The following is a 72,089-nucleotide window of genomic DNA, read 5'->3' as shown; positions in this document are numbered from 1 at the left end:
GGGAAAGACAGCTATGAGCACATTATATTTGACACAACTTCAGAGGTGAAGCAAACGGTCATTTTATTTTGAGAGCTCAACTACCTAGCCTTTGCATCTGAGTCTAAACTTCAAAGAATATAAATGTGGACAAAAAGGGGCCTAACTAATTTATGGAAGGCTTACATGGCAGCCTTGCAAACCACAAAGGATGGTCTGAAATTAAAACAATTTTAATTAAAAAGCAGTCTATAGTGGGTAGTCATGTCCTAGGCCAGTATCTTCTCGGACAAAGATCAACTTTGATCTTAACTGAGTCTATTGTCTTTTTGCATCTATGATAACATACCTTTGGAATGTCAGGGTAACTAGTAACTTCCCTTTTTCCGGATCCCTCAAGACACAACCAATGGTCAGGGCACCAGGGGAGAGACCACAAATTCCCTCATTGTTATTGTTGTGTTAATTGTTGACTGTCAACTATCCTGTACCCACTTATGTAAAAGAAGCATGTGTCTATCATTTTACTTTTTACCCAATGCCAGAGGTTTCCCTGCTTTGCTTTCTCCCACCTCCCTAATCTATCACCAATGGATTTCATTTAACCCACTTACATCTCCTCCTTTGGTGGTAATTTATAAAATTAGGTGAAAAACTGCCATTCTCTGGAGCATTGTCTCAATACATTGAGAGTCTGCTTTTTGGTAATTGTCGATAGTTTGGGTCAAATAAACTCACAAAAATTCTTTACAGGTTTAAATGTTTCTTATGTTACATGAATCTTTTCAATCAAATGAATCAAGGCACTGAAAATAAGGCTCCCATAGTTAGTCCTGACTTTAAATCTCCAGTCTTCTACCAACTTAGAGCTGTATAATATAAAACTGCCGAGGACTTCAGGGACAGCCTAGTTCAAAGAAAGTTAGACCCAGAAAGTATGTGCTTTACAAACTTACAAAGAAGAATCAGAATTTGACTCTTAATCCTATGTTCTTTTGCATGCACTGTGGTTATTTCCTGTATGACTGTGCCTTCTGTGTTTAATTTTCTTCAGTGCAGGGCACCAGATATTTCGTTATAGCATTTAATAAACTTCATCATAAGAGTCAAAGTAAATATCTTCTTTATTAAATGAGAAGGGGAGGTGAGTGACATAAATGTTATTTTAGGAGCCTACTACTTACTAATCATAAAGAATGCCTAGCAAAAATAGATTTGAAGGACATAACAAACAAACAAAATTTAGAGAAATATCTATGACTTCTAACCAGCTGATAGGAAAAGGTGGTCAGGTTTAAAATGCCCTAGCAAAAGTTGATGTTTACCCACTATTCTTAGCTAAACTGTACTCTATGAGAGAGTCTGACACTAGTACTCTTAGTAGCAACTTATAGAAAATGACTGTGTAGGAGAAAGAAACCACTTCTGAACAAGACCGCATTTCAAGACTCAATAGGGAAAAAGAAATCAAAGTTATAGCAGATGCTGTAGAGAGTGCCTCAGATGATCCCAAACTGAGCGAGCTCATGCAACTCCAGGTGGCTGAATGCCTCCCAAGGGCAAATCACTGTGATATCTGCAAAAAAGGGAAGAAGAATTTGTAAGTCAGCCTCACCCCCAGGAGAGCCTTTTCTGCTCAAAAATACATCCTTCAGGCAGAAGATGCCTCCTCCTCTCTCCTATTCATTGTCCAGGTGACTGGGAAGTTATCTAAAATGGCCCTGAGACTCAGAGGATCAGACCAAATGCTTAATTAATTCTTTAAGGGCTCCAATGGCCCCAAGCACACTCCAGATATATATATATTTTTGGCTCTATTCTGCATCCTCTTTTGGGCAGGTGACTCAAGGCTTTTGACTGGGGCTACCCTGTAGGGGTACATCTCAATGATCACCCAGGACCTCCCTAAAGCACAACCACTAAGGAGGGACCAGAAGCAGATTTCTAGTCAGGTCAAGGGTTAAAATGAGAAATAGGAGCGCTTTAAACCCCCACGGTCTGGAAACCCACAGCCTCCTTACTGCCTACCAATCCAGGTGGGTTCCTTGGGCTTCTCTGACTTGTTCCTCAGCTCCTTTACATTTTGAAATGCCTACATCCAACTCATATTGAGAGGTGATTTCAAGGGATCCTCTAATCCAGTCCCTTGAATCCAGAAATAAGTTATTATTGTCCCCAGGTCATAGAGAAGCTGGTGGATACCCAGAAAGAGTAATCATTTAGCAAAAAATTGCACAGTTGCTGAAATGGGACTAGAACCAGATCAAAGGCCTCAAACCTTCTAGTGTAAACCTCTTTCTATTATTCCAAATATGTTAGCAGAGTTAAACATATCTTTCAGAGTGGATTTACTAGTCTTAAATATATCTGGTCAAAATATAGAAGCAGTTGATTTAAAAAAATCATGAGCTCTATAAAGTGGCTATAAAACTTGAGATTCCAGAAGTGACATTTGATTGCAAAAAGAAAATACACTGAAAATTGCCTGGTAAAGACATTCATTGCTATGAATGCCAGCATTTATCAAAAGTGTAATGGAGATCTAGCTGGTTTGATTCAATGGATAGAGCATTGGCCTACAGACTGAAGGGTCCCAGGTTTGCTTCTGGTCAAGGGCACATGCCCTTGTAGGCTCCATCCCCAGTAGGGGGCATGCAGGAAGCAGCCAATTGATGTTTCATCATTGATGTTTCTATCTCTCTCTCCGTCCCCCTTCCTCTCTGAAATCAATAATCCTACATAATAAAAGGGTAATATGTAAATTACCATCACTCCGCTACGCCCACGATTGGGCCAGCGGGAGGCGCAGGGGGCGGGACTCGGGGTGGCCGGGGTGGCCAATTGGGATGGCAGAACGCTGAGCTCGCATCGCCAGCGGCGGCGCGAGCTCAGCGTCTGTACCTTGGCTGTGCTGCAGCACAGAAGGGGCCTCTGGGGCAGCGAGCCCACATCCTGCTGCGGACCATCGAAAGCGGGGAGCGAAAGCGAGGGAGCTGGCTGTCTGTCCACTCCGGCACCAGGCCTTTGAAAGCCTCCGCCGCGCCGGAGGCTTTCGAAAGGCCTGGTGCACCAGTGGACAGACAGCCAGCTCCCCCGCGATCGAAAGCGGGGAGCTGTGTGTCCACTCCAGCACCAGCGGACCCCCTGCCATCATAAGCGGGGAGCAGGCTGCTAGCAGTGTCCCCGGAGTGTGCTAAGCTTTGCGGGGCAGTGGATATAGCCTGGATGGCAGGTTAGGCCTAGGGGACCCTACACATGCATGATTTAATCATGCACCCTCTCCAATCTGGGACCCCTCCGGGATCAGGCCTAAACGGGCAGTCGGAACTCTCTCTCACAATCCAGGACTGCTGGCTCCCAACTGCTCGCCTGCCTGCCTGCCTGATTGCTCCTAAGTGCTTCTGCCTACCAGCCTGATCACCCCCTAACCCAGGCGTCCTCAAATTACGGCCCGCGGGCCACATGCGGGTGTTTTTGCCATTTTGTTTTTTTACTTCAAAATAAGGTATGTGCAGTGTGCATAGGAATTTGTTCATAGTTTTTTTTAAACTATAGTCCGGCCCTCCAACCGTCTGAGGGACAGTGATCTGGCCCCAAACTATCCTCCCCTGCAGGCCTGATTGTCCCCAACTGCCCTCCCCTGCTGGCCCAGTCACCCCTAACTGCCCTCCCTTGCCAGCCTGGTCACCCCTAACTGCCCTCCCCTGCCAGCCTGGTTGCCCCCAACTGTCCTCCCCTGCTGGCCATCTTGTGGCTGCCATCTTGTGTCCACATGGGGGTGGCCATCTTTGACCACATGGGGGCAGCCATCTTGTGTGCTGGAGTGATGGTCAATTTGCATATTACCTCTTTATTATATATAGGATACCTATATAATGGTCAATTTGCATATTACCTCTTTATTATGTAGGATATCTTATATAATAAAGAGGTAATATGCAAATTGACCATCACTGCAACATACAAGATGGCCATCCCGATGTGGACACAAGATGGCCGGCAGGGGAGGGCAGTTGGGAGGGGAGACCAGGCCTACAGGGGAGGGCAGTTAGGGGTGACCAGGCCAGCAGAGAAGGTCAGTTGGGGGGAACCAGGCCTGCAGGGGAGGGCATTTAGGGGCAACCAGGCCGGCAGGGGAGCAGTTAGGTGTTGATCAGGCTGGCAGGGATGTGGTTAGGGGGTGATCAGGCAGGCAGGCAGTCGGTTGGAACCCAGTAGTGCTGGATTGTGAGAGGGATGTCCCAGATTGGAGAGGGTGCAAGCTGGGCTGTGGGACACACACACATCCCGCCCCCCCCCCTCCCGTGCATGAATTTCGTGCACCTGGCCCCTAATATATATATATTTTATAGTGTATTGGATGAACCCAGGTCAGTGTAGCTCAGTGGGTTGGAGCATCATCCTGTGTGCCAAAAGGTTGCAGGTTCTATTCCCAGTCAGAGCACATGTACAGGTTATGGGTTCGATTCCTGATCCAGGCTTGTATAGGAGGCAACCAGCAACCAATTGATGTTTCTATCTCACATTGATTCTCTCTCTCTCTCTCTCTCTCTCTCTCTCTCTCTCTCTCTCTCTCTCTTTCTCATTGTCTCTCAAATCAACAAAAAACATGTCTTCCATGTACACATATAATACCTTAATAAAAAAATTGAAAAAAAAAACAAAAAAAAACATGTCTTCCAGTGAGGATTAAACAAAATGTGTATTGGATGAGTTGAAAACTCATGTCTACACAAATACCTGCACAAGTATATTTATAGCTGCTTTATTTATAATTGTCAAATCTTAGAAGCAACCAGGATATCTTTCAATAGGATAAATAAACTGTGATACAATCATGCAGTGAAATATTATTCAGTGATAAAAAGAAATGTGCTATCAGCTATGTAAAGATATGGAGGAACCTTAAATGAAAAAATACTTCTAACTACAAGAATTCTGGAAAAGCTACATACTGTATGTCTCTAACTATATGACAATATGGAAAAGGCAAAACTATGAAGACAGTAAAAAGATTATTGGTTGTTAGGAGTATATAGGGGTGGGGATAAACAGAGCACAAGGGATTTGGGAGACAGTGAAACTCTTCTGTATGAACCTGTAATGTTGGATATATGACACTGTGCATTTTTCAAAGCCTAAAGAACTGGACAGCAACACAGAGAATGAACCCTAATGTAAGCTATGGACTTTAGTTAATAATAATGTGTCGCTATTGATTCATCAATTGTAACAAATGCAAGTTAATAATAATAAGGGAAACTCTGTACGGGGGGGGAGGGGGGGCGGGGAGCAGAGGGGGTGTATAGGAACTCTGTACTTTATACTTAAATTTTCTGTAAACCTCAAACTGCTCTAAAAAATAAAGCCTGTTAATTTTTTTTAAAGAATAGGCAGTAATTTGCATTCATTATCCAATGAATAAAAATGCTAGGCAATGAAAAAAAAAATACTGCATTGAATACTTTCAGTGTGTGGGGCCCTGTTCTGGGTGCCAGAGAATGTGTGAAAAGAGGAAACAGTTGAGGGAGTGGTTGGCCTGCTAGAGTAGAAATGCTCTCCGGGCCCCACCCTTGTTTCCAATAACTCACTTGTGGCCTCTGATTGTCACTTCATTCTGCTGTGTCTCAGATTTCTCTTCCAAAAAAACAAAGAAGTTGGTCTAGACTAACTGCGAATCTTTGTACCAAGTCTGCAGTTCACCATTATAGTCTCTCAACGGTTGTTGAACAAGACAAGAGAATTCGCTAAACAAACATGGGGCCTAACCTGATTTCTTTCAGAGTGTTTGCCTCTTGGCACACACATTCTTACTAGTACTTAGGAGATCAAAATAAAACCGCACATTTTTCAGTCTTCAAAGGATCTGCTGCGTTAGGTTTTCCTGATAACTTTCAACTGCCCCTTTAAGGCCTGAAGCAGATAAAAGGATGAAACTTCAAGTGTAATGTCCTCACTTTAGTCTCTGGGTGGCTCACCTGATCCCAGCCCTTCCATGCCTGGAATGTCATCTCCAAACCTACGGAAAAAAATAAAAATTAGCTGAGATCAGAGCAAAAGGGTCCTGGAATGGCTCATGTGGAAAGTTTCCTGACTCAGGGGGGGGGGGGGGGGGGAAGAAGAGGCTTAAGCTTTTATATTTGAAAACCTTCTTATGTTTGCATTGAATTAAGATAAAGAAAATAACACTCGGGCAGGTTTTAAAAAGTGTGTCCCATAGAGAGATAATTTCCCCAGGGTAAAAAATTAACCTAAAACAATCAAGGGCCAGAAAGAGTGATCAGTGGGGCAATTTTAGACAAGCCTCACTTTTAAAAATAGAAATTGGAATGGAAAAGCAATATGAAAGGAATTAAACGGATGAATTCATTCATTTGTTTAGTTACCCAAAGGTATCGTATTAGGCATCTTCTATGTGCCAGACACTGTGTTAGGCTCAGGGAGGAAAGGAAAAAAAAGAAATAATTTTCTCTGAGTGAGCTCTGTCTCAAGAAACAAATGAAAACAAAATAGTAAACGTTATGATAGCTGAATGTACAAAAGGCAAACAAGGAATTAATGATAACATTTGTCTAAGAGAGTCAGTAACAGCTTCAAAAAGAAATTAACTTACGAGTGTGTGTTGAAAAATAAGACATTGCCAAGGAGAGAAAGAGAAAAACAAAGAACTTAAGACATAAGCTTGAAGCCATAAAAATAAAGTGTGATTTCTGGAAATGGCCAGTGGTTCTGTAACCCTGATGAAAGCACGGGGTATAATGGTGAAAGGGAGTGGTCAAGACGAAAAGCCTGGGAGGTCAAGTCAAAGGTCATTGTGAAAGGCTCCATTTGCCGTGTTATATTTGGCCTTAGACCTGAGAGCTGAGAGAGAAAGTATTCCGGGGCTAAAAGCATGACTCAGCAAAGATTGTGGCAGAGAGGAAAATAGAAGATGGGGTGGAAATTTTTGTAAGCTTGTTTAATATGGTGAGCATTAAATCTCAAAAGTAGATGTGGCACATATACTAATACACCATGGACTACTACTCAGCCATAAGGAAAGATGAAATCCTGCCATTTGAGACAACATGGATAGACCTTGAGGATATTATGCAAAGTGAAACGAGTCTGGCAGAAAAAGCTAAGAACCACATGATTTCACTCATAAAACTGAAACTCATGGACACAGACAGCAGTGTGGTGGTTGCCGAGGGAAGGGGTGGGAGGATGGGAGGAAAAGAGGGCCTAATATAAGGTGACGGAAGATTTGACTTGGGTGGTGAGCACACAGTGCAATATACAGATCTTATATCCTAGAAATCTACACTTGAAAACTAAATGATCCTATTATCCAGTCACCCCAGTAAATTTAATTTAAAAAACACAAGAACAAAGCAGTCTTATGGGAGAAAAGAAACAATAGAAAGTCTTCTTTTTCATCCTGGTCTTACCCTTTCACACCTTTCTTAGGAGGCTTGCTCTTGAATTGACGAGTCTGCCTTTGCTTGAACTTGGGGGGCCCTTTGCGTGGGGTGGTGGGACCCTGGTTTGAAGCTGGAGGAACCAAAGTAGTATTGTCACTCATTCTGATGGTCCTTGGGTGGCTGATGGTTCTCCTTCACGCACCTTAAACAGTGAGAGAAGAAAAGACCCTTCAAGGTATGAGGACAGTTGCTTAGCAGACCTTTGCTATAAACTGGGAAAGAAAAAGCACCGTGATAAAGAAGCTTAAGTATTTTGTGTTGACCCAATAGGGGAAAAGTTATCATCTTTTAAAGAGATTTTAAATAAGTCACAGTATAAATTGACGGAGACACTCGATATAGTGGAATACTATAGAAATTGACAACCAATAGATTTCAAGAATCTAGATAGATATGTTGTTCTAGTAAATCTGCCACTAGCTTTCTATGTGATTTATTAGAATGGCCTACTTCCCCTCTGTGATCACCAGTCTCATTATATGTAAAGGGAGGAGAATGGACTAAATGATATCTACAGTCTTTACAGCCCTGACATATTATTTAAGCTTTACACACTTTTCCACCCAGCTGCAAAATAATCAGACACTAAATGTTTGCTGACCCATTGTTATGACCTTTGCTCTTTATAGTCTTCATTTTATTTAATCCTCACATGATCCAGAGACTTCTCTCCTAGTTTGGAGAGGGGAGGTGGTGATGATGGTGGAAATGTAAATTATCTGGACAGGGGTAGCTCTGAATCAGGTATATTAACACCCATGAAAGTATGCAATACATTCCAACACACACACACACACACACACACACACACACACACACATACACACACACACGAAAATCGATGCAGGGTGATTAAGTAGTAAGATTGTGATTTAACTTCATATCCAGACATGAGGTTCTTTAACTACACATTTCTCAGAATTTTTTGACATTTTTCCTATCCAAATCATGGGCCTATCTAATATGGTTTTCCCAGACTTTCATTTTAGCTGTAGAAACTCTTCAAGTACAAATCAAAGAACATGATTAGCAAAGGTATATTTAAAAAACAAATATGCTAAGCCAGAGAATTTTTTCTTTCTTCTTTTCCATCAAAAAAGTTGATAATATTTACCTTAGGAAGGAAGATTCTGAAAAGCTCCAAAGAGCTCCCAAATAGCCTTAATCCCTCACCTTGAGCCAACCCCTTTCATAATTCACTACCTGGAAACTTTGTTTTCATTGAATTCTTTGTTTCACCCATTACAGATTTATGCTAATATCCTTAGCTTCAAATCTCCTGGACAATCTTGGGCTTGTGCTAGCCTTTTATATCTCTTTCTACCATACTGCACATCCCTCAAATATTATGTTGTATAACTTCATCAACTTTTTCTTATTACTTTCAAAATCATGTTAAATTATTATCTTTACCTCCAAGATATTTTTCCTTATTTTTTTTCCAACTCACTATTTTCATCCTGTCCTGCCAATTTTCAACTTGTTCAAAGAAACACATTGACTAATTTGTGAGCTGGAACTAGGGATGGTGAACCTGGCCAGACCTCTGGATGACCTACTCATGCCAAGGATTTTGTCTTAATCCTCCATTGGAATATGGGCTGCTTTTCCAGTTTTTGATGATTTCTGTGGTCCCAGGACCTACAAAAGTACCTGGCCTTTACTAGGTATGCCATGTATACTTGTCAAATGGGTAAATAAACAAATGAAGAAATTGGACTAATACCCTGAACATGAGAGTCTGACCCTCTGACCTTCTCCATCAAACCATAGAGAAGGCATCAGCAGGTCTTCACATTACAAAGCCCCCAGTGGCTTAGGAAGTACCCTGCCAGCTCCTCTGCTCACTGAATCCAATTCTTGTGCTCTGGGCGCTCTCCTGTCCCAGTAAACAGGCAATGTTCATGCCTCTCTGAAGTGTGGTTCGGGCCATGGCAATCACTGGTGGGCATCAGAATGTGCCACCAGTAATTGGCACATCCCAGTTCTGCCAAAACCACAGAGATAGAGAATTTTTCACAGATCAGGCTTTTATGACTTCCCAATTCTTACACAGTAGTCAGAAACCACAAACTTTCCTTTCTCTCATCTGGAGAACCTACTAAAATTAGGATTGTCAGATTTAGCAAGTGAAAATATAGGGCACTCAGTTAAATTTAAATTTCAGATAAACAACAAATAATTTTGGGGTATAACTATGTACCATTAAATATTTGGAATATACTTATACTTAAAATTTTGTTGTTTATCTGAAATTCAAATTTAACTGGGAATCTTCTATTTCATCTGACAATGCTAACTAGAATCCTACTATGTTAGATCTAGAGCCTGTAATGTGAGAGCCTAAGATAAACCGAATTATTCAAATTACCCTTTGGGGGCAATACAGTGCAAACAGTAGGTGCTTTAGAATCAAATAAACATAGTTTCAAATTCCTGCTCTACAAAACTGGCTAAGTGACTTTGAATAAGTTGCATAACTTCTCTGAGCTTTAGTGTATCTGTAACATGAATTAAATAATACCTTCTTTTTTGGGTCATGGGGAAAATTAAATGAGAGAATGTAAATAGAGTATTTGGTGAAAAGTACCCAAAAAAAGAGTAACTAGATACCAGACCTTCTGGGAGTCAAGGAAGCCGTGCAAACAAATCTATAGTTGTGACACAGGTTTCGTTTATTAGCTTGGGCCACCTGCTGAAGAGCCCTGGTGATGCACCTGAGAGGCGATTGTCATTTGCTCTTACTGAGCGATCCTCTGTGTCCCTCAAATGCCCCAACTATTAACTTACTCCTGGTTTCTGTCTTAGAAGGAATTCTGCCCTCCTTGGATACTTTTGACCCCCCTAATGTTAATGCCAAAGAATTTTAAAACCACACTTGACTTCTATCTTCCCCTGATTACACTTATTTTTTCTTCTAAGTTTCTTTTGCATATTTATATAATTTTGAAGTTGCAACTCTAAGCTTGGACATGTCTAACTCAAAGTATGATGCATTAGATAAAGAACTAGAGGCCCTGTGCATGAATTTGTGCATGGGTGAGGTCCCTAGGCCAGGCCAGTGATCAGGGCCGATCGGGCTGTCTCGCCCAATCCCAATCAGGGCTGGGCCGATTGGGACCCGGCTAATCAGGGCCTGCTGGCCGGGGGTGGGGTGGGTGGGAGAGAACAGGGGGAGGGACCATGGGAGGTTGGCTGGCCCAGATCAGGGCAGATCAGGGCTGGCCGGCCAGGAGAAGGGACTGGGTTGGGGAAAGGACCACAGGAGGTTGGCTATGAGAGCGAGGGCACTGACCAGCAGGGGGAAGTTCCTGCGTTGAGCGTCTGACCCCTGGTGCTGAGTGCACATCATAGCAACTGGTTGACCGGTTGTTCTGGCCATTCCAGTTGTCTGGTCATAATGGTCACTTAGGCTTTTATATATATAGATTCTCACAAAAAGTTTTATCACAGTAGCCTGGTTAATCCCTGGATCTTCATGGCCCTAAGGCTTTGCACTATGGATCATAATTATCATTATGTTTATTGTGTGTGCCTCATGCACAATATTTCTTTTAAGTACCTAGGACAATCACAACCCCTAGAGTGTTTCTGTCAGATATCTGCCCTCCAGCTCTCCCTGTAGAACCTTTGGGAGGAACAGAACAAATATGACCATTTCCTACATGGAAAGTCACTCCTGTCTGTCACAGGTATCACAGAAGGCTAAACTTATCCCGACCATGCTTTGCTATGAATTCCAAGGGCATCCCTGGAGCTAAATAATTCTGAATCTAGTATCAGACTTGATTTTGACAATAAAAGGACGTTTCATATTTTTGCCTCTAAAAGTATCAAACAATCCATTCCTTTGTGAAGCAGAATATATTCCTGTTTTTTAAGCAATGTTAGCCCTCCCCCTTTTGAAGCTTAAAAACTACTCTTCTGCAAAAAGAAGTGAATGCAGTGATGTAATATTTCAAGGCAAAATTTTGTAGGGAAGCAGCAGGGATTAGACCAAGGCAGCAGGAAGCTGCAGGAAACTACAGAGGATGTTCCTCTGTAAATTCCAGCTGAGGAAAAACAATTTTAGAAGCTTCTTGGGCCAACCTTTCTGATGCTGCTATTATCACCCCAGACTTCCAGTTTCCTCAGCAATGGGATGGACAGATAGGCAATTTTATTGTTGCTGGAGTAAGAACCGGGGGGGTGGTGGGGGGGGAAGAGCAGTAGGTACAGGAGTAGTTTTCTCCAGGGGAGTTGGGCCCATAAATGTCACCCAGGGTCCCGCTGAAGCAGAAAGAATCAAATAATTTGGAGAACCAAGGAAAACCCAACCGAAGCCATGAAAAAACAAAAAACAAAAATCCAGCAAGTACCTTGCTTAGCATTGGAACACACAAACACTTTGGCCTCCGAGGGAGCAGGGTAAGCCACCCGCACTGCACTGTGGTCAGTCATTCCCACGATGGCTCTGGCTCGCTCTCTCCAGCCACTGGGTGCCTGAGCCAAGTTTTCAAGCACATCCTGGGAGTCAAGACCTGTTTGCACTGTGGTCATTTAGTGCTCAGATCACTCCTTTCCCAGAAAACTGTTTTTTATGGAGCCACACAAAAAAAAGGGGGAGTGGTTCCTTCTAAATAAATTTTGTAATCAAGGTTTGCAGGGACCTTGTAATACTCAAGTTTCGTTTATTAGCTTATCACATGGCATTATAAGGAAGTTTGGGTGCATTTCCGTAATGTTTTCATTCCCAGCACCAATCCAGGCCCACAGGTTCAGGGTGTTCTCTTCTTCCATTCTTTGTTTTAGAGCCATATCAATCCCCACCCCACCCTCGAAGCCCTTTGATTGTATACCATGCTTACACTTACCAGAAGTTGAGCTGAATGTTGCTCCAAGAAGCCGTCCAGTTGCCTTCTCCACAGTAGATGAAAAGTTCTTTGCATCCTGATTTATCTCTCTGTAATACCCTCATGTCATCTAATCCCACCTTCATCAGATTAGAGCCCAGCCCAGATGCAAAGAAATGGGGTGAGACTGGGAGAGGCTTAGGAGTTCTCTTGTCATTGGATACTCTTACAAAATTGGCTTGGGCTCTCTCTCTCATCAATAAATAGGTATCAAGTTCACAAACACACACACAGTGTTATATTCAAGAGTGGGTTTGCAGTTTGTGATTCAATATATTTTGGCCTTCTCCAATCCCACCTTTAGTCCTTGCTCCTCCATGTCTTCCCTTTCCTGACACGTGCTCACCCATGTACAAGGTGGGGCAAAAGTAGGTTTATGGTGGTTTGTGTGGAAAATAAGACAATAATTAATAAATAATAATACAAGAGTAAATTCTATGTTCCGCATAATCACAACTATAAACTACTTTTGCCCTACCCTATATATAATCTCTCTCTCTCTCTCTCTCTCTCTCTCTCTCTCTCACACACACACACACACACACACATACACACACACACCATGACATAATTTTCATAAGACTTTACTGAAAAGAGAGTGAACCACAGTGCCCCCTACTGCAGTAGAGATGTTGAACATGTGAGCTGTGACAGAAATACACAATATCTTTTCCTAATTGGTATTGTATGCATTTCCTCAGAGAGGCAGGACCACCATGCAGAAATGACATAAAACTCAGTAATACTTGACAGAGAAAGAGCCCAAGTGATAGCTGGGAACTCGTCACTGTTGACACATGTTGGAGAATTGATTGCTGCATCTTCATACCCAAAGGCTTCAGAGTGTGAGGCTCAGGCTATAATCCAGTTCAGCGGACACCTGGCTCAGTCCTCCACTTGCATTAAGCCACTAGAATTAACTTGTACATCAATTTATAGCTTTTAAATGGACCTAGCCCATATGCCAGTATCATTAAGGTCTAAAAATGTTGTCATACAGAAATTAAGTGACTTATTCAAGACTGCATATCAAGTTAATAGTATAGCTAGAAGCAAGGCCCAAGTCTGGGATCACCTTTCTACTATACAACAGCAAAGCAGACGTGGGCCAAGAAGCATGTGCTACTGGTCACGCTGGTGCCTTGCCAGTGACCTGCAGTGTGCCTTCTCTAAATTGTTACCACTTGTCAGAGAATTGCACTCCAGAAGACTACAGAGAGAGAAGGTCAATTTATCCTTCCTGGGCAGGGAAATATTCTTAACATGCAGCCCCAGGCAGATTACATGGACATTTAAACAGCTTACGAGGTTTTTATAAGCTTTCCCCGTGTTTGGCTCTGGATGGGTCCTTCCATGTCCTCCTCTGTGTCTCCATTCCCATTCCCATCTTCCTCTGCTCCTTCCTACACACCAGGCATATGGATATTTACATGCTTACCTGTCAAATCCTCACACATTCTTCATCCCTTTGAGAATGAAGGACTGCAATTCATAAAGGCAGTGGAAACAGCAATAATGTTACACTCAAAGTGTAATAGCATCAGCACCACCTGGGCACTGGTAAGAAATGCAGGCTATCAGACCCTCCTCCAGACTTACTGTATCAGAATCTGCATTTTCATAAGGTACCAAGATGATTTGTTTTCACATTGATGTTTGAGAAGTGCCATTCTAGACCTTTGTGTAGGCTTGGTTTTACCACATCTCTGCTCTGTAAAAACATTGCCACCTCTTTGAGTCTCAGCCTCCTCCTATGTAAGATGAATGATTTAGAATGCCAGCATTCTCAATTTTTTTTGCTGTCCTGACACTCCTGAGAGAGATAAACCACATTTATTTGTAAAAGGACTTGTAGCCCAGTGATTCTTAATAGGGGGTGGAAGTGGCAGTACTTTGCCACCACTCTTGTTCCTCCAAGGGAGATCCAGGAGTGTGGAGAGTGAGGGGTATCCATGAAAAGGCCAAGAATTTTATTTGAAAAACTCTCCTAAAGTGAATGATACAGAAAGTTCTTGAAACAGAAAGGAAATGATAACAGAAGGAATTTTTGAACATCTAGAAACAAAGAACAGTGGAAAGAGCAAAAGTATGTGATACAAGGGGAAGTATGAAAGCAGGAACTCAACCACCCTTGCAGGGCTTTGTGGAGAATGAAACATTGCTCAAACCACTGTGAAGTTCTAAAGATCTGGTCATCTTGTACCTTCAGGGAATGCAACCACTGTTCCCAGTTCCAAGTGGCTGCTCATTCTGACACTACTTAGAGGATTTGAGTAGGCTGGCCAATCAGCAGTCACTTTACACTGACTCTGTTAGACAGAGCTCTTCTACCAGGCCATTTCATTTGTTGCTGGCTAGTAGGTGGCTGGCTTTTGGTCAGTTGTCTATCTTCGATCTCATCAACCAAGTAATGTGGTCATATTGCTGGAAACAAGGTGATGAATCACCAAGGAACTTCTCTGGTAATGCTTTGGGTGTGCTGGACACAAAGATTTCACAGACATGAGAAGTAAACTTGCTCAGAAAACTTGCTGAGACTAAATAAATAAATAAATAAATAGGAAGAAGAAAAATAAATTGATAGATATAATGACATAGATGAATATTAAACAGATTATTAAGTGAAAGAATCCAGTCAAAAGTCTCTATACTGTCTGTTTTCATTTATGACCTTTGGAAGAAGCAGAACTATAGGGTTAAAGAACAGATCAGTGGTGGCCGGGGTTGACTATAAAGGGAAAATACAAGGGATTTTTGAAGGGTGATGGAACTATTTGGTATCTTGATTGCAGTGGTTGAAATACAACTCTATGCATTTGTCAAAACTCATAGAATGGTACACCACAGAGAGTGCGTTTTACTGTTTGTAAAATTTTAAACTAAATATAAATGCTTTTTTAAAAAAAGAAATCTATATTCCATAGCTCTATAATCTTTGGTTTTTAATCCCTTCTAGCAGATGGGAAAGTATATTCAGGAAAAGAGTTAAAAGGCAGGTACTAAGTAACTAGAAAGTGATTAAAATTTTAGCTGTCCTATAAGCTGATTACGCAAGTGCTAATCTCTAATCTCTCTTTAGTGTTGCTTAAAATACCAGTGAGGGGAAAGATACACATCAAAGTCTCATTTCCTCCACATCTGAAACCTCCTAAACTGAGCTTCCAACTCTAACTAAAGCACAGTGGATTCCAGAGGGGAAGGCACTAATGTGAAGAGAGACTGCACAAGGCTGGCCCCTCTTCCCCTTCATATGCTACTGTGATCATGGGTTCTCCAGAGCAAATTGTTAATCTTGAAAAAATAACATTAATTAAAAATACAGCCTTCTCTTTGAGAACATAGAGAGGAGGGAGCATTTCCTAACTCATTGCATGAGGTCAGTTTTACCAACATGAAAATTTTTGACACCAAAACATGACAAAAACTATAATAATACTCATAATACTCTACAGTATTGCACATTTGAAGGTTGCTATGAGAATAGAACTTAAAAGTTTCCATAACAAAAAAATTGTATGTATGTATGGTGACAGATGATAGCTAGATTTATTGTGGTGATCATTTTGCAATATATGCAAATATTGAATCATTAATGATGTTGTATACCTAAAATTAATATAATGTTATAATGTCAATTATACCTCAGTTTTTAAAAAAAGAAAGAAAAAGATGATTGAAATGGGCAAATAGCCTCCACATCTGACAATTTTGAAGGGGAAACATTTGTTCTCATGTGTAAATAAATTCTAATATATCCTTTTTAAATTAAAAAGAATAATAATAAAAGTAGTGTCATTTATAATTGCTCTAAATAAAATACTTAAGTGTAAATCTAACAAAACATGTATAGAATTTATATGATTAAAAACTACAAAGATATTATTAAAGAGATCAAAGAAGACCTAACTAATTGGAGAGCTATACTATATTTATTGATTAGAAGACTCTACATTACTAAAGATACCAATTCTCCTTTATTGCAATTTCTATAAAAATTTCAGCAAAGTTTTTGCAGACAAAGATAAGTTTATTCTAAAATTTATATAGAAGCAGAAACTGTAGAAATATCCAAAAGAAGAAAGTATAGTGGGAAGAATCAGTCTTCCTAATATTAAGGCTTTCTACATAGCTACAGTATTCAGGACAGTGTGGTATTGACAGAGGGATAGACACACAAGCAATGAAACAGAATAGAGAACCTAGGTATAGACCCACACAAATGTGCCCTATTAATTTTTGACAAAGGTATAAAATAAAAGGCCAGGGACATGTGACAGCCTGTTCAACAACTGGAGCTGGAGAATGAATATCTAAATCCCACAACTCATGCACCTAAAACTCCACACCTAAATCTCACACCTTGTATAAAAACTAGCTCAAAATGTATCAGACTTTTATGGAAAATGTAAAACTATAACCTTTTAGAAAAAAAAATAAGAGAAAATCTTCAGGGCCTTGAACTAAGCAAAGAGGTCTTAGATTTGCCAGTGAGAGTACAATTTGTAACAGGAAAAAGAGAATATTTTTTACTTGATCAAAATTAAAAACTTTTGCTATCTAAAAAGCTCTAAAAAGAGAATGAAATGACAAATCACATACTGGAAGAAAATATTTGCAAGTCACATACCCAACAGGGGATTTGTATTTATGGCAAGGCTATGAAAACTTGCATAACGTAGTTTAATATGTCATCTATATGAAAAGTAAAGTTGGTGTCAGTAACCCCTGCAAACACATGACCATACTTCTTCTTCCCCAAGGCAATGGTATCACCAGAGGAACGAGGTGGAGGGGGAGGGGAAGAAGGAAGAATGCAGGCAGAAGAATTTTACTCAAATTCTGGCAGGATTCAGTCAAGCCACTCCCAGGAATTCAAGGTATGTAAGACACAGCCCTTTCCTCATGAGCTTTATATTTGTGTGAACACATAAGCCTAATAATAATTACCTAATAATACAAGGCAGTGTTTACTAAAGTACTAAATTACATTGTATAAACAATGAACACTTTAGGAGTTCAGAAAAAACACACACACTCTTTTTTAATCAGCCGAGGGAAGCTTCAAAGAAGGAAGAAGCAATATTTGAGATTTATGGAGGCTGATTGTGAGTGCTTAAATGAAAACAACTCTTCTTTTTCAGTTTACTATTTATGTATTTTTAAAGTTAAATTTATGAGGGTGACATTGATTAATGAGAATACATAAGTTTCAACTTATTATAACACAGCATCTGTATATTGTACTGTGTGCTGATCACCCAAAGTTTGGTCTCCTTCTGTCACCATATATTTAACCCCCTTTACCCTCTTCAATCTCTCCCCAGCCCCCTTTCCATATGGTAACCACTATGCTGTTATCTGTATCAATGAGGGTTTTTTGTTTGTTGTGGGTTTTTGTTGTTGTTGTTGTTTTCTGGAAAACAACTCTTTTCTAGTCATGCTAAGAGTTGCTCTGCAGTAATAAGGAACAAAATGTGCTGAGAAAAATCCTATATAATAAAAGGCCAGTGACCAAAATGGTGGAATGACCAGAACGACCAGAGACCAGAACAACCATGGCCCCTCACCCTGGCTGGCTCCGCCCCCCAGTGAGCGGTTAGGTGCAATCAGGCAGGAAGGTGAGTGGCTAGGGGCGATAAGGTAGGCAGGGGAGTGGTTAGGGGCAATCAGACAGGCAGGCAAGCAGTTAGGAGTGAGAGGGATGTCCAACTGCCAGTTTAGGCCCGATCCACAAGGATCCCTGTGGGATCGGGCCTCAACTGGCAGTTGGGCATCTCCCAAAAGGTCCCAGATTGCGAGAGGGTGCAGGCCGGGCTGAGGGACCTCCCCCCCCCCCCCCCCCCGCCTTCCTCCCGTGCACAAATTTCATGCTCCGGGCCTCTAGTCATGAAATAATGATGATGGGGATGATTTTCTTAGCCTGGACCATTTATTAAGCATTTGCTCTGAGGTCAGAACTCTGTCAGATGCTTCCTCATACATCTTTATGAGATGTAAAAACGCTAAAGGCTCATGCCATCCCTCTTTTGCAGATGTAAAAACTGAGGCTCAGAAATGAAAGCACTGGCCCATGGACACACTGACAACGAAAGACAGAGCCAGGATGTCGGCCTGAACTGCAGCTCTTCCCTCCAGCCCAGGCTGCTGTCTGTGCCTCAGGACACATGTCAGAACAGACAGCTTGCAAGGCAGCAAGTCTTCTCTAAACGTTTATTGTCTGCACTTGCAGCTTGCAAGAAATACAGCCATGCAGAAAGGGGAAGACTCAGCAGTCTGCAGTCAATGTCACTTTTTCAGGCTCACGGTCAAGGTACCAACCCATGAAAGATCCGTCTAGAATTTACCTTACTGTGACATCCTTGTAACAGCAAAGAAAAGCTGAAAAATACATCAGAGGTTTGGTTATTTTTCTGGAAATTCCTATTTTTCTGCAGATTTCCACGTTCTGTTTATTTGCATTTGGTATTAGAGGGCTAAGGTCCTTCCTACCCTTCTTACTACCATGACAGGCATGTTCATGGTATATTGCAGAAGCTGGGTATGGGTAAGGGAGCCCCAGTCCACAGCGCACTTCAGTCAGTATGGCCTGGAAGAGGAGTGTCTGCCACTTAATCTTCTTTAAGGAGTTTCTTAAATATGTTTTCCCCACCTGACAAATCCATGTGAACAACGAACCACAACAGAAGAAAATGAGAATCGGCGATTTCCTGAGAAATGGCAGGTAATCCCTGCCTTGACTGTGATGCTGGTAGATATTTTAGGAGAACATGGCAGTTGTCCTCCAATGTACTAAACCTCCACTGCTGTATCAGGAAGAGGCTCTAAATTAGCAATCCTGAATCCTTTCAAGGTAGTGGGCCTCTTTTAGAACTTAGTGAAAGTTATGAATGCTCTCTTCTCCCCCAATAAACGCGCACACACACTCCACACATACATTCTGATTTTACGGGCATTTTTTAGGGGCTTCTGTACCTTTCAACATTTGTGCCAAAAGCACTGCATTAAGAAAAATTGTGAGGAGTATGGTGATTACCTGAGGGAAAGGGGGTGGGGAAGATTGAAGAGGATAAAGGGGGGATAAATGGTGATGGAAGGAGACTTGACTTGGGGATAGTGAACACACAATCCAATGTACAGATGATATATTACAGAATTGTACACCTGAAACCTATATAATTTTATTAACCAATGTTACCCCAATAAATTAAAATTTTTAAATTAATTTTTAAAGAAGAAAAATTGTGAGGACACATTGAGCTCAGCAAAAAAATAAAAAGAAATACTCCTGTTTAACTTTGTGAGATCTGTTCTCTAATCGCATGAAAAATGACATGAGAAGCAGCACATAGATCACAAATCTCATTCCAATTTTTAAATCTCTCTTGTTTCAAATGCCTTATTCACCTGTGCTATTTGTTCATTGTCTGTCTCCTTCCGCAAGAGCACAGAGATTTTGTCTGTCGTGGACGGCTGTGTCACTGGTGCCGAGAATAGCAGTCCTGGGAGGAAAGAGGAGCTCAACCAATGCTACCGAAAGAAGAAATGTGTCCCCTCTTGAGAGTACTGAGCTACAAAATTAACTGTCTTCTGTATAAATTCAGATTTGCTTTGATCTATAATACAGTAGTCAAATGCTTTCTTTCAAGGCCTATCTTCCACCTATACCACCTTGAAATGTATTACTAAATTTGTATTTGGTTTTCAATGTTTTTACTAATTTTACTTACATACTGTTTTCTTTTCTATCTTTTTACTAGAGGCCCAGTGCACAAAATTTGTTCACGGGGGGGGGGGGGGTGTCCCTCAGCACAGCCTGCACCCTCTCCAATCTGGGACCCCTCGAGCAATGTCTGACTGCCCGCCAGGCCTAAACGGGCAGTCGGACATCCCTCTCACAATCCAGGACTGCTGGCTCCCAATTACTCACCTGCCTGTCTGCCTGATAGCCCCTAACCACTTCTGCCTGCCAGCCTGATCACCCCCTAATCACTCCCCTGCCAGCCTGATTGACACCTAACTGCTCCCCTGCTGGCCTGGTCACCCCTAACTGCTCTCTCCTGCTGGGCCAGTCACCCCTAACTTTCCTCCCTTGCCAGCCTGGTCGCCCCTAACTGCCCTCCCCTTCTGGCCCGAATGCCCCTAACTACTCTCCCCTGCCGGCCTGGTCACCCCTAATGCCCTCCCCTGCCAGCCTGGTCACCCCTAACTGCCCTCCTCTGCTGGCCCAGTCACCCCTAACTGCCCTCCCCTGCAGGCCTGATCTCCCCCAACTGCCCTCCCTTGCAGGCCTGGTCCCTCCCAACTGCCCTCTGCTGTTAGCCTGATTGCCCACAACTGCCCTCCCCTGCTGGCCATCTTGTGGTGGCCATCTTGTGTGTTGGAGTGATGGTCAATTTGCTTATTACCTCTTTACTATATAGGATAGATTAATCACCCTTCTCCCACCCAATGACCACCTTCTCCTTGATTGTTTCTGTTCCATTGACTAAAGATAAGGTATATCAGGGGGCATCAATTTACAAAGCGAAGTGAACAAAATGCAATGTTTTTAAATGACAACAAAACAAATGTCAGTCTCTCCAAACACTCCTGCTTGACTAGTCAGCTTTAAACATATTGAAACAATGCAAATACTAAATACTGAGATATTAGCATGAATAAGACTTTATCAATGGTGGCTGCTATGAAAATGTGTGGAGTCAATGTGGTTTGGGTGTTTAAAACCTGCTTGCTCCCTTCCATGGTTTAAAGATGGCCCCTGCAACTTCTCCCCATTTAAATCACTTCACAAACCATTTCCTCAAATATGGTACAAAGTCGATTTTAGTACTTGTGAAATTCTCACAAATTCTGGGTTAGAAAAGTATGAATTAAAGAAGTTTTACTTTACGTTGTCATCTGCATTCCTAGGCTTAATCAAAAGCAGTATTTTAGCATTTTTTTTATTTGAAGGAAAAATTAGTGAAAACGACAACAAATGACATTTGGTTGCGCTGCAATACAGAGCTACATCTTGAAACTATGTCCAACAAACCTCTGAAAATCTGTTTGAGGACACATTTTTAAATGTAGGGCCAAATATATGCAGTTAACGTTCCTAATTTCTTAGCACCCTACATTCGCTGCCAGCAGACTCTCAACAAATCTGGCTGATAAAGGAGCTGGCAGAGACCCCGCAGGAACAGACGTTAGTGATACAGAGTGAAGCCTGTGGGAATTATTGCTGCTGGTTTTAGACCAGGAGCCTCAGCAAGCGCCTGCACTGAAACGACTTGATTTGTAGCCGCATCGCTCAATTATTCATAGCACTCCCGGCTGCAGCCTCCACACCCTTGCATGAACATTCATGCATATCCATGTTCACATGGGCGGTCATGCTCCCACATGTGCCATTAAGGGACAAGAATGCTGCTCAGAGTTCGCTGATCAAGAGATATGCCGTGCAGAACAGGATTTGAGACAGCCCAGGGTTTCCTCTTCTAGTAGGTTTAAAATATTTTTTTTTTCCTCTCTCAGTAACTTCCTTCCTGTTCTAACTGCCAGTACTCTGAAGTCAGAGTTGAGAGACAGAGGCACCCCGGACAGAGACGTGAACCACATTGAATGTAAGTTGAAATCCTGGGGGGCAGGGGGAGGCTCCAGGTGGGCACCAAGAACAGGCTACAGCCCTTTCCAGTGTATCTTTTTAGAGGGGCAGTTTCTCTTTAAAACAAACTTTATGATAAGAATGTACTCAGAAGCTGCTGAAACAGTTCTGCAAAGAAGGGGAAGTCAGAGCCAGGAATGGTAGCAATGACTCAGGAGGGACGGTGCGGTGAGGGAGGAGGGAGGAGAGAGTACGTGCAGCCCAGGAGACCAAATCCTGAATGTCCTGGACAAGGGGTGCGTGTACAACCCCTGGGGAGTGTCCGGAGGGGGTTCCACCAGGTGGGAGCAGGCAGCTGGCCAGGCTCAGAGGCAAAAAGACTATAGAGCCAAACTGAAACGGATGGTGCTGGAGGATGGCGGGGTGGTGCCCGGGTGGAGATGTGTGGTTTCCTGTTTTTAAGTAGACTTAAAGAGACTGGTTGAAAAGGGGGAAAAAAGTGGTTCAGAGCTGTCAAACATTAAACTGCCTTCCACTAAAGAATGTTCTGGGGATACAAGAGAAATACATAGAGAAAGCCTCCCTGAGAGTCTACAAGGGGATCTAACTATGAGGAGGAAGCACGGTGGATAGAATGCACTGTTATTTACTCCTCAGTCCTACAGGCATAGAATTTCTACCACTCACAAGCACCTCTTGTTAAATTCCTGTGGTGAGATGGGAAGAAAGGTAATTGCTATTGTTGCAAAAAGATAAAAAAATAATAATAATAAAAAGATCTTTACATCTGAGAGAAACATTGAATATTAAAAGCTAGATTCTAGAAAAATCCAAGTGGACCCAGCTAGGACACCTGGCCCATGGGCTTTCAAAATGAACTGGTCTGAGCTTGGCCACCATTAGAAGTGCTTGAGGCATGACCTGAAATACTTGCTTCCTTTTTCAAGGATGTCCCCATCGGCATGTTTTCTAAACAGAGCCTGTAATTAAACTCTAGCTGCAGGGTAACTTGTGGGATGGGATGGATAAACCCTGAGCTGGTCTCCTGTTCAAGGTGGGGGAAGGCGGGCTGTTCTCACAGGAAGTTCCTAAAGTCACCCCTTCCCACAGAGCCCAAGCGCCCCTGAAATCAGGGTTAGCCTGTGGGTTCTCGCTGCAGGAGTGACCACGCAAGGGACATCGAGGGGTCGGTCACAGGCAGGTATCATTCTTGTTGGCCATTGCTTTGCTTTGTTCAATTTACAAGAAAATATCCCTCCCGATCCAGATATGACACAAGCACAGGAAGGAGACCATCTCACCCTTTGGTGAGATGTGTGAAATTCTCAGAGGACGGTTCAGTCCCCATCTGTGCTACACAGACCAATGCCTGGGGAACGACCGTGTCACAGCCAAACCAAACCCGGCTGGCACCTTCCAGGCACTGGAATTTGTCTCTTCCTTGTTTGGGAGAGCAGGAGTTTGCTCTTAGGGAAGCATGCTCCGAGCAGCATCAAGGTTCTGCTTTCAGTGGGAGCTCGGACGGGCAAGGTCAATGTGGCAGGAAAATTGAGGGCCTGGGCCAGTTTGTGGGAGCACAGTAAGTGCCCCAACTTCAGCTCGCAGGAAGAGAGCGGCCCTGGGGAGCAACAAACAGGCCTGGTGTTAGAAATTTTACATTTGAATCCTGGACACAGGGAGGACAGCAAGCCTCGGAAGTGTTAAGTGATTCGACTAAAGTCACACACTGGTATGTGTAGGGGGTGGGGGTGGAGGCACAGCTACAATGCCTCAGAAGGACATTTTAGGAAATGTCCCGTGAGAGCAATTTTCTTTAACCCCACATTCTGAGCATCCTGTTCCTGGGTCGGTGGTATCACCCCCCAGGATTCTAGATTAGAGTCCACACTGGCAAACCCAGAGATGGGTCTCCTGTTGCTACTAAAACTTCAACATCGATTCATTCAATAAGCACTCGATTGCTCTGCGCTGTGCTCCACTCTCTGGTTTCCACAGCCAGAGCTAGTAAAAATTCACGTGCGTTTTCTTAAAGGGACATATTCTAAGCACAAGTGGTTATTTAAAAAAAAAAAAAAAAAGGCTTTACTTCTGTCTAATTTTTCATGCTTTGTTTAAAATGGTAAACGTGTTGAGTTACTACAGTATAGTCTTTTGCCTAATAGTGGCTTCCAATGCAGTTTTCTTTAAAGATTACTTAAAATAAATATTTGTGAAAATGCCTAGCACAGTGACTTCACAAGGTAGACACTGAGAAAAGTTTAAGGAGAATTCAATTCTCCCTCCTTTTGCATATGAATCTGGGTCAGCAGAGTATATATTACTATGAATGCATGGGCAAGAAATAATGTACTATTTCTCCCACCAAAGGAAATGTTCAAGAATTCTGCTTCCAGTAATTTGGACCCTCCTCGAGATTTATTGTAGGTTCGTTGTATCTAACCAGGCCTTGTCCTCTCAGGCACTGGGTTGGTTCTTTTCACACAGCTTTACAGTTTCAGATGTTCTTCCTGGAGCTGAGGTGGTAGTGAGCAGCCCTGAGGATCCCAGAAAGCACCAATTCCTCCGTGGCCCTAGGGAATACGGAGACTCCAGGGAGGACTCCAAAGCGCAGACAGCTCTGAGGTACCAAGGGTAGACTTGGATGCCCTGAATAAACCCAATCACCAAGCAGGCAGCAAAGCAGACCCAAATCCCTGACTAGCTCCGAAATGTGGGCAGTCCTTCAGAGGTGGCCCGACCCTCCACGCCCTGCTCCAGAGCTGCAGCCCCAGATATGAGGAAGCTAGGGCTGAATCAGTCATCGGGGAGTGGAGATGATGGGGATGGGAGGTGTGTGTGTGGGGGGGGGGCGTGCAGGGGGGTTGGAGAATGCTGATGCTTACTTCCATAGGTACTTCTCCGATGGAAATCCCCTCTGTCTGGTACTTCCACATTTCTACGCTCCCCCCCCCCCACCCCTCGTCTCTACCTCTTTTATCTAATATCTGTGGTCTGTGCTTCTAGATGCATGATCTGGCAACTTTGGGACACGAGTCAAGTCCCCACAGTGTTTTGCTCCAGAGTCAGAGGGAATTCTCTCCCTTAGCTGTGCCTTTCTCATCCTTGCAGAGTGACCTCTGGCTTCAATTATGATAGGGAGGAAAAAATAGAATCTAAAATTAAATTGTTCATGTGGAAGTTTTTTTTAAAGAAATAAAATAGTGACAGTCCCATGTTAAGGTTGATTCCGTTAATAAACAATCTTTGTAATTCCCAGGACTTCTTGTCTCTTCTGTACTCCTCAAAGAAACAAAATCTATTTTTAAGGAGGAAGGAGTGGACATGGGCAACACTGCAGATGGAAGGGAAAGCATTTGGTGCCTGGGCAGTCAGTTACCTCTTCATCGGAGCTGAGCAGCAAAGCAGACAGCATTGCAGGGAAGGGAGGAGAGGAAGGGAATGGATAGTTATTGAACATCCACTATTGGTCAGCATTGTCCTAGAACTTTTCATATGTTTTCTCCTTCTCTTCAACCCCATAAAGAAAGACGAGTACTCCCACTTACTGGCGGTAAAACTTGGGCTCAGTGAGGTTAATAACTCGCTTAAATTCTATAATAATTCAAGAGCAAACCACAGTTTGAATCTCTGACCCATCAGACTCAAAGTCCATGCTCCCGGAGACATGAAACTTACCTTTCTCTGAATTTACCAGGTGATTTGTTTCCTCTAAACTCAGAGAGTTTCACCTTTCCTTGCCCTCATATTATTTGGAGCTGCATTAATGAACCAGACAGTGTGCTCTATCCTGAGATTGTTGCCAATTCGTAAGTGTATTTCACTTTCAGTACCTTGGAAATTCCACTGAATCTGCAAATGAAAACATTGATTTGTGCTATGTCATACTCAAGGCATGAGTAACCATCTTAATTTAATTAGGTGTTTTAATTGAGCCGGAAGAAATGATTAAGTCTCCACCTCAGCACATCTAATCCTTGTCATTGTTTCACTGAATAGCAGGCCTGGGAGTGTGACGTTTCCACAGTGAAAACTCATCAGTGTATCGGATTAGTTATACGGAATGTAGAAAATAGAGATAACTCAAACAGTAAGCACATTTAAAAAGCCATAATGTGAAACAGTCCACCTTAACCTCGTTAAATATATATAATTGTTAATTCTCCCTATCACTTTTCTGTGTAAAGAACCAAAGTCAAAGACAACGTCAATGAAACAAGCAAACAAAACCCTGTTCTTTGTGAAACAGTGGGCAAGCTGGAAGGTGTGCAAAGCCCAGCCAGATGTTCTGCTGCTGGGCTGGGTGCTCCCCGACTCCACCTCCACTTCCTCTTTTGCTTTCTCATTGCATAGACTTCTTTACATTAGGGAGCATTAGAATCATTGGACTAAGAAGGGACCTCTGAGACCTTCTAGTGCAAAGACTTCATTTTGCAGAGGGTGAACCTGGAGCTCAGAGGGGTTCAGAGGCTTGCGCGAGGTGACACGGGGCAGAGTTGCACTAAAACCTTCCGTATGTGACACGTCCTTGCTTTGCTAAAGCCATCCCTGCAGAGTGGTGCAAAGAAGCATTTACCTCTGCCTGTGCACCCCGGATGGATTCCCAAAATGACTGACGTGCTTTATAATTTGAGTGTTACTCCTTAATAAAGACAACGGAAACAGCAGAGCGAAGTAGCTAAAGGTCAGACAACCCACACTCTGCCCCTTACACAATATGTCTTCTTGGGCAAGTTATGTACCTGACTCTGTAGAAGAGTTTCCTGCTCTGTAGTGAGGACTGTGTGAGGTAATCCTCATGAAAGCATTTAGCACTGAGAGATAGATAGTATAATGATCATCAACAATAAATTCAATTATTCTTTAGATGATGAGATTAGACAATGGTCTATAGAATTTCCATCAAACTTTGATTTAACTTTAATAAGCACCCGAAAGAAAACTGACATTTGTGGCTAAATATACACAAATACATAGTTTGGGAAATCGTCAGCAAACTATATAAACCATTTATGGCTGGGGTTTGGGAGAATCCAACGTTCCCCAGAGATAAACTGTGAAATTTAAAATGTAGCACCTTTGGGGAATTCACATAAATTTGAAATACAACACAGAGATGTAGTCTCTTACATACTTAGCAACAGAAATAAGGTAACTGAACGCCAACCTCACTGACACTGACTCCAAGTCAGGAGAAACATGCAGATAGAGGCCTTAGAAAAGGAAAGCGCCGAGAGATGGTCTGCACGCACCCCTCACCTCCCAAGATGAGGAAAGAGAGATCCATAGTGGTTGGAACATTTGCTCGGTGAGGTCACAGCTAGTTAGCAGCAACGCCAGAACCAAAACCCATGCGTGATAAGCTTAATTCAGTGAAGAGATAAGAATCCAAAATCAAGTAGATGGACCACAGGACTCGTTTCCTGAAGACCTGCTCCCTGGGCACCTTTGCTCTCAGTCCAGGCTTTGCAGTCATGTTCCCTCAGATGAAGGGGCTTCCTGATATCTCTTCCTGCTTCTATACAGCCAACGTTTTGTGTTCATGAATTTGATCCTTAGCTTGAGGCCAAGTTGTGTCTTTGATCTACCAGGTCTGAGAGAGAAGGAAACTTTCTCAACTCTTTGTTTCATAGGTCATGTTCCTAATCTTGGACTCCAGTGAAGTCTAGGAAGTACCTCAAGGGTCCATGAACCCTGAATTGCATGCACAATTTCATTGGTTTATTCCTTCCTTTTATGAGGACCATGACTTTTATTATATGTTTAAAGAGATCTGTAATCTCCAAAAATCAATCAAACCAGCTGGGCCTTTGTTAGTATGTTTAGATTGTTCATTCTCCAATCCATTTTCCACTTTGTTTTCTTGTTTGTTTCTTTGTTTGTTTTAAACATGTTTTTATTGATTTCAGAGCAGAAGGGAGAGGGAGAGAGAGATTGAAACATTAATAATGAAAGATAATCATTGATTGGCTGCCTCCTGCATGCCTTCCACTGGGGGTCAAGTGTGCCCTTGACCGGAATCTAATCTGGGACCATTTAGTCCACAGGCCAAGGCTCTAACCATTTAGCAAAACTGGCTAGGTCTCTTTCACTTTGAAGAGTAACTTCAGCATTGGTATGTGCTAAAACGGTGTCTTTTGAACAGTAGGTGCTCACCAAATTTTTCTGCCTTTAATTTTGTTTCAAAGGAGCTTTCCCTGAAAACTACTTCTCCAGTTTGTTATTTGCTATAGTAAGACATTTTCATCTTTTTCTAATCAGCTTACCAGAGAGAGCTGGTTTTGGATTATCTCTTTTTCCTATGCTATGTAATTAAACCGAATTATTTTTGTGTGGTCCTGAATGTCCTCCTTTTGACTACAACGAATTCATACAGTAACCCCACATTATCCTCTGCTCTTCTATGTCTTTAAATAAATTGGTGTCTCATTTTTAGAGAACTGATATAAGTCTCATATTTACTAATGAGAAGTTCAAGATCTAGATGACAGATAGATTGGCTTGCCAATGATCATCATACTGAACTGAGGTTAGCAGTTCCTGTCCCAGACCAGATTTTTCTCTGTCTCCATCTCTCTGCTCCTCTCACTCTCTCTCTTATTCTTATTTCAAAATTGATATTCTAGGGTATAGAATTACAATTCCCTGCAGGTTACTGAGATAGCCTTGAGCTAGTTAGAGGCTGGGTGGGAAGTCTAATAGTTAAGGCTTCAAGCAAATGACTTGTTAGAAGCAAACAACAAATTCCAGAAAGGCCTGTCCATGGGGGCTGAGATGCCCTCTTGTGCAGATAGCCTTCCTGATGCTTCATCCACAGGTTTGTTATGTGACCTCCACCCTGAGGATCTGGCCAGGCTTCTGGGTCAGAAGAAGAGAATATGTCTCATCTGATTGGTATCTTCTGGGTTGCTCTTCATCTGCCCCTTAATGATTGTCCTTAAACTATCCACAACCTACAACCTCTATCCACTGCATCCTTCATTGTTTTTCCAATCAGTCCTTTCATTTTCCCTAAGTGTTGTTTGGAATTTGAGCTGAGTTGGTCACTGTGTTTATCGTGCTGTTCTCTAGAAGCTCAGCTTTGAGTGGTGCTAGCTCTTCAGCTGAAGCAAAAGTTGCCATAGGAACAGGCCTACGGGTTTCCTTCCTGTACAGGAAGTGGACCTGGGCATTGCAATACTGTTTGCAGAGTTGATCAAGGCTCGTCGCGTTTGGCTTGTTATTTTACTGGAAGAGAATCAGTGAGTCAAGAGATACCATTTTCTTTCTTTTTTTCTTTTAAAGTTACTTTTATTTATTTATTTATTTATTTATTTATTGGGGGGGGGGGCGCTTTTTTTTTTTTTCTGTTGCCAAGGACAGTGACATTGAAACCAAAAAGCACAACTGATTTTGGCCAGAGGTAACTTTACTGTCAGGGCACCTTACAGGAGTTTGCAGAGTCACTCAGGGTGAGAGGTGACAGGTATTGTCTTACATTGTGCCATTTTGGAGCAATGACACCTTTACCCACAGGCAGAGAAGGAGTTACCCTCAGGGTAGAACTGATAGAAATCAGAAAATGATCTTCTTTCCCAAAATCTCCCTTGTTTGCCCAAATAACTCCAGCTGGAACCTGAAATTCTTCCAGTAGACTTTTTCCCTCTTTATGAGGACACTGCATCTCATCCACCTATGTGAACTTGGGCAATTCTCTTACCCTCTTGGATTGAATTTTCTCAATGATTAAATGAGGGGTTGGAATATGTCATCTCTGAAGTTCATTTCAGCTCTGAAAAGCTCTGACTAAACATGCCTTAAGAGGAATAAATTTTAAGCCTATTCTCCAGTCATTAACACTTAAGCATGAATACTTTTATTAGATCTTTCCTCCTGTTTTTAACACAACATGAGTAAATGTGGATGATGATGGAAGAAGACAGACTCCAGGGTATGCTCAGGAGAGGTCTTGGAGCATAAGGTCACTTGTAATCTGGGGCGGGGTGGGAGGTACTAAAAGGGAAGTGGGTCCAGAAAAGGGAGATCAGTGGAGGGATACAAAAGTCATACCTGCAGTTTTGTCTAGAAAAATTTAGTCCTTTGCTATTTTGTGTCATTTCAGAAGATGATCAGAAGATCTTTAGATATAGAACCTAGTAAATCAACTGATGAATGTTTATAAAATGCTTGAAGTAGTCAAGTGTTATTGAAGATTCAAGAGAAACATAGAGCCTAATACCTGCTCAAGAAATTATTAGCTGTGTTGAGTGGGAACCACTCAGACACCTCAGGCAGGTATCATGGGAGGCCTACGATTTCTCATGAGTTACCTTTGAGGTATTACAGGAGTTTAGGGGAAGAGTCGGTTAATGGAAAGAAGCCAACTTCCTTTGGCAAGCTCTCTACCTGTCTCTTGAAACCATCATATCCAGGATTGTACATGCTGAGAGCTTCGACACTAGCAAGGCTGGCTGGATTTGGAGGACTGTGATAATTTCTATAACTCTTCAAACTGAGGCTATTGGCTCATTATTCAGACCTTCTTGTGCTATTTTGCTTCACTTGGAACATATAATTCACAAACAAACTTTTCTTTTGTCTGTTTAATTCAGTGAATAGGAGGTACTCATTATAATACCAACAAATTCAGACTTGGCAGGAAAAAGACTGGAATGCATTATATTCTTATTTCATGAAATATAATGAGGTGAAATTAGGGGAAAATCTCCTGGAAAATCACAACTACGGAAGTCCATTAGAGCAAAGATAATGCTAACAGCACCCTCACAACTGTTGTTCAGATCCACTGACTTTTGGCTAATGGATTATCATTCTCTCTCTCTCTCTGAAATAGATCAAAATGACTGAAAAGGCACCAGAACCACAACTGGAGGAGGAGGAGGATGACCTGGACGGGAAGCTCAATTATAAGCCCCCACCTCAGAAGTCTCTAAAAGAGCTGCAGGAGATGGACAAAGATGACGAAAGTCTAACTAAGTACAAGAAAACGCTCCTGGGGGATGGCCCTGTGGTAGTAGGTGTGTGTATGGGGATGGGGGTCAGGTGGAGGGTCCCAGAGAAGACATACATTTCAGCTACTCAGCAGCAGGGCAAAGGAAAGCGTAGCAAGTGCCTCCAGGGTTAAATGAATGAATCACGATCTATATGTGAATAAAGTGATGGACTGCATAATTAAGTCTTCTTTGCAGAAGAGTTGCAAGTTAGCATTGAAACAAGAAGAGATAACACATGGGGAGGATTTAGAAAGAATTTCAGTTTACCATTTAGAATTGTATTCTCTCCATTCTCACATTTTCTATGTCTTCTCGTTCTCCTTCATACTCCTTACCTAACCATTCATCACTTCCACATACGCTGTAGCAGACTAAGACATGGCCCAAAGAGATGAATGAACATTTCCCAACTAGCAGAGTACCTCACCCACAATCACTCAGAAAATATTTGCTGTTTATAATTAGGACCTACAAGTGCCCAAAGCGGAGAATAGCATCGCTGTAATTTATAAGGCCATTGTGATGAAGCATGGTAAACCTACCATTTCCACTTCTATTTCTACTTCAGATCAAGTTCTCACCTTTCTTTTTCTGTTCTTCCTCTCCTATTTGAAATGCGCGCGCACACACACACACACACACACACACACACACACACACACACAATACATGTCTCTTCCCTATGCTTACATTTCCTTTTGAATCCTGCAGATCCCAAAGCCCCCAATGTCACTGTCACCCGCCTTACCCTGGTTTGTGAGAGTGCTCCAGGACCAATCACCATGGACCTCACTGGTAAGTGGACACATCTGTGCTGTTCAAAGGGAGCTAATGAAATCACTGGAAAAACTTTCTCTTTGTCCCCTACCCCAGAAAAAGGAAACTTGTAAGGTGACCCCCTGAGATACACGTTCTGGGACCAGTTCACAAATCCCTGCTCTCGGGGAACACAGCATCGACCATGCTTCGTGACAGCCAGCCTCTGTCTCTAATTGAAGAGAGTGCAGGGATAGGTGCTGGATATATTTACTTGAATCGGGTTTACTTCGGGTTTTTATCTGCACATGATAGCAGAATGTCTAGGGAAATTACTAAAAGGATGGAAACATTAAGAAGCTGTATGCTTCTGGAGTTGTAATATTTGCACAATCTAAATGTCAGAGACAGTATTGATCTTATAGCAGCTATAACTTGCAGGAAAGCGAGAAGCAATCTAAGACCTCCTGAATAATGCTAGGAATTCCACTGCCAAATACATATTATTTTAACTTAAAGCTCTGATTCTTTTAAATAAGCAACTCCCCAACCCCTCAAAAATATGTACAGATTAAGATGTTATTTTCTTCCACTTTACTGTAAACCAGAATCAAGGCCTTTCCCGAGACTTGAGCAGAGGAGAGGCTGGGAAGGCGGTTATTAGGGGGAGAGTGGGCATCTGAGAGAAATAAGAAAAGGGCCACAGAGCTAGGAGGTTGGATGAGTAAAGGCACGTCTTTAATGAAAAGAAAAAAAGTATCGCCAGATTTAAAAAGTGAACCCTTGAGACTGAGCAATGCATGGCTCTCGAACAGGGAGGCTTAGCAGCAAAGTAGTTCCCCTCTCACAGAACATACCCACTCTTTGCCTTATATGGGCTTTTTTTTGTCAGAGGGAGGAAATCAGAGGCTGAGTAGATACTTCCTCTTCAACTGAAATCCTTAGAGCAGACACACAAATTCAACTACCCCCACGGTCTAGCGTCTCTCCAGGAGAGACACGCGCGTTCTCTCTCTCTCTCTCTCTCTCTCTCTCTCTCTCTCTCTCTCTCACTGAAACTCGGGCCTCTTCCTGTATGCAATTGTGTAATGTGACCAGGTACAACTGTCATTTTGTAAGATAAGGCCTGATTGAGTGCTAAGGAAACTTGTTCTTTTTTGAAGGGCTTGCTTGATGTTATTACAGGGAAGAGTTGGTCCCTTGTCCCTTTTCCCAGCACCAGAAAACCCAAATTTGGTTTTCTGTCACCAAGAAGCTACTGAGGTGAATCGCAGATATACTGTATATAGAGTGCTGGTACCAGCCTGTGCATGAAGCATGTGCACAGAGCAGTGCAAAACACACACACGTTCACTCCTCAGTGTCCAAGGATACAGATCCACATCGGGAGAATTACAGACAAGGATTATCTTCTTACCGGGGTGCAGGGATAAGGGCAGATCCCAGTTTTATGGAGTCCGAAGCTTTTACGACTTAAGTGTCTCTCCTTAAGAAAAATAATATGAAATTGCAAATGCAAATGCAAAATTAAGTACAAAAGCAAGCATATATTTAGAATGATAAAAAGGAATCAAAACAAGTACATCTTTAAAAGCTAGAAAATGCCACAAACATGACCAAATCAAAAAAAATACAAGTAGCTGGTATTCTTACACTTCTCCTATATTTCTTTATTTGGGGTGTAGGGGCATATTCTTTAATTCTTTAATCATTTTTTTTTGTTTGGTTACGTGTATGCAATATCATGTTCAATAGAGAGACTAGAGAGATAGTCCAGTCTGTCCTCTAGGGTGGTTGATTAAAACTTGTTTTCTATTATTGAACAATTATAAAAGACATTTTTGTATATAACTCATTACTGGTAATGCTTCGTATCTTCTCAGGGCTGTTGTCAAACTAAAACACATTTCTTTCATTTCTGCCTGCAAGATTTCAGGCATTTCAAGTGTGCGTGTGCACAGCCACTAATCTCAAATATCCTTAGAGTTGAGGGCCATGTAGACCATGTTGCTCTGATGGGCCCAGCAAATAGCTCTAGAGCTTGAACTTCATCAACTTTTGTACCTCCTTCTGAGGAGAATAAACTGTTTCTAAATCCACTTCCACAGGGGATCTCGAAGCCCTCAAAAAAGAAACTTTTGTGCTAAAGGAAGGTGTTGAATACAGAGTGAAAATTTGCTTCAAAGTAAGTATCTTGCCCTACATGTTTGACAAAGTTTAAATCCTTACTATATTCAAAGAAAGAAAAAAATCAAATTTCTTGCATTATCATGTTGGCAAACTTTGTTTTCTTTTTTTCCCCTGGAGATAGATTTTCTTCTCCCCAACTCTGGGCTCCACCCATTGAGACACACCCTTTCCTCCTGCCTTTTCCCAAGCAGAACCTCCTCCATTGATTACTTAAGCCAATGGGATCCCTCTCTCTGTGAACTCCTAATACTCCCATCCATAAGTCACACACCGCTTTGTATTGTACCATGTATGTCATTTCTCCCCTATACTGCCTAAGCACCTTGAGATAGGGAGAGATTTTATATCCCTTCTTTGCAACAATTCACACAAAACTTTGTAAATGGTACATATTTAGTGAATATTTATTGAGAGATAGATGAGTGAATTAATTAATGGGAAAAGAAAATAGAACAGCTCTAATTGCTCAATAATTATATAAACCCAGGGAGTATGGGCCTTGATAAGTAACTGGAAATTACAATTTAGTTGTGGAGCAGGTAAGCACAAAACTGAATAGGAGCTAAACTGACATATAATAAGTACATGTCCCAGTGAGCAGCCAAATCAAGGAGAAAAATAACCTTGACTTTGAAAACAAATAAGTCAGAAATTCATTGTTTGTTCTCAATTGCTTATATTTGCCTTGGTTGCCCTCATTCCCACCCAGTCATACCCTCCAGGGCCTGGGCTCCACCAGGGAAAGCCCCACCTCCTTCTTTATTTGCGCACCAGGCCCTTCCTGCCCCTGGGTGCAGGGTGTGACTGGGGCCCATGAACAATCACTCTCCACCACATACAAATATGCCTCAAAATAGTTTCATTCTGAAAATATGTGTCAATGCCTACCCTATAATAGGCACTGAGCTACGGTTCACTCCCTGGTTTCCTGTAGTACTATTTATTACTAATGCACCTGAGAGTTTGGTAAGGCATTGTATCTAAACGTGCCTAGAATAGGTTACACAGTAGTCCAATTTAAAATATATATATATATTTTTTAATTGACTTCAGAGAGGAAGGGAGAGGGAGAGGGAGATAGAAATATCAATGATGAGAGAATCATTGATCAGCTGCCTCCTGCATGCCCCACTGGAATTGAACTGTGACCTCCTGATTCAGAGGTTGATGCTCAACCATTGAGCAACACCGGCTGGGCATTTCAATTTTTAATCATTAACACTACTGTCTTAATCTGTCAATTTAGTAAGCCAGTTTTTACCACATGAAATGAATCATGACAGGTAAATGGTGATGTGAATGAGATGAGAAAGAAAGGTGTGGAGCATGCGCTTCTGCTCTGTGGGGAGACCAAGGAGGAAACCGGTGGTGGGGGCCTCAGTAGTCAGGGCTACACATTAAGGTGATGGAGGGGGAGGACACAAAAAGGGGCTCTCAACTCCCATCCACCTCAGGGGTGTGGCCTTGTCTCTAGAGGTAACCCCCATGAAGTTGGACCACCCTGTGGTCATCCCAGCATGGAACTCCAGTTAGAAGGAATACCAGTTCAAAATGAAAAATAATAGAAAAGCAATTTAAGCCCTAGCTGGTTTTGCTCAGTAGATAGAGCATTGGCTTGCAGACCAAAGGGTCCCAGGTTTGATTCTGCTCAAGGGCAGGTACCTTGGTTGCAGGCTCCTCCACTGCCCCGGCCCTGGTTGGGGCTCATGCAGGAGTCAACTTAATCCATGTGTTTCTCTCACATCAATGTTTCTCTCTGTCTGTCCCTCTCCCTTCCACTCTCCCTAAAAATCAATGGAAAAGTTATCCTCAGGTGAGGATTAACAAAAAATAAATAAATAAAAATAAAAAGCAATTTAACTCTATGCTGATGTCTCTTGAAGAAGGTCCAAGAAACTTTGCATGTATATATAACACCAGCAACATTTCCTGAAACCCTCTTTTTTTATGTCTCTTAGTTGCTCTCGGTGTTCTTCTCTTTCTTCCCCAAAACTTTACAACACTCTTCCAAAATTTGGCCTGTGATGATTCTTTTAGTTTCTGCTTTTCTTTCTTCTGGCTCCTAAGGAAATGTAGTATGTCTGACTTCCACAGCTCTCACTTCCATTCGCATCCCCAAGGCTTCTTCGTCCTGGTGTGGAGAGACATGGGGAAGGGCGTCCAGACAGAAGAAGGGAATACCAGGAATATTCATACTTTTTTATCCATATCAAACATTAAATGGACATTTTATGAAGCAGTAGAAAAATATGAAACTCTTTGTTTTGAAGTCCTTATTTCTATGCCACCATCATTTTTAGGTCTTATTTCTACCAGATCAATTTCCCATGAGGCCTAAGGGACTGGCTTAGAGGCTTCTAGAAAGATCCATTCATTTTCCCTATTCCTATGAGCCACATGTGGGAGTCAGAAAGGTTGGGTTTTGTTATATCACAATTTCTTCAGCATGTTTCCATTTTACCTGCTTTTGATAGATTTATACGACAGATTTTACTGAGTGACAGTCTAGAACCTAAGCTGACAGTATTCACTGCAATGCTACCTCATTACAAACAATGAAGCACTGAGAGATTGATTTCATTATCCTGTCCAAAACAAAAAGGGAGCCATAATTATTTTTGGGGAGAAATTATTCAACGATGCTTAAATTCTTCATATCGATGAACAATTAACCAAGCCTTCCAGCTAATGACGCAATGACCAATTTAATTTGTTTGTATAAACATGATCACCATATAAAATTAACAGACAACCCAGTTCAGTCTGAGGTAAAATGACTAATGGAAAAATGAAGTAATTGGACTGTTTATATTTTCATTCTGCCTTAGTGAATTTTCTTTGAAAGGCTTGGGAAAGTGTCACCACCTCAGACAACGTCTGAAAATGACAGACATCCAAAATACTTGCCAGACACCAGTGGCTTTTACCCATTATTTATCTATAGGGAGGATGCTTTCCTGTGGCCCATCTTTTCAGCTCAAGACCTCGAGTTATACTTACATTACAGGAACAACCACCCCCTAGACTTGATTTTCCATTACACCTCTTCTCCTTGTTGTTTGGTTTTCATGGGCTAGGTGGATCATTTCTCAGGTTGGGATTTTCATGTATTTACATAATATTTTCCATTGGTAGCATTGTAACCTTTCCTAATATGAGGACATTCTTCTGGCTAGTAGAATCAGGGAGAGGGAGCTCAAGACCATTCTTTGGACCATAGAGGAAGGAGAAATGTAATGAAGAATATTGAGACGGTGTTTTAATTAACTACCCCCCTTCCCAAGCCCCAAAATCAGTCTTCAATGATTAAAACCAGATTGGCAACACTGAGTCTTGTGAACTCCTCTCTCCAACCTCTGCCACTCCACCACGCTAAATGATAATAGTAACACTTACTCTGAACTCAATCTTCAGTCTTCTTATGCTCAGAGAAGACAGCTAGGTAGGATCAGGCTAGATAATGAGGAAAAATGAAAGAGCCCCTTTAATCTGAATTGCTTGGGTCCTTCCCACCTACAGGTGAACAGAGATATTGTGTCAGGCCTGAAATATGTTCAGCACACCTACCGGACTGGGGTGAAAGGTAAGTGACCTACACTTTACACTGTCCCCAAATCTGCTTCTCACTGATACTTAAAGTTCTGGTTATTAGCAAGTTTTAGGCATGAACTCATTTAAGAATCTGATAAAAAGCTGTGGACTCTCACCCTAGGCAAAGGCACACATATACCTTTGACCTAGATGTTAATGGCAAGCCCTACGTTCAGGAGACATAGTTTAGACTGAGTCAGTCACTCACCTTCGGCATTCAGCTTCTGGAATTCGACTTTATTGCTCATAAATGGAAAGAGTAACAAGATAAGATTGAATAAAATAAAGTACATAAAAGTACTCTCAAAAGTAAATAAATAAAGCAGTTCACAGGTATAAAACCTGAGTGTCAAAGAAATCCAAAACAGAAAAGAAGGAAAGACTTACCCACTGGCATTTTGTGTTTAATGGGAATGAGAGTTGGTGGAGTGGCGGAGGGGTGAGGTGGGGGGAGTGGGGAGGGCAGTGTTTAATTTCCTAAACAAGCAAAGAAAAAAATTATTTCTGGAATTGAGAAAAGCTGTCTAATAGAAACAACTAATATAGCATTACTTAATTGGCAGTCATTCTTGACAAGTTGTACCTAAACTGTACATGCTTTGGGAACCTGTCCTCAGATCTCTTCCATGAGTATGGGCTGGGGGAAATGAAGAGTGAAAACCTGATGGGAGCACACTGACAGTCCTTTTCTACCTTAGGGCTCTCTTCCCACAGAGGTGTGAAACAGTAATGCATCCATCCCACCAAGTCCATAAACAAGGGAGAGAGAGGAATTGTCTGATAAATCTGCATACCATAGAGAACCACTCAGTTACTCAGATCCCACAGAAGATTGTTGACCTGAAAGATTTTAATTGGTCTTTCCAATACCTAATCTCATGAAAAATATAGTTCAGTTTCTCATTTTCTTTTGGGCATGAAGACTATGTTGCCTCACTGAGGGGAGAGGGCTAGGATGTGTCTGTAGCTATTCCTTTAGACTTATTCACAACACTTAACAGCTAACTAAACTTTGCCTGCCTGCCTACCTACCTACCTAACTACCTACCTGTATTTACACTTTCTAATTCCCTACTTATTCATATACATTCCAGTTATTCACCTATTAATAATGTTAGTTAGCTATTTTCACCATTTGTCCCAATTCTTACTTTTTAAAAACTTTATCTTTATTGTTGAAGGTATTACAGATGTCCCCTTTTTCCCTCCATTGACCCCCCTCTATTTGCTCCCATCCGAGAAATGTTTAAGGGACTGCTGTAATAAGCATAAAGAATAAAAATGGCAATAAATAAATACCTATCAATAATAACCTTAAATGTAAATGGATTAAATGTTCTAATCAAAAGACAGGGTGCCTAAATGGATAAGAAAACCAATTCTTACTTTTTTAAATCAAATTATTGATTTTCCCCTTGCATTCAAATTATTCTACCCATGATTTCTGTTCATTCTTGTCACCAGCTGTTATCTTATCTGCCCCAATTGATGTGTTTATTAAATGATAGTCTGTAGATAAATGATCCTTGAAGTTCATTATATAAAAAAGAAATGGAGGCCCAAAATATTATGACTTAGAAAAGAACTCAGGTCTCAACTAGTTTGAATTTTTTTGGTTGAGATATAATTGACATATAACATTGTTTTAGTTTTAGTTGTACAGCATAATGACTTGATATATGTATATATTATAAAATGATTACCATAATAAGTTTAGTTAACATCCATCAACACACAAAGTAATAATTTTTTTCTTGTAATGAGATCTTCTTAAGATCTACTCCCTTAGCAACTTTCAAACATACAGTATGATATTATTAACAACTAGAGGCTCAGTGCATGAAATTCATGCTCAGGGTTTGGGGGAGTCCTTTAGCCCGGTGTGCACCCTCTCCAAATCCGGGACCCCTCAGAGAATGTCCGACTGCCTCTCCCAATCTGGGATCACTGGCTTCTAACCACTTGCCTGCCTGCCTGATTGCCCCTAACCACCTCTGCCTGCCTGCCTGATCGCCCCTAACTGCTCCCCTACCGGCCTGACTGCCTCTGCCTTGCCCCACACTTGGGACCCAGGATTCCCTCCTCCGGCCAGTTGCAGGCACCCAGGACCCGGGGTTCCCTCCCTCTTGCCGGCCGCAGGCACCCAAAATCCAGGCTGGCTTCGCCCGGCCGGCCACAGCCACAGGGGACCGTGGGTGGGTGGCTTTGCCAGGCCGCAGCTGCAGGTCCCTGGGACTGCGGGGCGGGTGGCTGGTCCCTCTCCCAGGCCACAGGTGCAGGCACTGGTGCCCGGGACCGCGGGGTGGGCAGCTTGTCCCTCTCCCAGGCTGCAACCTGGCTGGACCCCATTCCTCTCTTGCGAGCTCATTTGTGCCTGGCTGGTCCCCATTCCTCTCTCCCCAGTGTTGAGTGTCTGAGCAGTTCCAGTGTAAGGGCGTGAGGGCATGAGTTCATGATAACCATTTGCATATTAGCTCTTTATTATATAGGATAGTCACCATGCTGTACATTACATTCCCAGGACTTAATTACCTCATAAGTGGAATTTTATACCTTTTGACTACCTGGGACTTTTTTTATGGTATAATCTGCTACATCTCCATAAAAACATTCTCCATCTCCATTGATTTAGGGCACTGATTCCGCAATTTTTCTGATACTCAGAATCAGCTATTTTTCAAAAACACTGATTCTAGGGATCCACAGCAGGTTACTTAACCATAGTCTTTGGGTCAAAGGAAACTGGAGTATTAAAAGGCACTCAAATAAAAAATATTTTTTAAAGAAAAAAAACAAAAAAGGTGTCCAGGTAAACCTGATGTTTAGCCAGGCTTGGACACCATTGCTCTTGGCTTTGATCCCTGTAAGCAGTGCTTCAAGTTCTCCAGTCCGCAGTGTTTGTTTTTCTCTCTCAGACGCTTGCCCTAACGAACTTTCCTTTCTTCCCAGTGGATAAGGCCACATTTATGGTTGGCAGCTACGGGCCTCGGCCAGAAGAGTATGAGTTCCTGACTCCGATTGAGGAGGCTCCCAAAGGCATGCTGGCCCGAGGCACCTACCACAACAAGTCCTTCTTCACCGATGATGACAAGCACGACCACCTCACCTGGGAGTGGAACCTGTCCATTAAGAAGGAGTGGACAGAATGAGCACATCTGCCCATCCCTGTCCCTGCCCTGCCATCTGGAAGAACCCTCTACATCATGTTCACCGCCTGTCCTCCCCCCTCATCACAGCTGGGCCCCTTCCCCAACACCCCTCACATCCTCTTGTTGATGCATCTTCTCCCTCTCTCTCTCTCTTAGAGTGATCCCTAACACTGGACGCTTAAAGCCCAGGCTTTAATCCTGCCCACTCTGATCCCCCACCATGGCCAGATCTTCGAAGTTCTGTTCCTCAATGCACCATCGTGAAATATTTCTTCTCTTATTCCCATTTGAGGAGTGAGAGGCCAGGAATCACTAACCACCCTTTTGCCTTGGGTTCCAGTGCTCATTCCCACCCCTGGATTGTTCTGTGGTTGCTGCTGGCTCAGTGAACGTCCCTAGCCACATTCCCTGCCACGTGGGTTCTTCTTTTCTGGGAGACACTTAAACAGCACAAGAGAGTGAGAATAAAGCAATTATATGACCTGACTGAGACTCTCATTTCCCTGCTTTCTTCATTTAAACAAATATGATAACTGGATGGTTCCTTGGAGGGGGTGGGGCAGGACATAGTAGAGGAGGCATTTACATCACTGGGAACAGTTTGGGTCCCCTGTTCCTGCAATGGGCAATGAACCTTCAAAATATGAATAGAAGAAAATCTCAATTTATTTTATTTTATGGTATTATCATATGACAGTTGTTTTCTGATCTTGAGACCTATGTCTCCCACTGCCTGTGGGAGTCTCTTGGAATTCCACAGTCATCTTGGCCCAAATCAGACACTGTTTCTCTCCTGTTTAAGATCTTTCCATGGATTCCCATCACCTACAAAATAAGATTGAAGCTCCTAGGCTTAGTTCATAAGCCCCTCTGTGATCTGGTCCCAGCATACCTTTCTGCCCATAATGATCATTTCCTTCCCTTTGGAATACTCAATCACTAATAATTCTCTCTCACATTACCTTTACATCACTGGGCTTTGTCTCATTACATGAAACTTGGGTTCCATCTTTGTTGTCTGGCAAAATTACTTACTCAGGACTCTGATTGGGCATCCCCTGCAGGGAAAAAAGCCTTCGCTAACCCCACCACTGTCCTAAATATCCTTCGTCTGCCCTCTCACGGCGCTCTATGAGTTCCCCCCTTTTTTTTTTTTTTTTTACTTTTCATTTTAAATTTAAATGATCTGTTTATCTGTGCATTTCTCACATTAACAATCTAAGCTGGGAGAGGCTAGATCAGATCATAGTTATCTTTGTATCCCTAGTGCTTAGGTCAATACCTGGCATAGAACATTGTTTTCTTATTTAAATGAATTGACTTGACTTTCTTCTGGTTTGTTTTGTGCTGAGGCCCTGTCACTAAACTCGGTCTTTTATCTCAGAAGTTGAAGGTCCCCCTAGAGCCAGCTGCAAAGTTCCCAAAGCTCTAAGAACTCCACAGCCCATGACCTGCAGAGTAGGCTGCCCTAAGTCCGTGTCCCAAAACACAAAGTCCAGGGGTTGGATCAGGAGCAGAAGAAGAGGAATGGAAGTGACACCATCCAGATGCCTGTTTCTATTATTTCTCTTCATGTGCAAGCTGTCCCCAGATGTTGCTGCAGAAATTCAAGAATCCTCAGGTAAACAAAGAAAAGCAAAAGGCACTTGGGTGACCATAGGGTCAAAGTGTTGTTAGGGGAAGGAAAGGAAACAGGGTCACACTCTGACTACTTTTCCTCCAAACCTAGAATATTCCCCCAGGAAATGGCTGTGTTGCCTGGTGGAGAAGAGAGAAGTCTGGCATTATCCTTCAGAGAGTGGCCACAAGGTGGGGTCACCCTCCATATGTTGGCAAAAAATAAAAATAAATGAAGTTTTGGAATAATCATTGCACCCCTAGAGCTCCTTGCCTTGGTGTGGAGAGAAACAGTCTAGATGCCCCTATTATTTAGAGCTGCTATTTCTCTTAGGGTGTCAGCGCCCTAACACCTTCTGCTTCTCTCTCTCTCTCCCCTATGTCTAGATGGTTCCAGTGCCCCCCAGGAACCTGTGCGGCTCACAGGTGTCCCAGCTGCCGTGGAATTCATTGCTGCTGCTGAGGTGGCTGTCATAGGCTTCTTCCAGGTTTGTCAGATACCCTGCTTGTTACGTCCCCAAAGAAGCAGGAATGTTGGGTCTCAAAGGATCCATGACCGCCACCGGCTGGCCAGGTGGCACTACCTTAGAAGCCAAGGGGCTCAGAGTTTGCTTTCAGCTTTTTCATTCAAGAACTCCCCATTTTTAGGCATTTCCAGTCTCTGAATTATGTCTTTCTCAAAAGTTCTGAGACTGCTGAGGAGACTCTGGGTCTCCTCATATATGGGTGCTTTGAAACCTAAGTCAGTATCTGATTGCTGAGTCAGGGGCAGAGTCAACCCAACTCCTATCATCCAGGCAATGCATGAGTCAATAGTGACTTTCGTCTAACTCCTTACCAAATAGGTAGTCCCTCCTTTCTCTATATCATTGTTTGTTCTGAAATGTTGAAGAAGGTTGACATTTTATACATTGAAGGTGTCAGCCTCGGTCTTCCAGATTGGCTGCCTGGCTAATGAAAGCAGCCATAAGTGAGAAAGCATCGTTCCAGTATTTTTATCTTTCTCTGGAGATAACATCTGGTGATTCTCACAGCTGATCAAGCCCCCTTCTTTCTCATTGCAGACCTTCTTGTCAGTTTCCACTCATTAATTCCAACTCATCATCACCCTGTGGATTCTATGTACACAGCTGGAAATAGCTGTGAGGAGATGTATGGGGTGGCGGGGGAGGGCGATGCTAAGAAGGGAGCACATTTTTCAGTGGTGAGAGCTCTGAGCTGAAGGCAAAAGCAGCCACCCTCGGAAATGCAGGGAGGGGCAAGAAAGTGGAACTGGAGTGTGCAATAACTTAAACAGCCACCAGATGCCGTCATTTGATCTGTGAGCAATTGCATTTTAAGGGGAAGTCTAGATTAACAATTGCTCATAGCCTCAATGAACTCCACACATCCTTTCAGATGAGCAGAGTACCAGCCCCCTCTGCTTGACCCCGGATGCAAGGCTAGCCATCTTCTTTTCTCTTTGCCCATCTCCTTCAGACCAGAGAGATGTCAGGGAAGAATATGTTCACTGTTTATTACCTGGAGCTGTTGTGGGCAATGTTCCTGTGACAGCAGGGAAAACAGTGTCAGCTTACTATAGTAAGACTGGACTCTGCTCAAGTGGTTTCCCTGCCCCCTCCTGCAGGCCTGGGATCCAGAGTTGGAGCAACGTGTAAACAGTATCTTTCATGGGCAATACCTCGGGCTTGCACACAGTAGAAGGAGGACTATCCTTTCACACCCTGCACAGACCTTTGTTAACAAAATTTCTAAGCTTCCATATTTATTTTTTATTTTTGGCCCTTTTCATAACACTTTCCTATTTTTGCATTTCTTTTTGCCTCCACCAATTGTTCCTAAAACATTTGCCTTCACAGGTATATCCGTGACAATGCTGCCCACTTTTGCAGGGCCCTGTGATTTTGAAGCCCCTCTCAGCTACTAATAAACTGCAAGTTCTATGGTCAGACCAAGCAGGAGTCCCAGGCTTAGCCACAGTTTTATAGTTATCAGTTAACCCACTAAGCTCAGACTCTAAGTCAAGTCTCTGATTTCTGGTATGATAAGCACATTTCAGTTTCATGTTCAGTTTCCATATCTTTCTCCTCCAAAATGACCTCTGTCATTTCTCCTTGCTTTTAGGATTTAGAAATACCAGCAGTGCCCGTATTCCATGGTGTGGTGCAAAAATTCCAAGACGTGTCATTTGGAATCAGCACTGATTCTGAGGTTCTGGCCCACTACAACATCACTGAGAACACCATTTCTCTCTTTCGTCTGGTAAGTTGGGTGGGTGGCTCAAGCCTTCTCTGGGTTTTTACTTACCTTAGGTTGTAAACTCACAAACTTGTGAGACTAGAAAGAAGTCTATGTCATTAACACTAATGATGATGCCAGTGTCAGGGACAATGGTGACAAGGATGATGGCTCAACTCAAGCTTCCCAAACAGATGCTGTCTTGAAATGGAAAGAGGTCTGGACTGAGAGTCAGGAGATGCGATTTGTTGCTGACCAGTCATGTGACTCAGGCAGGTCACTTAACATTTCTTAGCCCTAATTCTTTCATCTCTATAAGATAAAATGGTTCAACCATATCACCTCTAAGATCATTTTGAGCTCTAAAATGTATACTTTTATATTTTGGGGAGTTAACTTACATTTGTAAAAATGTATCAAGCAACTACTGCATGTCTTATGCAAGATATTAACAATGAAAGCAAATTAACTGTATTCTCTTCTCTCATAGAACTTAAAATATAATAGATTGTAAACATAATACACAAGTATCTACAATACAAAGAGCATCATATAGATAAAGTATTATAAGGGTTCAAAGGATAAAAGCAGTGTAGATATTGTGATCAAAAAATTATAACAAAGAAAACTGAACTGGGATTTAACAGATAGGTAAAATTTGGACAAGGTGGAAGAGAATTTATGGCCAAAATGTAACTTAGAAACAAAAATGTAACTTAGAAAACAATGATCAGGCCAATTTGATTGGATCTCAGGGTACATGTTTTGGGGAAATGAATATAAGACAAAGAAGCTTGATTGGAATCATATTGTGGAGAAATTTGAATACTAGCTTGACGTGTTTTCACTTAATTTGGTTGGCACAGAAAAGGCACTAAGGCTTTTAGATCAGGGGAGTAACATGAACAGAAATGTATTTGAGCAATGTTATTTTGGCATATGGGTAGGATGAATTTCCAGGCAAAAAAAAATAAGAATGGAGAGAAATTTTGTTAGGCTGGCAAAACAGATCATGTACTAAGGGTCTGTAGTAGAGCAATCACATTAGAAAGTGAAGAAAAGGCAGGGCTTGCAAGGATGAGATGTCAAAATGATGGAAGGCAAAGGAGGCCAAGCTTAAAGTTAAGGTACCTAGGAATAGTGAGGGCCTATTCAGAAATAGGGGTTTCTGATGTTGTGGCTAGTTGTTGAGTTTGTATTATGGGCAGAGTATCAAAGTGGAGATGACCAGAGTCCACGGAAATGAGAAATCGGGCAAAAGATAGTTTCAAGATTTCCTTCCCCTTCTCACCTCCATCCTATCTATCTCTTTCGCTTCTCATCCAAACCTCCTTACATGCAGTTAATATTCACTACCTCCAACTTTCTTTAAGCTCTTAAATACACTGCTGTCTAGTTTATACCCTGCACTCCATTAAAACTGCTTTCTTCAGCACGTTTCCGTATTTCCAAATCCAATGAACACTTTTTAGGTCTTATTGTCCTCAACATCATTGCCATGTGTGACATGTTGACCACTTTTTTTCTCTTTAATCTCTTTTTCCTTAACTTCTAGGAGCCTACTTCTCCTGGTCCTCCTCTTCTTATCTTAGTCTCCGTGAGGCCTCCTCTTCCTCCATCCATACTACTGCCTGACACAATGCTCTTCCCATGCTAGGTTATAGAATCCAAGCTTTGTGGGGCACTACTTCAACCACAGAGCCTAAAAGAGTGCCTGCCGTGTATCAGGAACTCACTAAGTGTTCATTAAATAAATAAATATGTGCATGAATGAATGTGCAATCCTTAGGTAATATAATCCTTTCTCATGTTAGACTATTAAGTGTTTGCTGAGGATTTGGAATGTTTTATATCTAGCCTGGACCTCTGTTGTAATTCAAATGCTTGCTGGTTGAAGTCCCTCATAAGCACTACAGTCTCAACGTGTTCAAAACTGAATTTTCCATATGCACCTGCTGAATCATGTTCTTCCCTCTAAAACTTTTGTATTGAATGGCTATGTTCATTTGATCTCTAATTTTTTTTCAAATTGGGCCTCCTCTCTTACTGAATCTATATTCTTTTCCCCTATTTCCACTTCTTTCTTCTGTTTAGACTTTTAGCACCTTTGGCACAGACAATTCCATAGCTTCTTAATCAATCTCCCTTTACTACTTCATAAGTAATTTCTAGATTAGTATCACCATGATGAATTTAAAATGGAAATTTGACCATGGCACTCCTTTCTTTAAAACTTTTTAATATTTCCCATTTCTTACAAGGTAAAAATCAAGATATTTAAACATCTTGTCTTTTATGACATGGCCACTAGCTGCTTCTCTATTCCCTTTTCTAACACATTCCTACCTTGGGCTGTACCCTCTCAACACCCAACTATCCTATATAATAAAGAGCTAATATGCAAATGGTCCTCGTGCCAGGCTGGGGGACCTGAGGCTGTGCCAGGGGACCTGAGGCTGCACCCCCCGACCCTGCAGGGATTGATGGGGGTGGGGCCAGCCAGGTCTGGGTCTCACGTGATTTCGAGGCATGTTCAGGTGGGCAGGGACTTGACTCTGGGTCCTGCGGCGCGCCCCAGACTCTGACAGGAGGGAGGTTTTCATATACATTTTACTAATTTTCTTTCATCTCTGACACTTCTATTATAGAGAAAGGGCAAATAGCAATATTAAAATATTTCCTCTAATTAATTCCCTTTTAATGTGCACAAATTTCATGCACTGGGCCACTAGTACATAGTATAATGATCCAAGTTCGTCGTTTCACATGGCTATTCCTCTGCCTAGAAGGCCACTGCCCCCAAGCGCCCCCTTTCACTTAGGCTTACCCAGCTAACTCCTTCTCACATTCCAGTGAATCAGTCAGGCATCTTATCCTTCAGAAAGCCTCCCTGGAATCTCCAAATTGGCCTAACTATCCCTCCATGTTAGCATATCTCTATTTTCATTTACCACTTTGTAGTGCAGGTCATATATTTCCGTGTCTGTCTCATCTTTTCCCCCATTACTCAAGGGCAGAAACCATGACTTCTAGTCTCCAGAAGACACAAAGTGTTTGAGGAACGAACTGGCCTCCAAAAGTATGTCTGTGGGTGCATGAGTACCTTCAGCAGCCCTCTTCCCACCTGGACAGCAGTTGTAGGTTTGCATTTTCACCATCGTGAAAAAAAGATTAAACCAAGCTCTTCTGTGAAAAGCTTTGGTAAGAAAGAGATGGAAGGTTAGGTTAATGCCTTTCATGTTCTTGTTGAACCATTCATAGTAACCCTTCACTAGGAAAATTCTAATCAAAGACAGCTTCATAACGTACTTCTTTGCCGGTTTGCTATTTTTAGATCTTATGAAGGCCTGATTTTAAAGTCAGTGCTACCAAGATGCATATGTGAGGAAGAAAAACAAGTGCTGTTACTTCCAACGTCTCTACAGGCTTTATGGCCTCTACGGGATGAATTAACTCTGCTTACAATTCATTCCTTATAAAGTCTTGATGATGACTTCCCAGAGCTGTTCCCTCTTGTTTAGCATGTATTTTGTTTATCACTAGTGACAGACCTGCTCAGAATGAACTCTTGAGACCTCTGGGAACAGGATTACTTTGTGCCATACCAAAAACAAACACACTGGTCCTTACCCTGCTCCATTTGCCGGTCTGGGAGAGGTTCAACTTGTGCCATGCCAGCTTTTAGATAAACATTTTTTTCTCAGTTTATACTTTCAAAGTTGAGTCCATATTTTAGTAGAATTATTATTCAGGAGTTTGAGATACCTTAAAAGAGAGAGAGTATCAACCCAAACTAATCTACTTTACAATGGGAAATGGGAAATGCTGCAAATTTTCTGGTACCTACTTTTACCTTAGATTTACATTTTTATTATTTGTTTGTTTGTTTGTTTAAGTGCCTAATTTATGATAGGCACTATGCTAGATATTTTCCATTGTTCTACCATTTAATTCTCACAAAATTGAATGAAATAATTACTGTTCTCCTTGCATTATCAATAAGGAAACTAAAGTTCCATGAGGTTGATTCAGTTGTCCAAAGTCTCACAACTATAACACGACAGATATCTGATTCATACTCTGTGCTGCTGTCTTTAAAGAACACCTTCTGTATGATACTACAGCGACTTTCTAAAGCACTTATTCCTAAAGAAAACTTTTGTTTTTTTGTTTATTTTTATTGATTTCAGAGAGAAAGGGTGAAGGAGAGAGAGAATGAAACATCAATGATGAGAGGGCATCGTTGATCAGCTGCCTCCTGTATACCCACCAGTGAGGATCAAGCCCACAACCTGGACATGTGCCCTCGATGGGAATTGAACCCGGGACCCTTCAGTCTGCAGGCTGATGCTCTATCCACTGAGCAAAACCGGCTAGGGCAGTGGTCGGCAAACTGCGGCTCGCAAGCCACATGCGGCTCTTTGGCCCACAAAATACCACGTGTGGGCGCGCACGTACAGTGCGATTGAAACTTCATGGCCCATGCACAGAAGTCGGTTTTCAGCTCTCAAAAGAAATTTCAATCGTTGTACTGTTGATATTTGGCTCTGTTGACTAATGAGTTTGCCAACCACTGGGCTAGGGCAAACACCGTTGTTTTTACTTCTAGATTCACCTCATTCAAAAGCCTGTTTTTTTTTAACCACTTTCTCCTAAACCATTTCTCTGTCCTGCTAGCACCACTTATCAAACCCCAGGGTTATTTCTCAAGATTTAATCTAGACATTACATATTTTGTCCATAAAATTTTAGAATTAGACATATATTATTTTCAACTGCAAGAACATATGTAGAGGTAAATTAAAACAGTGATAAATGAAAACATGATAAGACTATAATGGTTAACATTAGCAGATGCTTGAAATATTGGCGCATAAAAATGAGAGACCAGCAAATGCTCTCTATATTCATGGAATGCATCACTTTCCAGAAATGATGCGAGCTGATTAGATAAATATCATCAGGAAAAAAGTTATGTAAAATGGGACAATAACAAGTCCTGTATGATAGCCTGTGAGTGATGTATGGCAGCTTGCCTTGTGTGAGTGTGACTGCAGGGCCTCCACACAGATAAGCTACCAGGCAGCGCAGGAGAATTAATCAGCCGGGCACTCAGAGAATATGCAGAAAAGTCGCCTTTATTGCAGATTGCATTAGTGCCATGACTCAGGGGAGTCAGTCTCCAAATTCTGAGGGATGAATGTGGATGAAGCTTTCCCTTTATACTCTTAATTCCTTTGTCCCCAAAATACGGATCAGGCTTCCCCCATGAATTGGGATGGGAGAAGTGGGATGACGCCCAGAGGCCTGCCAGCACGGGCACCAGCCCCTCCGGGGATTGTATATGGTTCATGGTTTATGGTCTCTGTAAAATGGGAGTATTCCAGGAAACGGGTTCTGCAAGGCAGGACAGGCATCACAGATAAGAATGGAGTTTGATAAGAATGGAGTTTATCGGCAAGCAAGAGTGTATGTCAGAAGGTAGGCTACTGGCACAGATTCAGATAGCTGGCCCCCCAAATGTTTTATTTTCCCCTTCACTCCAACAGAACTTATTGTTGTCCACACAAAGACATAGTCTTGGTACTAAGACTGAATTTCAGATATTATTTGAACATTTAACCTGCTTTGGATTTTCTCCATCACTTCTATTTTTTAAAAACATATTAGCCGAATGCTCCATTGGGATAGTAATGGAAACACAGTAGAGGCATTCTGTTATTCCCTTTATAGTTATTTGTTGGATACTTATGATAAGAAATGCACCTTGCGAAATAATCAGAAGGAGCACTACATAAAAATAAAGTGATAATTAATGCAAGAAGTAATATATGCCAAATAATTAAATGTTTTTCCAAAGAATATATTTATTCAACATAATGTAAGCTAAGCAGCTTATAAAAAGAAACCGAGACATGAGGGCATTAGTTTAACAAGTGACTTCTCAGTGTGATGCAAGATATTTAATACTATAACTGTGCTATAAACTAAGATGACTTTAATACATTTTATGAAAAACTGGGTTGTTAACTAGAGAAATGCACAGCAATTGAAGGGAATATTGCTGAAATACTAATTAACAGAAAAGGAATGATTAAATCTATTGGTATAATACTAGTATAAGCAGTATCTAAAATATAAAATAATTCATTTCAAATACTCTTGGGGAAAACTCAAAATTATATTTTAAGGTGGCAATCCTTCTGGTTTACTGTTTCTGTTTTTCTTCTGGTGTCTCTTTACTTGGAGAGAAAAAATAATTTGATATCTCCAGTAAAATTCTTTCCAAAAACTGGAAAAATACATAAAAGGTGTTTTTTTTTTTTCTTCTCAACTCTTAGTTCCAGGGTCAGATTTTTCTTTCCAGAACATTATGCAAATAATTTCCTTTACAGAAGGGAGATTTCCTGTTCCAATGTTGTTTCCAAGACCCCTACACATGAATGCTCCAGAGTTTATTGGTTTAAGAAATAATGAAATAATCAAGCATGTTTCCTTAAAAGAAGTGCTACCAACTGGATAGACTTCAGGAGTGTGGTTTGTATTAAAGCTCTTTGCTTCTTAGAGAATGTTATCATTTAATATCTTCTACCTCCAATATACTGTGCTCCTGACGTCCAGAAATACCTAATGTAACTGGCACTTCCTGTTTTCCCTGTTCTGGGAAATGTGAGGGACTGACTGGAAGAGAGAGCCGGAGGGAGGGGCTCCTGGCCCAGAACACAGCCTGTGTCAGCTGAAGTGCAGGCACCAGATCTCCAAGTTCCTAGAAAAATAGTCAGGAAGTATTTAGACATATTAAGTAGTAAAAAGGCCCTGATTATAATAATGATGATGATTTTGATGTTTGTAATTAGCAAACACTTAAGTAGGAAAGACATGCCAGCTGGCAAACCCAGCCTTAAGCAGCAAAGATCTATGTGCTCATTTAATTTCGCTCCTCACTCTTACTGACTTGGGGAGGAGAATGGTAGTAGGGTGGGCAAGGACTCCACCTAAGAAGACTTTTTCTCTTCCTTGTATATTTCTGCCCAAAGCTTTCTACTTAGAACTTTATGGATTTTAAAACAATTCAAATACCCTTGGTTTTGATGTTTGTTTGTTTTTCAAATTTCTGTTTTGAAATACATTTTCTGCACCTCAGCATTTATTTGATAAACTGAAGTTGTGTAAACAGTCCCCTCCTAAAATCAGTAAAATAAAGTGATTAAAAAGCAGCATTTAAACTGGTTTTGGACCTTTCTAGTTTAAATAAATAGAATAAAAATTAAATAAAATATGAAGAAACTGGAAAAAACCGTTGCAAACGTAGGAAGGAAAGATCTCTTACACCCTTCATAAATTAAGTGATTAAATTGCTATTTGAGTGAATGTCAGCATGTCTGTGCCTCAGTGCCTAACATACACAAGGCGTTCAACAAATAATTTGTAAACAAATAGATTATAAAAGAATGACCAGATATTCCAAGAATTCATAAAATTGACCATAAAGAGTGCATTGAGCTTTTTGGAGGCCCATATTGCTTTTAACTAACTCAGTGGGAAAACAGCTTGAACAAAAGAAGTTAAAAAACAAACAATGGAGTCATCATAGGGATGACAATAAAGAACAAACTTGGACACTTACTGCTCAGTGACTTTAATTTACCTTTGCTTGAATTCCCGCATTCATAAACTAAAATGATACTTACCTTTGGCTTTGCTGGATAGACTGGGAGAACATATTTTGAGGTAAAGGATGATTCTGATCCTTGGCAAGATCTGATTGGGTAGAACCTATGTAAGATAATAGATGTAAGGGAAAGAAGTTAAAGAGATTCCAAGGGTTGGTAATAGCCCAAGGATCTCAAAAGTGGCCCACACTGTTTTAGGAAACAGAATTATTCAGGACCTAGCCCTGATTATTTTTATTTGTAGACATAGTTGCTATGGATGATGGAAGCATTACCTTGTGTTTTTATGTGCATGAATAGACTGGGGGAGATGAATGAGAAAATCTGTGAACAATGATTGGCCATATAAAGCTCCATCTTTTTATATATCTGAGTATGGTGTCAAGGTAGTACTAAAATGTAAATCTGGGATACTAGATCAGGTAACTAGACAATCCCTCTACCAAATCTGGGATAATAGATCCAGTAACTAGACAATCTCTTCCACCAAAGGCAATTTTTTTAAAAGCTGGGGCAGAAAATGAGGGCTTTAAAGAATTATCAAGAGAGGGGAGGAGCTCCAGTGGTGCAATCGGTTAGCGCGCGGTACTTATAAGAGAGGGGAAAATGTTTAGACTAAGATCTAGAAGATGGAAACTCAAGAGGTAAATCCTATATTTGGGGTGCTTTTCATCTGGGAGTCTTTTGCAAGTTCTAAAAGAAGCAGCCAAAAGACTTAGAGCTTTATTAGCATTTTTGAGACCCTCAAAGAGCCCTAAAAGTAAATGTTGAAGTCCAGAGCACAGAAGAGGAAGTAGGAGGTAGATCTAGTAAAATACCCTTTGCTCCACTTAGATGCTAAAGAACAATACCCTGAAGACAATGATGAACCAAGGGGTGCAGCACAGATCCAAGTTATCTCAATTCCTGAAATTAGATTAGGATTATCAAATATGAATACAAAAATATACATACACTTGCAGACATACATATAGTATATATGGTATGGCTAATCTTCTCTTAGCGATACCATAAATAATGGCTGATACTCAAAGAAAAAAAAGAAAGATCTTAAATCAGAGAAAAGAAATTATCTTCAAAGTAATCTCAAAGGAGTAATATTATGGTTCACAGATGACTTCTCAAAAGAAAGAGTGGGATGCAGAATATAAAGAACTATAACTTGCAAAAAACTGAAGGAAAATTGTCAACTTAGAATTCTACCCCCAGCTAAAATAGCTTTCAAAAATAGGGAGGGTAGGGGTAAGGGAGAGAGATCAACCAAAGGACTTATATGCATGCATATAAGCCTAACCAATGGACACAGACAACAGGGGGGTGAGGGCATGAGTGGGGGGGGCATAGGGAGGGTAATGGGGGAATAAGGAAACATATGTAACACCTTAATCAATAAAAAAATTTAAAAAATAAAATTAAATAAAATAAAGGTGAATTAAAGATATTTGAAACAACCAAAACTGAGAGACTATGTCACCCAACAGAACTATTTCATGCTAAAGTAAATATCAAAATGTGTTCTAGGCAGAGGGGAAAAATCCTAAATAGAAGCAAAGTTCAAAAATGCAGGAAGAAATGAAAAGAAGCAAAATGTAAATACATGCATGAATGTAAATGTATGTTGACTATATAACAATGATGATAATGTCTTGTGAGATTTAAAATTAAAACACAACTGGAGTGGAGTTGGAAAGAGATAAACTGTGCTAAAATGTTCTAATGTACATTGTCCAAGAAGAAGGTAAAATTTCCAATTAATATTAGGTTCAGGTAAGTAAAGAATGCATATTGTAGAATGCAAGCTGGTAATCTCTAAAAGAATAATTAAAGCTTGTGTAATTTCCAAACCCATAAAGGGAAAGAAGGAATAATACAAAGCACTCAACCAATTCAAAATAAGCCAGAAATGAATCAAATGAATTTGGAACTGGGAGAGCCAATGGAAAATGAATATTTAATTAAATATAGTAATTACATTACAAAAAATAATCCAATTAAATACAGACTGGATTTTAAAATATAACTGTGCTTTTTATAAGGAATACATTATTTTTAAACATAATGACACAGTAATATTAGTAAAATATAAAGAAGATAGAAATATACCATGCAAACATTTCCAAAAGAAAGGTGGAATAAGTATATTAATATTAGACAAAGTAGCCATTGAGACAAGCATCCTTAGAGATAAAGAATGACCTTCATAATGATAAAGTTTCAACTTACCCAGAAAATTTAAGAATTCTAAATTTGCATTAATCTAATGCATCACCTGAGAATATACAGACAGAATAACTGGCAGAATTGTAAGGAAAATGGTTAAATCTATAATCATAGTGGAAGATTTTAACATTCCTTTCTGATAGAATAAATTGGTTTTTAAAAATCAATAAGAATAGAGATAACTTGAACTAAATAATTAACCATGTGACATCAGGTGCATATACAGAATAGTACACCCAAAAACTATAGAATATACACAATTTTAAGAACATATATAATATATGGAGAAGTTGACAAAAGATATAAAATGTAAATCTTAAGCTAGAAATTAATAACAAATAAACAACCAGAAAATCTTACTTTCAAATTACAAAATACACTTCTAAATAACCAATAGTTTAGAGAAGAAATAAGAACAGAAATTTGAAAACATTTTGAACTGAATGATAAGATAATCTATATGTAACATTTATGGATGCCTTCTAAGGGAGCTGCCTCATCCTGAAAGCGTTTCTGCTCTTCCTCAGATGACATATGGGCCTGTGATTCCCCTGTGATGACACTTGCTACCTTGTGTGGGACATGTGTCTTCACTGTGTATCCCACAGGACAGCGTGTTCTTCAAGGGCAGGGAACATTTCCTATTTACCTTTCTGGTTTTGGAGCTGTGTCAGTGCCTGCCACGTGGTAGATATTCCAGAAACATTTGTCAATGAACGAATAAAGACAGAACAGTGACAATTATTATTTGTGTGTTATGCAGGTGGATAATGAACAATTGAATTTAGAGAGTGAAGACATTGAAAGCATTGATGACACCAGATTAAGCCGTTTCATTGAGATCAACAGTCTCCGTTTTGTGACAGAGTACAACCCTGTGGTAAACAATAGTCCTAAGGTCCCTGTGTGTGTGTGTGGGGGGGGGGGGGGCGGGGAGGGGGGAGAGAGGGAAGTGGACTTATCTTTGTAGCAGGGATCTTTTCTTTCAGGAGTTCTGATCCTTTGACCAGTAATAGCTGCAATTCATTGAACACCTAGTTGTTTATGTTGTCATCCTTACTACACCTTTCAGGTTGAGAGCCTTGACCCTTTTCAAGAAAGAAGCAGAGAAGTTAAATGACCTATCACATGATTAGGAAGGAAGAGAGCCACAATGCAAAGTTAAGATGACTGATTCAAAAACCTCTGAATTTTGCCTGAGAGTGTTCCATGAAGGCAACTCTGATCCCAGCAACACTCTAGACCACACTCCCCAAACAAGATTGCAATCTGTGCTGAAGGTCTAATTTTTTCTCTACCGCATCAGGAACCAATACTTTTGTAAAATGCAATAAAATAAATTAATAGGCAAAACACTTTTAAAATAAAGCCTATTGGTCACATATTTGGATGCCACAGTTATATAAAATTTCTATAAAAGTTTTTATGCACTTCTTCCCATTTTTTGTGCCTACCTCCTAGTGGGCCAGTAATTAACAGTTCCAGGTCTGGCACCACCTGCACGAACCCAGAACCTCATGGGTTTGAGGGTACCTAGATCCTCATGGTGGCTCAGCTTTCTTTCTAGGTTTGTTTTCTCTTAGTGTTGCATGCTGTATAGAGCCTGTGTAGAGGTGTTGGTCAACCTGTCCTGATTATCTTCTGGCTGGCCTTCTAACACTCTACAGCTTATAGAATTACTTTATATGACCTGACTTTTATTTTCCCTGACAGAGATCATGGAGTGATGGAGTATTAGTCTCTAGTGATCTACATCAGCTCAGAATTGCTGTGCATTCTCTAATAACAGTATTTTATGTGCATGTCATGATTTTTAGAACTTACAATGCCCTTTCCCACCATATTCTCATTTGATCCTTACATTGATTTTTTTGAGGTAGAAGAGAGGGAATTATTATGCCCATTTTATAGAGCAGAACATTCAAAATCCAACTGACTTATTCAAGATTACATAGTAATTAGAAAAGGCATAATTAAAGGCAGAAACTGTAATTCATGATGCATTAGTTCACATTGTCCATTTCCATTTTACAGGATAGGAAATGGGAGTTCAGAAAAGTGAAGTAATTTCCTCAAAGCCATATGCCTAGCAATTTGAGCTCCAGAGACAGCCCTCTGCACCTGCCCCTTCTTTTCTCATGACTCGTCTGTCTGACTGATTCCTGTGGTTTTTCCATTGCCCTACACAGCCTTCAATGGAAAACACCCCTTTTCCTGTTGACTCAATTCCTGCCCCCCTCTCACACCATGTTTGTTTCCATGGAGTGGTGACTCCATTTCCACTTTTGCTAAGATTTCAAACACATGCACCCAGGGAGTGTTGGCAGCAATAATTAAAAGGGCGTTTTTTGCCTAGACCAGTGGTCGGCAAACTCGTTAGTCAACAGAGCCAAATATCAACAGTACAACGATTGAAATTTCTTTTGAGAGCCAAATTTTTTAAACTTAAACTTCTTCTAACGCCATTTCTTCAAAATAGACTCGCCCAGGCCGTGGTATTTTGTGGAAGAGCCACATTCAAGGGGCCAAAGAGCCGCATGTGGCTCGCGAGCTGCAGTTTGCTGACCACTGTCCTAGACCATTGTCATTCTTACCATTGTGTCTACAGAGATTCCAAGAGTGCAAGTGGAACCAGAAAATTTGATTTTATGGTCCCTGAGTTTATGGGCTCAGGGTCCTGGAGTTCTGCAGGCTAACTAAGGTAGGGCAAAGACTAGCCTTCCTGAGTTCTTATGCCCAGTCCATCTCTTATCTTAGAGAATAATACCTTTTTTTTCCTTCTAATTTTTGCATTAGTAGTGAAGGCAATCCACATCAAGAAGATATTAAATAAGAATTTCTTTAGAGAAGCAAGTTTAACTTTTATTGTAACGTCTTCATTTCCCAAAAGTAGTATTTTTCTCACTTAGAGACCTGCCCATACTACATAGCTATTTCTTAGCTGTTTCCAGTGCAGAGGTTTGCATCAGTAGCAACTGGACAGAAACTCACAGCCATGTGTCTGGCCTGCCATGCACTTTTAATGCACATACTCAATCCTTGGCTTCAAGGTGAAAAACTGGGTTGTGTCTATTAGAATTAAACTAATCACTTCTGATATGTCCAATCCTTCTGCTAAGACAACGGTACCTTTTAACTCCTTAGTTTTGATTTCTTGACTCGTCCCAAGAATCATCCTCTATGTATGCTCTAGGAGGGTAGATGCATGCTCTAAATTCAAATAGCAGAATCTAATCAAACGAAAGACAATTCTTTAACACCAAGTCTCCCCAATTTAAAATCTAAGAACTGGTTTTAAACTATAAGGAGAAATTTGGGGCAAAGAACTAATTGGGCCTCCTTTGTCTACATCTTGTCCAAGAGAGCTAGAGAATCTCTATGGAGCAATGTACAGCTTCCAGAAAGATCCTACCTAATTGCTCCCCCTCCCACCATCCTGGGATTCTGCCCAGTGGTTCATTGACCCCCAGACTCTCTCTTCCTGTGTACATGCTGGTCTTACAGCAATGCTGTCTGTATTTTAAAGGAAGTGGTGGAAAGGAATGGGATTCATTTAAAAATAAAGACACCTGTAGCACTATTTTAGGAAAGTGAAGTGAAGGTAGGCAGTGCCCTGGTTTCACCCACTCCTCTCCTCACTCTGGCTCAGGGCTATCTCACCCCCTTCATCACGGACAGCTTCCTGGTGAGTCAGCCAAAAGGGGCCAACACCTCTGATCTCCTGAAAAGCTCATTGTATTGCTGACCCAAAGTAGACTGATTCAATCACACTGAGGGTTGAACTGGTTCAGATTGGGGTTTTGTAATCAGCTGTGTATAAGGTAGTACATCCTGATGGTTAAGAGCACAGACTCTGGAGTCAGACGGCTTGGTATTAATCCCAGTCCACTTTATGTGACTTTGGGAGAGTTTTTGCTTCAATTTTCTCATTTATGAAACTGGGACTTAGAGGATTAAATAAGTTGTTATATGTAGAAACCTGAAAACAGTGCCCAGCAAATAATAGGCACTCAAAAGAATGCACTACTAATATGTATTCAAAGTGACTAGTATAGTACAAGGTATATTTGTTGTCTAGCCTATCTAATAAAAGAGTAATATGCAAATTGATCGCCACTCCAAGACACAAGATGGCCACTCCCATGTGGTCAAAGATGGCTGCCCCCATGTGGAAACAAGATGGCCACCACAAGATGGCCTACAGGGGAGGGCAGTTGTGGGCAGTTAAGGGTGACCAGGCCAGCAGGGGAGGGCAGTTGTGGGGGGACCAGGCCTACAGGGGAGGACAGCTGGGGGAGGACCAGGCCTGCAGGGGAGGGCAGTTGGAGGCAACCAGGCCTGCAGGGGAGGACAGTTAGGGGTGACCATACTGGCAGGAGAGGGAAGTTAGGGGTGACCAGGCCAACAGGGGAGGGCAGTTAGGGGCAATCGGGCTGGCCGGGGAGCAGTTAGGCGTCGATCAGGCTGGCAGGGGAGTGGTTAGGGGGTGATCAGGCTGGCAGGTAGAAGCAGTTAGGGGCAATCAGGCAGAGGCAGGGGAGAAGTTGGGAGCCAGCAGTCCTGGATTGTGAGAGGGATGTCCAACCGCCCATTTAGGCCTGATCCCACCTAAACAGGCAGTCGGACATCCCTCAACGGGTCCCAGATTGGAAAGGGTGCCGGTTGAGCTGAGGGACACCTCCCCCATGCACGAATTTCATGCACCGGACCTCTAGTTGATACATAATAGATTATCCCAAAACTTGGTAGCTTAAACCAGTAAAAATTTATTACACACAGTTTCTGTGGGTCAACAGTCTGGGAGTTGCTAAACTAAATGCTTTTGATCTGGGTGTCTTGTGCAGTTATAATCATTGATCAGGGAGGCAATGTCATCTGAAGGTGTGACTGGGGCTAGAGGATCTGCTTTCAAGATGGTTCAATCACAAGACTGGCAAATCAGTGCTGGCTGTTAATAGGGGGCCTCAGTCCCTTGCCCTATGAATCTCTCCAATATTGGGGCTGGTTTTCCCCAGAGTGAGTAATAGAAGAGAGAACAAGGGAGAAATTATGATGTCTTTTATGACAATATTGGAAGTCACACTCCATCATTTCTGCAACATGCCATTAGTTACTCCACTCAGCCTCACTCAGTATAGGGGAAAGGGATCAGCACAGTTGCATGAGAACCAGAGGGTAAACCTTACTGACAGGCATCTTAGAGGCTAGTTACCATTTGTGTTATGGATGAACAAATCTCATTTATGTTGTAGTTTGCCTAGTCCTTGGGTGGCCAGTAATGGTTTTTTTCTTTCTCCCTCTCTCTTTCATTCTACTATAATGCATTTCAATTTGCCAGACTGTGATTGGTCTATTTAATAGCATGGTTCAGATTCATCTTCTCCTGATGATGGATAAGGCCTCCCCAGAATATGAAGAAAGCATGCACAGATACCACAAGGCCGCTAAGCTCTTCCAGGGGAAGGTAAGTCTGCTTTGGGAGATATCCTTTTGAAAACTCAGCACCAGGACAGTAGAAAAAGGCAGATGGGGTTAGGGAAGTGAGATAAATAAGGAAAACTAGTATGGTTAAGAGATAAAATAATAACTGGGACATAATAAATCACATTACTCTGATTTAAAATTAAAGATGTTATATTTTGTACTATTTAAGACCTGTATAATTATATCTTCCATTGGTGGTAAAGTCTTTTGCTTTTTTTCTACATTGAGAAGTAAAAATAAAAATCACATATTTATTACAATATTTTTCTCCTTGCCATAATCCCTTACATTTTTAGACCTCAGGATTTATTTCTCATATCAAATACCTATCATATAATAGGTGCCTAATGAATGTCCAGTACCTGGTGCCTAATGGATAATAAATATTTATTTTTTTACCCTTCCCTACTCTGTGCAATTCTATTTAATATCACTTAAAAGTAAAACTTCAACCCCTTCAAAGTTACTATATTGAACTACATGACCTGTTCAATGATAAGAACTGTCTGATAATTAAATAAGCTGACCTTCTGGTGGTTGTTTCTGTAAGAGTTTAAGTTTTCAATGTTATTGAATACTAGGGGCCCAGTGCACGAAATTCATGCACAGGGGCGGGGGGTTCTTCAGCCCAGCCTGCCCTCTCTCACAGACAGGGAGCCCTCAGGGGATGTCCTACTGACGGCCTAAGCCATAGTCTGGCCTCCCTCTGCGGGAGGCGACCAGGCTAATCAGGGGAAGTCACCAGCCCCATCACCCTGCTGCTGCAGCCACTGCCAGCCACCAGCAGCCGCCAAGGTGTTTTCATCAACATGGACTCCAGTCCCTTCACCATGAAAAAATGACAACTTTCTTAAGGCATTTTCAAGATGTGTCTTTCATAGCATATGACATTTCTTTCTTTCTTTTTTTTTTATCCTCACCTGAGGATATGTTTCCATTGATTTTTAGGAAGTGTGGAAGAGAGAGAGGGGGAGAGACAGAGAAACATCAGTGTGAGAGGGACATTTTGATTGGTTTCCTCCTGCATGAGCCCTGACCTGGGCCCCGGCCAGGGAGAAGCCTATTACCTAGGTACATGCCTTTGATCAGAATTGAACCCAGATGCTGTGGTCGGCAGGCCAAGGCTCTATCCACTGAGCCAAACCAGCTAGGGCAGGATATGACATTTCTTAGCCTCTCCAGCAGCAGATCTTCATTTTTTTCTCCAGGAGTGTTGTGGAAAAACCCTAGATCACCTTCTTAGATTCTTATTACCCAAATTACCAAGAACACTGAAAGTGGAGGTGTACAGGGAGCTTAGCCAATGAGTGGTCAGAAAAGGTGTTTATGCTCAAACTGGTTTGGCTCAGTGGATAGAGCGTCGGCCTGCAGACTGAAGGGTCCTAGGTTTGATTCCTGTTAAGGGCATGTACCTGGTTTGGGGGCACATCCCCAGTGGGGAGTGTGCAGGAGGCAGCTGATCGATGTTTCTCTCTCATCGGTGTTTCTGACAATCTATCCTTCTCCCCTCTTCTCTGTAAAAAAATCAATAAAATATATTTTTTTAAAAAAAGAAAAGAAAAGGTGTTTCCTCTGCAGCCCATGTGCAGAGGATCCCCTGCATTATGTCCACTGGACTGGGGGTATGTACCCGGCCGCTGGGGGCACACCCCCAAGCCCGGCGGCCATGCATTCTCTGTGTCCACCAGGCTGGGGGCATGGACCCGGGCTGCTTGGCGTGGAAGTTCGCACCCCACAGCCACTTGCGCTTGGCGCCCCTGGCTGCTTGTCCCAGGACCCAGCCCAGTTGGCACCCCCAGCCACTCATCCCAGGACCTGGGCCACTTGGCGCCAGTGCCTGTAGGCCACTCCTGGCCAGGGACATTCTGGGACCCCAGCCACTCAGGGCCTACATGCAGGCCTACAGGCTCAGAGAGGTCTGGGTCCCAAGGATGTTCCTGGGTAACCCACCATCTTTGTCAGGTCAATTTGCATACTCACTCTTGATTGGCTGGTGAGCATAGCGGAGGTATGGTCAATTTACATGTTTCTCTTTTATTATATAGGACTAGATGTCCGGTGCATGAAAATTCATGCACTGGAGGGGGGTTCCCTCAGCCCAGCCTGCCCCCTCTCACAGTCCGAGAGCCCTCAGGGGCGGGAGGCGACCCGGTGATCAGGGGAAGGTGATGCCCCCATCACACCTCTGCTGCTGCCACTGTCAGCAGCACAAGCCTAGACTGGCCCTGATTACCTGAGCCTCGGGTGGCCCTGGGCGGCTGGGCAGCCACCATCTGAGGCTTACCTGCACCTCGGGCTGGCCCTAGGCGGCTGGGGGCTGAGGAGACTGGGGGACTCTGAAGGAAGGCGTGCGGAGTGGCCGGACCTACCTGGGGCAGGCCCGGTCTTGCCACGTTCCTGGCACCCTGGCAGAGCTGAGGGGACTGGGCACCGCCATCTTGTGGCTGTGGGCGCTGCCATCTTTGAGGGTGTGGCAGTCAATTAGCATATTCCCTCCTTATTGGCTGTGGGCACCTCCAGCTTTGTGAGGGTGTGACAGTCAATTAGCATATTCCCTCTTTATTAGATAGGATAGATAATCCTCTAACCAAAATATTATTTAAAAGATTTCTACTTTAGGTAGAGGGTTTGATTTCATCATAAAAAAAAAATAGTTAACATTTGTCAAGCACTTGCGATATGCCAAAAACTGTACTGGAAATGCTTAATGCATCCTCTCATTTAATCTCCCACAACAAAAGCCCATTTTGCCCATGAGAGCACTGACTCTCAGAGAGGCCGAGTAATGTGCTCTGAGTCACACAGCTAAAAAGTACCAGAAGCAAAATTTAAAATTTATTCTCCACTTTTAATCTTTAGGCTCTACTTAATCACTAAAGTTAATCACTGAAGTATCTTCAAAGGCTGTGTTCTTAAAATTGAATCAACCTGCTCAAAGGGGTAAAATACCTAAGCAATGCAAAGCCAGAACAAAGCCATCCTGATTCAATTGAGATGTAAATTGTGTGGCACAAACCATAAATTCAATCAGAGTAAACTGCCACAATTACAAGGTACCTCTTTCTCCTCAGGACCTCAGATAGATCTTTCTCTTTCAAACTTCTCCAACTGCAGATACTTTTTATTCTGGTGGACAGTGGTGTGAAGGAAAATGGGAAGGTGATATCCTTTTTCAAACTAAAGAAGTCTGAACTGCCTGCTTTGGCAATTTACCGGACTCTAGATGAGGAGTGGGATACACTGAACGTGGCAGAAGTTTCAATAGAGCGCGTGCAAAACTTTTGTGATGGATTCCTAAAAGGGAAAAGGCTGGTAAGTGAGAGACTACAGGGAAGGCAAGTTGAATTTTCTTCCTTTCTATGTCTCTATTATTCCTATTGAATAAAAACTCTTCGGGCTCCACTGGATTTGATTAAGAGCAAAGGTATACGAGGACACAGTAGACAGAGTTGGGATACTTTTTAGGAGATAGTCATGGAGATAGAACTACAAAAGCATTTTGGGAAAGGTCTTGCCTATTCAAAAGAGCCGAATTCTGGATTTCACCATTCTGTGTACAATATCAATAGTAAACAAATTCCATATAGAGAGTTCATAAGACAAAAATTGCAGGTAGATTTAGGACTTCTGGGGATGGACTCCAAATCTAAATATCGTGTCTTGGCATTTTTCAGAGTGAAAACCATGACTCAGAAGAAAAGACTCAAAAGGTGGAACTCTGATTTCTCCCCAATACTTCTACATACCACCAAGCATCTACTTCATGCTGAATGAAGAGGGGCAACTCAAACCTCAGGGACACTAAACAACAAAGTCACCCCCCCCCCACCCCACCCCACACACAGCTCCATTTTGTTCCTCAAAATCTCATTTATTCTCCTTGTCCTTTCTTTTAATTTGCTTATATTCTCTCTCACTACCCATGCAATTTTCTCTTATGCATTCATACCATGTAGGCCCAAACGCTGTAGTACCACTATGTTACCACTGGGTGGAGGCTTTAAGAGAAATACATACTGTGATACCGGCATGAAGAGACATGGCTCAAAAGAAATTGTCCTGATTTGTCATTTAATAATGAATTTGGACACTGCACATGACCTACACACAACATAGTTTCTTCTCTATAAGGGTTACCTAAGGGTTGAAACTCTACTTTCCTCATTAGCAGCTGTCCCCCTCTCTAACACAGGGCCCAAGAACAAAAGGGTTTTATACACCTTTGTGGAACTGTCTTTTTGCCAGAAGTCAAATCATGTTCCCAAGGTTCTGAACTCAGCAGAAAGAGACCATGTAAAAGTTTGCTTGTTTTGCGTTCCCAACTCCCCATGTAAATCAACAACTGCATAATAAATAAAAGGCAATAATGTTATAGGAAAAGACTGGCATCTCTTTGCAAACCTTTTGTAAATACCCAGCTGCCCAACTAAGCAGTAGGTACCTCACTCTCCGGTGCCTACTGTTTAGTGTCAGGCTATGAGCCACTCCGTGGGTGGGATAGGAGGTAAGTAGAGACCATCCTGCGTGAGGATTTGTATAAATGTGGCCAAATTGCTCAGACTCAAATCAGGTAACAGGTTGGGGAAGGGGTAGGAGGAGAGGGGCACTTGGCCCTGGGGCAGGCTAGTGCTGACTAAGCACAGATTATTGCAGGTGAGGTGTTCAATCCAGCCATGTGGGAGGGAGAGCTTGGCCAAGTGTCTCTGGCTCACAGGCTGTTACTGTCAACACACAGATGCTCCATTGTTCCCAGGAGGCCCTTGGCTCAGAAGGAGAGCACCTAAGTGCTCAAGGGCTGAAAACCACAGAATACTCCTAAGGACTGGTCCAAGGGAGGAACAGAGAGTGAAAGACTTGGTTGTTCCTTCAGACTCTGAGCTGGGAGTCAGCAGCTGGCAAGGACACTGTGAAAGCAGCTGTGTTCGACACGCCTCTCAGCAACATGAGACCTGCGGAGTCTGAGCAGGCCATCCAGTCTATCCACAGGCCTACAGAAAACCACCCAAACAGTCTCTTGCTTGAGGCTGAAAAATACTCCAAGGACAGGCACATCCCAGAAGCCTCCCTTTGATCCTGAAAACCAGAGCTCTCGACATTTACAGTCAGCGATTCTTCCTGATATCCAGCTGAGGTGCCCCAGGCACACAAGCTTGTTTCTTCTTAGCCACGCTCTGTGGAAATTCTTAACAGCTGCCAATCACCATCTCCAAATAGCAACTTCGACCTCTTGTTGGTTGCTCTTCACCCCCCTTATCCAGTTCTCTTTTCTCTTCATTCACAATCCATCTCTTTCGGCAATATTTTTTAAAGTTCCAAATCATTTGATTCACCTGATTATTTCTCTCCCTTTTCTCTTTCTTGTTTAAAACGGTGAAATGCCAAACTGTTATAGTAATTTGGTAAATGCTAACAAATAAATTTTCACAAACTATATTTTGTTCAATATTGGATTAATTTTTCAATTATTATACTTGAAGTTTTGCTCCCATTAACTTGTTAACACTGGCCAAATACATAGGTATTTAACATCTTTTTTTAAGAAATAAATTTTTATTGATGTCAGAGAGGAAGGGAAAGAGAGAGAGAGGGAGAAACATCAATGATGAGAAACAATCATTGATAGGCTGCCTCCTGCAAGCTCCACACAGGGGATTGGGCTCCAAACCCAGGCATGTGCTCTGACCGGGAATGGAACTGTGACCTCCTGGTTCATAGGTCAATGCTCAACCACTGAGCCACGCCGGCTGGGCAGGTTTTAACATCTTTGTATGCATTTTGCTGCTTGATAGCATTCAATAGCACTTTTATTTTATATTATCTTTTGTATGCTTATTTGCATCTTTATGGTAGTGAATTTAAGTATTTCTTTTCATTTTATGTTTTTCCAAAACTGCAAGGTGTTTTTTCCTGTCTTCTTTTCAGCCAATCCTGTTCTTTGTAGCTCAGAAGACCCCTAACCAAAGAATGGAACTTCTTCAGAAAGAAAATTTGTGAAGGTTCTAATTAATTCACTAAAGGTCAGACCTAGTATTATAAACTCCTGTAATTTATAGATCATCTCTGCTTTCGGTAATATCCTCTTAAGACTCTACCTTCATCTACCCAAGACTGTATTATTATTGAAAGATTTAGATATAGCTCAGCTATATTTTTTATTGTGGAATCATTTATTGGCCCAAGTTGGAAAGACTGCCATACTTTTTCTTTCAAGTCTGAAGGAAACAGTGAAATTATGCAAGAAAATGTTGTAAAAGATACTGGAAGTTTTGGAAGACTATGATAGAGGAAAGAATGGGAGCAGAGCCTGAGTCAGAGGGCTGCTGGGAGAGTTTGTGTTTGCGTCTCACCTTGTCTGTGTATGTGGCTCTGTGACCTTGAGAAAACCACTTTGTATCTTTGAACTTCAGTCATTGAGAAGAATACAATAATTCATAGGCTTTTTTGAGACCCCAGGCTGATAATGTATATTAAATAAAGTCTGTCGTTATTTTTATGTTTTATTTAATATTACGCTGCCTTCTCTGAGTAAAAGCCATTTCTCCAATTTCAGAATGTATGGAAAGGAGAGGCTTTCTTCAGGCTCTTAAAAGAATCAGACCTCCCACTTGAGATTAGTGAAGTAGTTGAGGTAAGTTTTAAAAATGTCGGTTTTCTTATTATTCAGGTATGGCGAGGCCAACAGGTCAGGAGGAAAGTGCAATTGTAAAGACAGTTTGTTGCCCTAACCGGTTTGGCTCAATGGATAGAGTGTCAGCCTGCGTACTGAAAGGTCCCAGGTTCGATTCTGGTCAAGGGCATGTACGTTGGTTGCAGGCACATCCCCAATAGGAGGTGTGCAGGAGGCAGCTGATCGATGTTTCTAATTCTCTCTTCCTCTCTGTAAAAAATCAATAAAATATATTTTTTTAAAAAAGAAAAAGAAAAGACAGTTTGTTGCAGTTCCCAAGAGGGGGTAACATGTGATGTCCCCACGGCAACATGGTTGGTCAGGAGGCAGAAGGAGCAGAGAGAAAATATGGGCCTTTATCGTGGTTTCTGTAGACGGAAACAGGCAGGGCAGGGTAAGCAATTGGCTGTTTTGAGTCCTTTCATCAGGCTCTGAGTCCTGAGAGCTGCCCTGAGCTGTCTGGAATCTGGCCCTGGTGATTAGGGCAGGTGGATGATGAACCAGTGTGCGAGCCCTGTGAGAGCAAAAACAGTGGGTGGAATATGGGCTACGGATTGGTTGGTTTGCATTTGAAAGACACTCACAAGCATGTCAAACTCGTGGCCAACGGGCCGCATGCCTGCCGCTGCGAGTTTGACATGCTTGCTCTAACAGGTGAGTTGTTTACTCTCTCCAGGAATTGGCTAGCTCTGGGAGGAACGATCTCTCCAGCATCAGCAAGGTCCCAGATGTGAAGCATCAGAAGTACATAGTTAATAGCATACTCTAGCAACCACCTGCCATGGGACTCCTCCCCCAACTCACCTAGTTTGGTCATGCTGCAAAGGAAGGTATGCTGTTATTATCAGGCCCCTTTTAGTGTATATATATATACCTGGGGTGGTGGAGGTAAGAGAAATGCTAACTGGTGTATTGAGAGAGCAGTTTATGTATTCATACACTCATTCATTCATTCAAATACTTACTAATCCACTACAAGAGTGCCAGGCAAAATTGTCTCCTAAGAGAGCAAAGTAGGCCTTGGGTGATGAGCAGGGACATTATATTGTAGAACAGGGACATTTCTGTTATAGTGACAATAGGCAGCATGGGAGCCATCAGACTGGTTCTGGGTCATGAACGGAGAACAGCGGAACAGGGAAAGCTGGATGAAGGAGAAGGGTGCTGAGGAGAGGGGTGGGCAGGAAGCTGGCAGTGGGCTGAGGAAGAGAAAGCTGGCAGAGTTGGGGAAGAGAAACCACAAAGGGAAAGAGTCTACCACAAAAGGCTAGAGGTTCATCATGAACAAACTTTATTTCACAATTGAGTTTGAAACTAGCCCTATTTATTTCACCTTTCTGAAAGTATGTGGTTTTTCTCAACAGAGAAAAATAAAACAGGAAGCAGGGTGTATCTGGCTTATCCTCCTAGTTACAGTACTTTTACATGGAGAAACCTAGAGAGTTAGAAAAGGAGAAAGTTAAAAACTCCTTTTGAGTTTCAAACCTTTGAAGAAAATGTACTCTAGAAATCAAAGAAACACATGAATTTTAAAAATCATGAAGGTTCACCCTCATTCAAATCATTTCTGTGGGAAACCAGTGTATTATTCTTTTCTTGTCATTCTGCAAGCAGAGGTCATTATTTCTGTGGGTTTAACAATGGAATATCGAGTCACACTAGGAGAGGAAGTAACGGAGAATGAAGTGTTAAGGGATTAAGCTATTTGTATAGGTTATGAAAAGTTGTATGGAATCCAGACTTTATTGTTCTATTGTCAAAAAAAAAAAGTTCACCTAAGTCTTAACAGCAGGATTCAATTTCTACATTAAGTCCGCTGGTCTAAATATGGTAATGTGGTATTGGTTTAGGCTTAAGGAAGAAAAAAAGAGATGAGATTCGACATCACTCTAGCTCTGGTGAACTAAGAGTTTTAAAATTAACTAACATGTTATGTGAGAGGTTATGCTTCTCCAGAAGACTCTGAGACTAAATTTCCTTGCAGGAAGTTTAATGGGGGGTGCTCTTGGGACCTGTGGGGAAATGAAGAAAGTAGGATAAAGCTGAAGGAAAAGTTTGGCTCTGATGTAGTCACAACAAAAGCTCAGGTTATCCCATGAGGATATTTGGTGCTGAAATGTCCTTGCAGAGTTGTCCCAAATTGGAGAACGGTGGCTAAGGCTTTATACCCTCACATGGAACGTCTGATGCAGGCTGCAAACAGGAAAGGTGTGTGATCACTGAGCAAAGGGCAACCGCTGGGTTGGAGGTTGGTGAGTGGGATTCAGCTAAGTGCCGTCATCTGTCCACACGCCCAGCAGCAGTGGTGTTCTGGTCTGAATGTGTTTGTATGTCCCCACAATTCATATGTTAAATCCCAATGCCCAATATGATGGTATTGGGAGGTAGGGCCTTTGGAAGGTGGTCAGATCATGGAAGTGGCGTCCTCAGGAATAAGATTAGTGCCTTTATAAAAGAGAACCAGGGAGATTCTTTCCTCGTCTACCATGTGAGGATATAATTACGAGTCTGTAACCCAAAAGTGGCTCCTCCTCCTGACCATACTGGCAACGTCATCTCAAACTTGCAGTCTATGAAACTGTGAGAAATAAATTTCTGCTGCGTATAAGCCACTCAGTCTGTGATATTTTTTATAGCAACTCAAATGTGTCTTCTTTCATGTGACCATAATCACCACATCAATGTTATACAAAAGAATGGGGAAAGAATACGTTCATTTTATCAAATAATAAAATGTAGCCCCTTTATTGAATTGAAGCTAATTCACAATAAGGTTTCCAGGGACAGTACTAAGTGCTCATTCTCACAGTCATTCACTCATTCATTCATTCATCAAGCATTTATTGAGTGCTTCTACCATGAGATAAAGATGTATCAGAAGACAGAGCAAACCCCACAAAGCATAATGTTAATTTCAGCCCTTCCCATCCTCAGTCATCTGGACACCCCGTAGAGGACAAATATGAAGTTAACGGAGACTTTGAGGAATGATATGCAAACTTGGGAGTTGCCTGGGTGAGATCTGAAATTGGCACCTTACACAGAGGGCAAGAAGAGACGAAAAAAAGAGGAAGACCATTTCAGATTGGTAGGTCTAAGTTTTATTAAGCAAGGGAATTTACATACAAGCCTTGTCTTGGGCAGTCACAAGCTGAGTAGATCTTTGCACCCACTCACCACAATCTTAAAAGTTTATATAGAAGCTATAAACTAAGTTTAATCACATATTCATCCTTAGAATCTTACTCTCTCAAAGGTGTGTCTTCAAACAGCTTCCACAATGGGAAATTGTGGGCAGCACGTACATTCCAAAGACAGAGGAGGGAATAAGGAGACTCTAATTGCCCAGGTCCAGCTCGTAGGTCATGTCCTCTCAATGACCTCTTCCAACATGGCCTGAATTTCTAATGTTCTTAGTAGATAGTCAAGTATTTTAATGATAATAATGCTGTATATTCAATAAAGAGAAAGCAAAGATTTGAACAGTAATTTGTGAGTGAATAAAAACAGATGTTAGATTTAACTTTAAATTCTGACCATAATGCTTATTTATACTGACTAAATTTCATGGACCCTATCATATTTCTTATTAAATATCACTTCCTTTTATATCCAGAGTGAATAGTGCCTTACCTTCCTGTCACCACTTCCTGCTGCTCCTCACTCTTTCTGGCATATTCACCTTCTGCTAATAATTACCCACCCTGTGGCCCATCTTTCATACTTTCCTACCAACTCATGGCCTCTGTCTCTGCTGCTTCCCCCATCTTCACCTCTTCCTAGGATGTTGCTCCAGGTTACCACTTGGGGCAGAGGTTGAAGCAGGTTGGGTTATAGTGTGAAGGCTGAGCACCAAGGGACACCGTCAGGGAAAGAAGTAGCTGAAGGGAACTGAATACATACTGAACACTACATTGAAAGTCCTGGCCTTGACCTGCAACCTCTATTTTTTCCACCGTGACCATGAGAATCTTCCAAAGGGCACTTCACCACACTTCGGCAAACATGCCACAGAATGAAAATGGGAAATGCTTGCTTGTGATTTAACTCACACCTGCAGCCTCTCTGCGACTGACTCATCCTGGGCACTCCACGTGCTCTTTTCCCTCCACGCCACTAATGATATGCCGGGGCGGAGACGGGAAGGGCCTAGCCCTAGGTCAGTCAACAAGTGGAAATGTTAGGTGTTCCTGCAGGCATGTGGTTTGTGGTAAGGTATTTACATGATTGTGAAATGCAAGAATGGTCGTGGCCAACAATGTGATGTTGATTTGTAAGGTGAGGACTAAAGGGCAGAGAATCATTGCTCGGCTGGGGCCAGCTGCTGTTTGGAAAAGAATGGTAGCCAGTGAGTTTCAGGCTGAACATAATTATGGGAGCCAGAGCAAGTACTAAAATGGAGAGTTCCTAAGGACTACAGTTTTAGAACTGCCATCAGCTTATGACCCTCTCCACCTCCTCATTTTCCAATTTGCTAAATTATAGAATACTCAAGTTTATCAGGGTTTCCTCAAGGAGAAAGTCACCATTTTCCGATCTGTGTGATTCTAATTACATCTTAGTATCTTAGCCCAGCCATTTCCAAACAGCCCAAGTCACAATACACAATTTCCACATAGTTCTTGAAATGTCTAGTTTTAAGCACAAGGTTTTCAAGATCCAAGTAGAGAGAGAAGTTTTAACAATAAACTTAAAAAGGACTTAGTTGCCACATAACCAATGAATGAATGAGGAAAGCTGTGATAACCATCAAGCAGAACCTTAAAAGGGATGCATGTGGTAGAGGAACTTTATAAGTTACAGTTATTAGTCACCAAAAGACAAAATAGAACCTAAACCATAGCAAATGCTTTGTTGATTTTGGACCTAATATTAATTTCTCATGCACCTCCACAAATTCTTGACCATGTTTCTGTAAGGGGTATACCCCTTGAATAAACAGGCACTCAAAAATCCATCAAGATAAAAGGTTTGTGTGTTTTCTTTCTGTAAAGAGATCAAGCCACTAAGATCTGAGCAAAGTGGTCACAGTTGTATGAAGGGAAACACTCAAAGGGCCTAGGGGATCTCCTAAGGAAAAAGTCACATCTCCAAGCAGCTATCCCTTCCATTAGAATTAGTTCTCTGCTTAGCACATAAAAGACTGTCATAGAGTTTCATTTGTTTAAGACATCTTGTCTTTTATAATGTCCTAGTAAAATGATTGAACATTAGAAGAGTCAGGCATGGAGTACTGTTCAGACTGTTCATCACAAAAAGGCCAGGAAAGGTTCTGTCTCTTTAGGTATGGAGAACTAAATCTATATAATAAAAGCCTAAGCAACCCTAAGAGTGGAACGACCAGAACGACCGGTTGCTATGATCGCACTGACCATCAGGGGGCAGACGCTCAACACAGAAGCTGCCCCTTGGTGGTCAGTGCACTCCCACAGGGGGAGCGCCATTCAGCCAGAAACCGGACTTATGGCTGGCGAGCGCAGTGGCGACGGCAGGAGCCTCTCCCGCCTCTGCGGCAGCGCTAAGGAGCAATGACTCAAGCAGTAAGGAGCAGCGAGCAGGTGGGCGGTAAGGAGCGAGGGGTCCCAGACTGCAAG

General features: G+C 41.9%; 3 protein-coding genes across 3 annotated transcripts; 2 read left to right on the top strand and 1 right to left on the bottom strand.

Moving 5' to 3' along the window:
* Positions 1-1,345: 1,345 nt before the first annotated feature.
* Positions 1,346-7,543, bottom strand: PDE6H (phosphodiesterase 6H; the record flags this gene model as incomplete). The annotated part of the gene is made up of 3 exons (XM_079775425.1): positions 1,346-1,555; positions 5,958-5,998; positions 7,410-7,543. 3 exons carry the CDS (start codon positions 7,541-7,543, stop codon positions 1,479-1,481), a joined length of 252 nt encoding a protein of 83 aa, XP_079631551.1. The 3' UTR covers positions 1,346-1,478.
* A 14,183-nt stretch (positions 7,544-21,726) lies between these two features.
* On the top strand, positions 21,727-41,082 carry ARHGDIB (Rho GDP dissociation inhibitor beta). Its single transcript, XM_079773913.1, has 6 exons — positions 21,727-21,939; positions 30,751-30,934; positions 31,622-31,705; positions 33,775-33,851; positions 37,376-37,439; positions 40,397-41,082. The coding sequence occupies exons 2-6, from the start codon at positions 30,757-30,759 to the stop codon at positions 40,594-40,596; spliced, it is 603 nt and encodes a 200-aa protein (XP_079630039.1). The 5' UTR covers positions 21,727-21,939; positions 30,751-30,756; the 3' UTR covers positions 40,597-41,082.
* Positions 41,083-41,120: 38 nt separating this feature from the next.
* Positions 41,121-63,683, top strand: ERP27 (endoplasmic reticulum protein 27). The gene is made up of 7 exons (XM_079773912.1): positions 41,121-42,217; positions 42,601-42,701; positions 44,338-44,475; positions 55,108-55,224; positions 59,683-59,808; positions 62,943-63,140; positions 63,503-63,683. Exons 1-7 carry the CDS (start codon positions 42,043-42,045, stop codon positions 63,548-63,550), a joined length of 903 nt encoding a protein of 300 aa, XP_079630038.1. The 5' UTR covers positions 41,121-42,042; the 3' UTR covers positions 63,551-63,683.
* The last annotated feature ends 8,406 nt before the right edge of the window (positions 63,684-72,089 follow it).

The sequence above is a fragment of the Cnephaeus nilssonii genome (assembly GCF_951640355.1).
Source record: "Cnephaeus nilssonii genome assembly, chromosome: 6".
In the NCBI taxonomy this organism is placed as follows: domain Eukaryota; kingdom Metazoa; phylum Chordata; class Mammalia; order Chiroptera; family Vespertilionidae; genus Cnephaeus; species Cnephaeus nilssonii.
This window is presented reverse-complemented; position numbering and strand designations above follow the sequence as displayed.

What these genes read in the sequence shown, in the direction of transcription:
- ERP27 (XM_079773912.1), top strand. Translation starts at nt 42,043, where the DNA reads ATGACCTGCAGAGTAGGCTGCCCTAAGTCCGTGTCCCAAAACACAAAG. An exon ending in AGAAATTCAAGAATCCTCAG is followed by an intron (nt 42,218 to 42,600) that starts GTAAACAAAGAA and finishes CCCTATGTCTAG; the next exon opens with ATGGTTCCAGTGCCCCCCAG. An exon ending in CTAAGCTCTTCCAGGGGAAG is followed by an intron (nt 59,809 to 62,942) that starts GTAAGTCTGCTT and finishes CTCCAACTGCAG; the next exon opens with ATACTTTTTATTCTGGTGGA.
- ARHGDIB (XM_079773913.1), top strand. Translation starts at nt 30,757, where the DNA reads ATGACTGAAAAGGCACCAGAACCACAACTGGAGGAGGAGGAGGATGAC. An exon ending in GAGTGAAAATTTGCTTCAAA is followed by an intron (nt 33,852 to 37,375) that starts GTAAGTATCTTG and finishes TCCCACCTACAG; the next exon opens with GTGAACAGAGATATTGTGTC. An exon ending in CTACCGGACTGGGGTGAAAG is followed by an intron (nt 37,440 to 40,396) that starts GTAAGTGACCTA and finishes CTTTCTTCCCAG; the next exon opens with TGGATAAGGCCACATTTATG.